The sequence below is a fragment of the Sus scrofa genome, unplaced genomic scaffold, assembly GCF_000003025.6.
Source record: "Sus scrofa isolate TJ Tabasco breed Duroc unplaced genomic scaffold, Sscrofa11.1 Contig1409, whole genome shotgun sequence".
Classification (NCBI taxonomy): domain Eukaryota; kingdom Metazoa; phylum Chordata; class Mammalia; order Artiodactyla; family Suidae; genus Sus; species Sus scrofa.
In genome coordinates this window covers 239,179-304,882 of record NW_018084870.1, presented here as the reverse complement: position 1 = coordinate 304,882, position 65,704 = coordinate 239,179, and the positions used below count along the sequence as shown (strand labels likewise).

The 65,704-nt window shown below is 40.4% G+C and overlaps 4 protein-coding genes and 1 pseudogene across 5 annotated transcripts; all 5 read left to right on the top strand.

Annotated features, from left to right (window-relative positions):
* Window positions 1-10,908: 10,908 nt before the first annotated feature.
* Window positions 10,909-13,276, top strand: LOC110255252 (olfactory receptor 4S1). Its single transcript, XM_021081301.1, has one exon. It carries the CDS (start codon window positions 10,942-10,944, stop codon window positions 11,869-11,871), a length of 930 nt encoding a protein of 309 aa, XP_020936960.1. The 5' UTR covers window positions 10,909-10,941; the 3' UTR covers window positions 11,872-13,276.
* A 9,044-nt stretch (window positions 13,277-22,320) lies between these two features.
* On the top strand, window positions 22,321-23,926 carry LOC102160149 (olfactory receptor 4X2-like). The gene has a single exon (XM_005654675.2). It carries the CDS (start codon window positions 22,776-22,778, stop codon window positions 23,775-23,777), a length of 1,002 nt encoding a protein of 333 aa, XP_005654732.2. The 5' UTR covers window positions 22,321-22,775; the 3' UTR covers window positions 23,778-23,926.
* Window positions 23,927-33,151: 9,225 nt separating this feature from the next.
* LOC100522977 (olfactory receptor 4B1-like) lies at window positions 33,152-40,247 on the top strand. Of its 2 annotated transcripts, XM_021081302.1 has the most exons (2): window positions 33,152-33,262; window positions 38,788-40,247. In XM_021081302.1, exon 2 carries the CDS (start codon window positions 38,905-38,907, stop codon window positions 39,652-39,654), a length of 750 nt encoding a protein of 249 aa, XP_020936961.1. In that variant the 5' UTR covers window positions 33,152-33,262; window positions 38,788-38,904; the 3' UTR covers window positions 39,655-40,247. The 2 variants fall into 2 exon arrangements, with proteins under 2 accessions (XP_020936961.1, XP_003122835.2); XM_003122787.3 differs by lacking the exon at window positions 33,152-33,262 and having other exon boundaries at window positions 38,737-40,247.
* Window positions 40,248-56,996: 16,749 nt separating this feature from the next.
* LOC110258146 (olfactory receptor 4B1-like) lies at window positions 56,997-59,507 on the top strand. Its single transcript, XM_021081303.1, has one exon. The coding sequence runs from the start codon at window positions 57,752-57,754 to the stop codon at window positions 58,691-58,693; it is 942 nt and encodes a 313-aa protein (XP_020936962.1). The 5' UTR covers window positions 56,997-57,751; the 3' UTR covers window positions 58,694-59,507.
* Window positions 59,508-62,599: 3,092 nt separating this feature from the next.
* LOC110258145 lies at window positions 62,600-64,905 on the top strand (annotated as a pseudogene).
* Window positions 64,906-65,704: the final 799 nt, after the last annotated feature.

The window sequence follows — 65,704 nt, the reverse complement described above, 5'->3', positions numbered from 1 at the left end:
CCTAAGAAGGCCGGCGCAAGGCCCTCTCACGTGCGCCTCTCACGTCGCAGTCGGCCGTTTCATCCTGTCTCTAACTTGTTCTAACCCTGACAGGTCCGCCTCCCACCCGTGGCGTGAGGGCGAGACATGCTTCTTTTTAAGTTTCCTTCCTCTCACCTTTTTGGGGCTGGATTTTCAAGACTTGGAGACAGCCTAGGATGAAGTCTTGGTGCTGTGCTCCACATTGACGTGACCTGAGGCGATTGGCTGGTTTGGTTTTTCTGGACTCTCCAGAAAAACAGGGGCTCCTGGGAATAGTGAAAAGGTTGGTGGACAAGGAGAAGGATGCAAAAAGTGTTGGCCGATGAGACAGTGAGGGTGTGTGTTAAATTTGACCGGGCTGGTGCCAGCATCTACGAACCATTGTACTCTGAGGATCCTTCCCACGTTAACGCTGGGCAGTATGTAGGCCCAAAGAACAACAGAAACAAACAAACAAAAAACCAAGAAATTCTGTTGATCTGATACTCTGAGGATTTGCCTCGTAGGTTCTAGACAGGCCAAGTTGATCTAGTAGGTTGTAGTCCTCCAAACAGAGAGTGTTTGGGCTTTTGACTGAGATTCACGGGCATTCCTGCTGTCATTAGACTCAGGTTTTTTAAAGAATCAAATGGAACCATAAAAAGATTTGAAGTGCCTTGAAAGCACTAGACAATGATATCTTAAGTACAAGTTTTATTTTCCATGTGTCATTAACATTTTGAGGTCTGAATTTCTCTTCTGTACACACCTGTCTGTGCTTCCGCCGCCTCCGTGTTTTCCCCCTTATATCTTCATTTGTTTGGCCCATAAGTTTTCTCTGTCTTCATCCTCTTGGCTTCTCACAATTCTTAGCCTTTCCAACAAAGTACCTGGATAACTGCACGAGTACCATAGTGCCTTGGTACTCCCCATCCATGATCAGCCCACTCCTTGTCTCACCCGGGAGCTGCCTGTGGATTACAGTGGATGGATTTAACTGCCCTGAGTCCTCACTGCTTGCCCTATGATAGTTTCATCTTTATGGTCTACTGTAGTAACACCCTCCCAGTAGAATATGTACCACAAACTCTAACCCCAACACGGACCTCACTCACGGCAGGGTTTTTTTTTTTCCCACATGCTTCCAGATAATCACCTGAAAGCACTTCTCTGATTTCATCATTCCCCTTCTCAAAAGTTTCATGACTCCCATTGCCTTCTGAATCAACCACAAACTCCTACGTGACATGTAATACCCGTAAGCATGGCCCACACTTAATGTCTATCGCTGTTTCCATTACACCTGGTAAAGCTCACTCTTCCTGACATTCCATAGTGCCTGCCACCTAAATATATTCCCATCTCTACCTGTTAATATCTTACCAACCTCCAGTGACCAGCTGAAATGCTGCTACCTTTAGAAGATTCTATGATTATCCTACCTGGATATGTCCTTTCCTTCTTGAACTCCAACAGTGCCCAGTGGGAATCCTTTAAGCACTTTCCTAGCTGTATTTCAGTGTTTATTTCACTCCGTTGGAATGTCACTCTTTTAAGAATATGGCTGGGAGTTCCTGTTGTGGATCAGCGGTTAATGAATCCGACTAGAACCATTCGGTGCGGGTTCGATCCCTGGCCTTGCTCAATGGTTAAGGATCCGGCATTGCTGTGAGTTGGTGTAGGCCGGCAGCAACAGCTCTGATTGGACCCCTAGTCTGGGAACCTCCATATGCTGTAGGAGTGGCCCCAGAAAAGGCAAAAAGACCAAAAAAAAAGAATATGGCCTAAATCGTATTTATCTTTGTATCTTGCTCTAAGCAACATGTTGTAAACTCAATAAATATTTGGTCAGTTAAATTTCTCGAAGTCAGTAGTGCTTCAGGTTATAAGTAAACAGTGGTTGTTATATCACTATTTTCATCTCTAAATAATACCTCAATATTGTACAACTCAAGACAAACCAATAATCATTCCTTATATTGTTTTTGAGAATAATGTTTATATACAAAAAGAAGGAACATCTATGTGTATGTATATTTTACAATTAACCAAGAGATTTCATATATTTTATCTCGTTTGATCCTAAGGCACTCTGGTGAGATGGGTATGTGTTAGAGATGTCTGTTTTAGAGATGAAGAGACTGAATCTTTGGGAGGTCATTGACTTGATCAAGGTCACAGGGGTAGTAAAACCACAAAGCCTGAGTCCAAACCCAGGTTTGCCTAATTTCTGAGGCCGTGTTCTTTCTATACATTCCTTTGCTTCTTTTTAAAGATTACCAAACTATAACATACATCTAAGTCTCTGAATTTTGAATCGGAGGCCTGGTAATTTTTTTTTTTTTTTTTTTTTTTACTGTCAGGCATTTCCCTCTAGAATCACTTCAGAGAAAAAAAAATGTTTTAAAAAAGTGCAGCATGGGAGTTCCTGCTGTGGGACAGTGGGTTAAGGATCTGGTGTCTCTAAGGTGGCTCGGGTTGCTGCTGAGGAAATCCCCTCCATTCTGAGCAGGAAAAGCAGAGCCCAAGTCTTTTTCTAAAGTTCACCTCCAGAGAGTCAGGGCAAGGACCTCCCCAATGAAAGTGAAGGCATGCCTCAGAAAACTCCAATTGGAGTGAATGCTCTTCAACATGTGGTGTTGACTCAGCCCAGCCTGAAACTGCCTTCGCTCTTGGGATGATGGCATTCTCAAGCCTTTCTATTATGATTGCAGACTGTGCCATGAGACTCATAGCATTCAGAGTCTTCTTCATAATGAACAATGTGTGACGTGTGTGGAACTAGAAGTTCTGTGCTTGGATCATTTATGTATGTGGTTAATGTCAGGAGAATCGGGTAAAATTTGTCTTGCCTTATTGCATTGGCTAGGAGCTCTAGTATAATGTTGAGTATAAGTGGTGAGATTATATATCCTTGCCTTGTTATTAGTATTATGGAAAGGCATTCAGTATTTTCATCAATAAGTAAAGGAGGTGAGTTCAGGATCTTCCTACGTTGCCCTCTTGAAACACCTCTCTGGTTTTGGAATGTTAAGACAATCTTGCATTCCTGGGATAAACCCCATGTGGTCATGATATATAATCCTTTGTATACATTGCTTGCATTTGATTGAAATATGTTTTATTAAGGATTTTTTGCATCTTTGTTCATGTGTGCTGTTTGTGATTTAAAAAAAAATTTTTTTGGTCTGGTTTTGTGAGTGGTGATGCTGGTCTCATAAATGACTAGGGAAGTTTTGTCTTCTCCTTTTGAAAACTTGTGTAGGTTTGGTGTTATTTAAGTATTTGATGAAACCAATGGAATCATTTTGGCTTAAAGTTTTTTTGCTCTGTGTAATATTTGTAAACTATGAATTCAATTTCTTTAACAAATTCTGATTTGTGTCAATTGTGTAAGTTGTGTATTTCTAGAAATTTATACTTTTCACTCAAGTTGTAGAATTTGATGGTTTAAGTCAACGAATGACAGTGGTATTAAAACTTTAGGTTGTTCATAATATTTTCTTATTATCCTTTATTTTCTGCAGAATCTATAGTGCTAATCTTTTTCCTTCCACAAATAAAAAAATTGTGATTTCTCTTTTTTTCAGTAGATTATTTAGGGACTCATTAATTTCATTGATATCTTCAAAGACCCATCATATGGCTTTTACCAGATTTTTCATGATTTTTGTTTCCTTTGCAATTAATTTCTGTTATCTTTTCTATTCCTTCATTCTACTTTGATTGTGTTTAAATTGCTCTTCTTTTTTCCATTTCTTAAGATATAAGCTTAGTTTACAGATTTTAAAACTTTGTTCATTTCTAATATAAAAACTATAAAATTTCTTTAAGCATTGTGTTAGTTGCATCCAATAAAATTTCACATCCATTTATATTACTGTTCAGTTAAAATGTATTCTAATTTTCCAACTGATTTCTTCTTTGACCAGTTGATTATTTGCAATTTTTTAATTTTATGAATAATTGAGTTTTATTACTTGATATCTTGTTATTGATTTCTAATTTGATTCTACTGTAAATGATGTCATTCTTTTTACATTTATTGAGCTTGTTTCATGGCCTAATGTAAGATCTATCTTGGTGAATATACCACATATGCTTGAAAGAATGTTTTCTTCAGTTTTAGGGTATCGTGCTCTATAAATGTCAGTTAGGTTAAGGTGATTCATGTGTGGTTCAATGTTTTTTTTCTGATTTTTGAAAATTCTAGCTATAGCTCCATTTGTGGGGGTGGTGGTGTTAATTCTCCAGCTATCACTGTGGAATTTTATATTGATTTCCTTAAAAATGAGAAAAATGAGAAAGTAAAGATTGCAGATGTACAAAAGGCATCCCAGAGATATTGAGCTACTTGTTCAAAGTTATATAACTACTAGGTGGTGGAGTCAGCCTTTAAACAAGGCTGCTTGATTCCTTGGTCCATGCTCTTAAGCACGATATTATATTGCCCCTTATCGGTCTTACCCTAGTCAAAGGGGGTGGAAATACTTTTCAGATGCTGAGTTAACATAGATAGTAGTCAAGGAGCTAGAATAGTTCAAACTTGCCCCTGCTACTTAAAAAACTTATCCCCCCACCAGAGATCATTCATATTTAACACCAGCTTTTTTTTCTTTTCTTTTTTTTTCCCTCACAAATTCATGGCACAAAACTGTGCCCTCTGTATAGTAGCTGCTTAATAAATATTGTTGGATGAATGAGTTTGAAATGATTCAGTACAGGAGTTCCTGCTGCGGTACAACAGGATTGGCAGCCTCTCAGGAGCTCTGGGAGGCAAATTTGGCACAGTGGTTTAAGGATCTGGTGTTGCCCCAGGTGAGGTGTAGGTTGCCATGGCAGCTTGAATCTGATTGCTGGCCCAGGAACTCCATATGCTGCAGGGCAGCCAAAAAAGAAAAAAAAAAATTAAAAAAAAAATCCAAAGTAGGGTTAAAAACCTGACTTCCTTGGCCTCTAAAGATTGAACCACTAAGTTCACGTGAGGAGGGGGTATGGCTGTCTCTATGGCCCCCTCCTCTAATTGGGATGCCCCTGGGGACTCATTAGCAAACCTCAAGGTATTTGCTAACCACAACTGTGCTATGACTTCTGAAGCCTGGCAATGGCTTTGGCTGGGGTGATGCCCTGAACCCTTTGTGCTTAAATGTTTACTGCCACCCTCACTTCTCTGGCCAGAGTCCTTGACTTTTGATGCTCAGCTGGGAGGGTGGAGCTCAAAAAGGTGAGCTCTCCTATAGTCCTGGATTCTGGGGACTCTTTGGTTAGAATAAACCCGAACCGGCCAAAGACTCTTATAGAAAAGTGATGTCCTCAGCTGCTCTCTCTGTTTTGTTCTCAGTGCCCAGATGAAAGTCCTGCTGTAGAGCATCTGAGGGTTTCCTGCCTTCACATGCATCAGTTGTGAGTTGATTCATTTTCACTTTGCCACAGCATCACTAGACTCTTTCTCCTTCAGTCAGTACCTTGCTCACCTTTTAGCTGTGGAGAACACGTCCTCTTTGAGTGATCAGATGCTCCCACTTTCCTAGGCAGGAGTGTTGTATAGTGATTAAGAAGATAGCTTTGAAGTCAGGTACCCCGGGTTGCATTTCTGGCACTAACCCTTACTGGTCTGAGAACCTGACCAAGTCATTCATTTACTCTGATCCTCATTTTCCTCAGCTCAAAAATGAGAATAAGCGTAGTCGATTCCTCCAAGTGATGTTGAGTGGATTAAGTGAGATGATGCTTTTCACCACTTTACCCAGGGCTTGGCATATAGCATGGCCTAATAAGTGCAAACAATTTGTACAGTGCCGTGTTGACTAGTCCTTCCATCTCCATGTGGCCATGTTCAAGCTCAGAGAGTGCTTTTATACATGTCTTATTATTTAGAGGCTTGCCATAGGGGTGCCCTGACCATTGCTGAGGGTTGCTGAAGTTGAAGAAGCCAGAAAGGATCAGCATTTATAGAGCAGGCTGAGTTCTCCAGCCTTTGCTATGGGCTGTCCTGCTGTGTGGTCCCTAGAACCACATTAACTTTTTTGGAAACTAGAGAAAATGCCAGAGCGTATTTCGCTGAGATACACTCTTGGCCCCCTCTCCCCAAAGCCCAGGCTTACCTAGCAAGGTGGTCTTTCTTGTGAATGACTCCTCAGACACCTGAAGCTTAAAACTTCTTAGAAGACTTGTTTACATTTTACTCTTGTTTTTTAGAAGCCTGCCCCAGGGGCATATGGAAGTTCCCAGGCTAGGGGGTCAAATCAGAGCTACAGCCCTGGCCTATGCCACAGCCACAGCAATGTGGGATCCGAGCCATGTCTGTGACCTACACCACAACTCATGACAACACTGGATCCTTAACCCTTTGAGTGAGGCCCCCATCCTCATGGACACTAGTCGGATTTGTTTCTGCTGAGCCAGGATGGGAACTCCGACTTGTTTACATTTTAATCTTCTAAGGTAGAAATGAAGCTAAACTGCATTACAAATTTCCTTTCTCTTTCAAAACAGGGAATGTATCTGAAAACTGGTGTGATATCAAATGTGTATATTTTATACTTGTCATAAGAGTAGATTGGCATTCCCACTGTAGCTGAGTGGTAATGAACCTGACTAGTATCCATGAGGATGTGAGTTCCATCCCTGGCCTCAATTAGTGGGTGAAGGATCTGGCATTGCTGCAAGCTGCGGTTCGGGTTGCAGACATAGCTCAGATCCCATAGGCATAGGCATAGGCCGGCAGCTGCAGCTCCAGTTTGACCCCTAGCCTGGGAACTTCCATATGCTGAAGGTGTGGCCCCAAAAAGAAAAACAAACAAACAAAAACTAGATAAACAAATATGGGAGGGTTTCTTTTCTTTGAAATAACAATTAGGTTATTTACCTGTTACCAAAGCTTGTTTGGGGGTGTACACAGTGATTATATTATCTTTGGTTATAGCATTGGCCATTTCCAGAGTTATTGCTCCTGTCTGTCCTGTGGGTAAGCAGAACCATCTGATCCAACCTTTTCAGAATTTTAGAAAGGGGTAGAAGAAGAATTTTAGTGTAAAATACATATATTTCCTGCTGGGAGATTTCTAGGAGAAGATGCTTACTGAGCCTGGGCAGAGTGTCCTGGGACATGACAGTCATTTCCTGGTTCCTGCCTCTGGCGGTGTCATTGCTTACTCTTCTAATTTTCAGCTGCACCTTGAAGTAGATTCAGCTGCTTGGGGACAAGCAGGGTGTTTGGGGCCTTGATTTGGAGGTAGAAAGCGGTGGTGGAGGCTCTGAGTGTAAATCCTTCGTGCCAGCCTGAGAGTCTCTGCCCCAGGCATTTCGATTCTTCCTCTCAGTCTTCTGGGAACCTTTTCCAGGATGCTCAGTCTCCTGGCAATGTCGGGACTGAAGCCTGTCTAAGTCCTTGTAAGTAAAATGCGATCTTCTTTACTGTTTTGCTCTTCACAAACGTCATTTGACTTTTTTAAAAAACAGCCGCAATAACAAAATGCTTGTGATAAAAGCAGGCCTCAAAAGGGTCCCGTGGGATTTCACTTCCTTTGTTCTCACGCTCCGACAACCTGCCCTTGACTATGAAGCATTAATTAACATCCAGCATTCTCAATTTGTTGCTGATGTATTCATGGTACTTTTCTAAATTATTAGTTGATGCACACAGAAGAGAAGGCCTGAAGCCCAGCTTCATAATGTCAACATCTCTCACCTTCCCCCCTTAAAAAAATCTTATTTTATCCTTAAAACAGCTCTGTTGGTAAAGGTGTTTGATATGATCCTAGGCCTTTAAGGGTGAGCAACAATCTGTTGACGCGGGGCGGGGGGGGCCCTCAACAATTTGAATTGAATTGAAATATAATTTTTAATCTCATAATCATTTATTCATAAATGACTTAAATCTGAAACATTTGTGGATGGGTTCACTTATTCATTTATTTATTTACTCATTTGTTTAACATGCGTTCGTTATTTTCCCAGATCTGTCTCTAGTCTGTGTTCTGATTCACACACGTTCTGGGTGGATATTTGCATGGAACTTCACAGTTTCTAGGCAACAATATGCTTTCCACACACGGTATTTTACCTGTGGCATAAAGAAGGAGTTATGAGTGTTATGACAGTGTGTGATCTTGAGAAGCAAATTCCGTGTTTTGGATCCTTCCTATGTAAAATGAGGTAATAAATAAAATAAATTTCCAAAGGAAGTAGTGTTGGTTTGAGCTGATATAAGCCAGGAGCTAAGTCTGTGTCTGGCATTTGTGAGCATCAGTCAATATTACCTCAGTGATGGAAGATTATGTGCAATTGTGAAGTCCTATCCACGTACAGTAGGTTGTTATCATTATTTTTGACCTTTCTGACTATCATCTATGTGTTCATTTTTATTAAAAATGTTTTAATATATATTTTTATATGTGTAATTTTTAGTTGATTTAATTAAGAAATGTTAATGTAGCATCTACACTGTGTCAGACAATGTCCTAAGCATTGGGGATGCATTTGTGAAGCAAGCAGACCTTGCCTCAGAGGGGTCCTCTTCCAGTAGAGGTCAGCAGATAATAAAATATAAATATGAATAATTATACAATATTTTGAAGATAATTTGTGCTACAGAAAGAAGGAAAAGCAGAATGAGGTAAGGAGGGCTGGGAGTGGTGAGACATTGCAGTTTTAAGTAGGTTGATCAAATAGCCACTTTGAGAAAGCATTATTTGCTGGAGTCCAGGGAGGTGAAGGAGTTGGGCAATAAATACTTAGGGGAAGCCTGTTCCAGTAGCAGGAGCAACCAGGGCTCAGATCCCAAGGTGGCAGCATGCCCCATGTGCTTGCTGAGCACTAAGGAAGCCTGTGTGCCTGGAAAGGAGAGAATTAGGAAAGTGAGAGGAGTATCAGTAGGGACCAGAGAGAATTCCCACTGTGGTTCAGAGGTAATGAACCTGACTAGTATCCATGAGGACATGGGATCGATCCCTGGCCTTGCTCAGTGGGTCAAGGATCCAGCGTTGCTGTGAGCTGTAGTGTAGGCTTCAGATGGGCTTGGATCCCTCGTTGCTGTGGCTGTTGTGTAGATTGGCAGCTGTAGCTCAGATTCGACCCCTAGACTGTGAACTTCCATATGCCATGGGTGTGGCCCTAAAAAGCCAAAAAAAAAAGAAAAAAATGGGGACCAGATCACAGTGAGCCCCATGTGTCATAGCAAAGGTTCTGCAGTTTCCTCTAATTGGAATGGGCACCCATTGCAGGGCTTTGAGGGAGCGCTCTGGCTGTTGTGATGAGAGCAGTCTAGGGGTGGGGTGTGTAGTAAGAGGAGAATTAGGAAAACAAATTCAGAAGCAAGGGAGAGAGGACTAGGGATAGGGTGGAAGCTGTGAAGGTGATGAGTACTCATTACACTGTGAACGTTAAGACAGAAGGAGTCTTAACTGATTAGATGTGAGATAGGAGACGAGAATTAAGGATGCCTAAGGTTTTAGGCTGAGCATTCAGGAAGCTGAACTTGCCATCATCTGAGACTGGCTGCCAGAAAAGTTTGTTTGGGGGAAGATCAGGAGTTTATTTTTGGACATGTTGAAATAAGCAGGGCAGGTATTTAGTCACTCCTTTATTCCAAAAATACTCACTGCATGCATCCTATGTGCTTGATATTGGACATTGTCTTGACACAAGTGGTCAAAAGCCTTGCTATCAAGTCATAGCCTGGTGAGGAGAGTAAACATGTAAATAAACAATTCTAGACAATGTCACAAACATCATGGTGATGGTAAGTGCCAGGGTCAGTGGAACACAGGTACTCTTAACTTTTTACACTTTGAAACTGAAGTCTTGAAAAATTAACTTATTTGCCAAAGTTCACAGTTTGTATACAGTATAGCCAGGACCTTGTGCTATTGTGATTTGTAGTAAGAAATGCAGTATATATTTGGTCTTTGTCCGTATTTGTAGCACAGAGATTCAAAAGCCTTTGGATGTCCTGAGATGCTGAGAGAGGAAAGGTCTCTCTGTTATGTCAGTGAGATGATTTCCGAAGTGCTCCTAGGTCACCTAAGGATGATGGGTGGTTGTCAGGAGAAGCAATCCTGTAATTGCAGGGTTAGTACTTTTGGTCCCACTCCTGGACCCTGGGGAAGCGGGGAGGGGCAGGAGGTTGAATTGATTGCCAATGGGCAATGATTTAATCAAGCATATCTGTGTGATGAAGCCTCCACAAAAACCCAAAAGGATAGGGTTTCAGGAGCTTCTGGGTTGTTGAGCAGGTGGAGATTTTGGGAAAGCAATGAGCTCAGAGAGCACGGAAGCTCCATGCCCTTCCTGCAGACTTTGCCCTATGCACCTTTTCCAGCTGGCTGTTCCTGAGTTCCTTTTATTATAAACCAAGAATCTGGTAGGTAAAATCTTTCTATGAGTTCTGTGAGCCATTCAAGGAAATTAATCCAACCCAGGGAGGGGAGGTCATTGAAACCTCTGATCTGTAGCGATTAGGTCAGAAGCACAGGTGAAAACCTAGGCTTGGACAAGCATCTGAAGGTGGCAGGCAGTCTTACAGGACTGCACCCTCACCCCATGGCATCTGGTGCTATCTCCAAGAAGATAGCATCAGAAGAGAGTTGAATTGTAGGATACCCAAATGGTATCTGAGCATTGCTTTTAGTGTGGGAAACCCTTCTCCTCCACTTGCAGTGAAGTGTTAGAATCATTAGACTTGAATATAGTTTTCTTTTCTTTTTTTTTTTTTGGTTGCACCCATTGTGTGTGGAAATTCCCAGGTAGGGGATTGAATCTGTGCTGCAGTTGTGACCAATGCCACAGTTTCAGCAATACTGGATTCTTAACCCATTGTGCTGCAAAGGAACTTCCTTGAATACAATTTTCTGCTTCCTGGATTTGGGAAGCTCTCTTATGTCACATAATCTGTGTCCTTGCAGAGCTGACCACTTTGTCCATGCGCAGGGCAGAGAACCCATGGGCACCAAGAGCAACGTGACTGAGTTCGTGTTGTTCGGCCTTTTCCAGAGCAGGGAGATGCAGCATGTGTGTTTTGTAGTCTTCTCTCTCATCCATGTGCTCACTGTCCTGGGGAACCTTCTGGTCATCATCACCATCAATGCCAGCAAGACTCTGAAGGCCCCCATGTACTTCTTCCTCAGCCACTTGTCTTTTGCCGACATGTGCTATCCATCCGCTACCACCCCCAAGATGATCGCGGACACTTTCGTGGAGCGCAAGACCATCTCCTTCAATGGCTGCATGAGCCAACTTTTCTCTGCACACTTCTTTGGTGGCACTGAGATCTTCCTCCTCACAGCCATGGCCTATGACCGCTACGTGGCCATCTGCAGGCCCCTGCACTACACAACCATCATGGATCGGTGGAAGTGTGGCCTGCTGGCGGGGGCCTCGTGGGTGGCTGGCTTTCTGCATTCCATCCTGCAGACCCTTCTCACAGTCCAGCTGCCCTTTTGTGGACCTAATGAGATTGACAACTTCTTCTGTGATGTCCACCCCCTCCTGAAGCTGGCCTGTGCAGACACCTATGTGGTGGGGCTCATTGTGGTGGCCAACAGTGGCATGATTTCTTTAGTGTCCTTCATCGTCCTTATCATCTCCTATGTGGTCATCTTATTGAACCTGAGAAGCCGTTCCTCAGAGAGCCGTCACAAGGCTCTGTCCACATGTGGCTCACATATCATCACCGTCCTTCTGGTCCTTGTGCCCCCCATGTTCATGTACATCCGTCCGTCCACCACCCTGGCCGCTGACAAGCTGGTCATCCTCTTTAACATTGTCATGCCGCCTTTGCTGAACCCTCTGATCTACACGCTGAGGAACAATGAGGTGAAAAACGCCATGAGGAAACTGTTCAGGGTCAAGGGGAGCTTGGGGGAGAAGTGACACCCCAAGAACCCTCTTGAGCCTGGCACTCGGGAGATATCCCATCTTGTAGCATCCAACACAGGCTTTGCCTCTCTAGTCTGATGATTGTAATGACAACGGCCCTCCTGGCTCTTTTTGTAGTAATAGTCCACCTGTTCCTGCAATCCTTCAGTCAGTAAATATTTATTGAGCATCTGCAAGGAGTGAGGCACTGGTCATAATCTCTGCCCCCAAGAGGGTCACAGTCCAGGTGGCTCTTAGGGTGACATTTAAAAGCTCATTCAGGAAGCATGTGAGAGCCTATGGATGAGGGGCCTTCTTCGATGTTCAGGTTCCCATTTATACAGTGGGTAACAGCACCAGGTAATTCCTTTACCTAGTGGTTAACAGTGCTTGATGAAATTCATTTTCTTCTCTGTGATGACCTTCAAGGCGCTTTATTCCCATTCTTTCATTGCATGCTCTCAGGAGGCAAATGAATAAATAAATGTAGCAAGAGGACAGGATTTACCACAGTCACATGGAAAGTCCTGAGTAAGGTGGAACTAAGACCCTGAGTCTGCTTTCACAGCTCTTACCACCTGGGACTCCTTGAAAAAGACTGCGTGTATGGATACCAAACAGGATGGACCAGTTTTGAAGACCAAGGGATGATGGCAGTCTGGGATGATGGGGAGCAGAGCAGGGGAGAACATGTTGTTGGCACTTCCCCCAGTAGTGCCCAGTCCTCCGACCAGCAGAACAGGGGCTCTTGTCTGCATGAATCTTCTTTGCTTTTCTCTCTCTGCTCTGGAGAGAGCCAATTTGTGCAGGATGGAATTAGATGTCCTGCTTAATTAACCACCATGGGTCATTTAATTCAGTTGGGTCTCAATTTCCACACTTACAAATGGAGACGGTAATAGTACCAGTTTCAGAAGTTTGCAGGAGGATCATCTATAGGACTTAGTAAATTCCTATATCAAAGAAAAGTTGTTCAAAGGTGGCTGCTACCTCTGTTTCTTTGAAACATCTTCTATGCCTTTCTCTTTTCTTATCCCTACTTTGCCCCTGTCCTTTCCTCTTAAAGCCCTTGTAGCTACCAGATTGATTATTCATTCATCAAATATTTATTAATCACTTAGCCTGTGGTAAGTCTGTTCTTCCTCTCTCCCTCCCTCTTCCTTTCTTCCTCCCTCCTTCTTCCTTCCTTCCTTTCTCTCTCTCTCTTTCTTTTCCTTCATCTAGTTTTGTGTTTATTCAGTGCAGTCAAGCACCCAGCCCTTTCTCAGAGAGGTGGTTGAGCTGGGGGACAAAACACATCAAGGTTGCTGAGGTGTCTGTGGATGGGGAGAAACTGGGGTGAGGTAAAGACGTACTTGGGACATTGACCCCAATCTCAGTGCTTAGCCCTGAACCCTCACTCCCTACAGGTTCTAGGTGGGGCTAGCACAGGTGTGTCCCTGGGAAGAGGTATTGGACTTTCTGCCACTTCCAACCCCTTTTCTTCCTTCCTTCCTTCCTTCCTTCCTTCCTTCCTTCCTCTCTTCCTTCCTTCCTTCCTTCCTTCCATACACTCTCAGCATATGGATGTTCCTGGGCCAGGCATTGAGTCTGAGTCTCAGCTGCCACTGGGCCAGGGCATCAAACTCATGCTGCCCCATTACCTGAGCTGCTGCATTTGGAATCTTAACCCACTGAGCCTCGGCGGGATCTCCTCCCTCTCTCTTTTCTTAAGGCAGGGCCATATTCCAAACTCTCCACCTGGCTGGGAAGGTGTGGGAAGGAAGGATGGAGGGGGCCAGTGTCCAGGTCTGAAGCCATGGCTCTGATCCCTTTCCTGAGCAGGCACTGGAGATATAGCAGAAAAGTAGATAAACATCCTTGTGCTCATGGAGCTTCTATTTAACTGTGTGATAAAAGCTGACACTCACAGAAACCCTCCAACGTGACAGACATGATTGTGTTTTTAGTGAGTCTATGCCTCTTGACTTTGAACTTCTCAGTTTCGTTTTCTCCACCTTTGGGTGGGACAGGATGTATATAGCTGGCTGGAGTTGGGTGTTTCCTTTCCCCCAGGTAAGTTAGTCTCCGCTAACACCCCAGCAGGTTAGGTTCTGGTTAACTAGCTCCTCTGAGGAGCCCACCCTGTTAAGAACAAATGTTCTGGTGTATTTTCAAAAGGATCCTTTTCTGGCCCCCCCCACTGCCGCTGGAAGCATGAGGGGATTTTTTTCTGACCTTTACTGTGGGAACTTTTGAAACTGGGAAGAACCCTGTGGGGCTCCTAGACCTGCAAGCCTTTCCCTGTCTCCTGTCACTTGTTAGGCTTCAGCTTCTATGACCTTCCCTGAGTTCCAGAGGTCAGGCTCAAACATTTGCTAATGAGGGAAGGGAGGAGATGCAAAGACAAGGGAGGAGCAGTCAAGAAACAATAGTGCAGCCTGGAGGCAGGGTCCTTGTTCCACCCCAAGGGGTACACAGAACATCCTCTGTGAGCTCTTTGCAGAACTAAAAACCCCCAACAAAAGAAAGATGTTAATTACCTGATGAAGGAAATCGACTTCACTCCAGAGAGAAGGTCAGTTTGATAACCACAAAACTTGTCAGGAGATCCCCTGAGACCACATTAAAGGAATACGGGCTCTGCACACACCCTTATCCTCATCAGCAACCCCATCCTTGAACCACTGCTAAAAACTCCTTACCAAATCCTCCTGGGGTGGGACACAGTTTTTGAAGACCTAACTTTTATCTGGTAAAGCAATAAAGCAATTTTTTTCTCCTTCACCAAAAACTCTGAGATTCAGTTCAGCATCAGTGGGTGCACAGAAGCTGAATTTTAGCACCACCTTGTCCAGCTTTTGCAGGCAAATCTCACTATATTGTAGGGGGATTCACTCCCTGGGTTCCCCTGGAGGTTTTATCTCCAGAACTCCACACCGAGCCTCCATCAAGTTGTCAGCTACAGTTCAGGTTTTCCTATCCGGGCACTGATTCCTGTGGTTGTTAACAACTTGTGGGTCTCTACACTGGTAAATTGCATCTCCCTGTTTTTTGTGCATCTTCTCCCCAGTCTCTGGGGCAGTGTCCTCCCATCTCTAATGGATCCAAGGAGCGTTGTTGACTTTTGTTCATCTTTTTACTTGTTAGGCTAGAGTGGCAACTTCCAAGCTCCCTGTGTATGAACGAAACTGGAAACTGTGTTCTAGGTGTTTTGATTGTGTTGACCCTTTTTATCCTTACAACAACCTCATGAAGGAGGCATAATCATCAGAAGTGTGATCAGGGTTTTGTGAGGATAGTGTTGCAGAAACCACAAAAACCGTGGCAGTGGAAGGACACAAACGGCACTTGGAGATATGGAAAAGCAAGATTTATTCAGCACTGGTCTGGGTTCAGAGGAGTCACCTCCAGAGTCTGAGCACCAGGCCTTTGTTCTCAGCAATGTTTATACATTACAAGGTCTCGATTTTCCCATGTAAGCATGCCGGACCTCCCCCCTTCCCCAAGCAGACAGTGTTCCTCCCTAAGAAACTGAGCAAGCAAGGTTACAGAAGCTGAACTTATAAGCAATGTTGGGTGCATGATTAGCAGGGCACACAGTTGCTGCATTTTTACAAGAAGGGTGGTATGAGGCAGAGCATAGATGAAAAGGCTTGCAGCTGCCTTTTTAGCCAAGGGGGCGGGGGGTTGTTCCTTAGTTAAAACTCATTTCAATAGTAGTGTTGAGAAAACTTTTGTTCCGTCTGATCCTGACAAACACACATGCACATGTTGGTCTTGACTATGAGAATAATAGCAATAAAGTATATATAGATACTGCATATATATGTTTCCTTTTTAGATTATTTTCCATTATAGGTTATTATAAGATATCGAATATAGTTCCCTGTGCTATACAGTAGGTCCTTGTTGGTTATCTATTTTATATAGAGTAGTGTGTATATGTATTTTGATCCCGACCTCCTAATTTATCCCTCTCCCACTTTCCTGACTTTGGTAACCATAAGTTTGTTTTCTATGTCTGTGAATCTATTTCTGTTTGTAAATAAGTTCATTTGTGTCATTTTTTTTAAAAAAAACCTCCACCCATAAGTGATATTTTATGATATTTGTTTTTCTCTGTCTGGCTTACTCCACTTAGTGGAATAATCTCTAGGTCTATCCATGTTGCTGCAAATGGCATTATTTCATTCTCTTTTATGGTCAAGAAACACTCCATTGTGTGTATATATGCCTCATCCTCTTCATCTATTCATCTGGATGCTTCCATGTGTTTACCTTTTTGTTTAATTTCTTATTCCACTTAAAATTGATCACTGGACATTATGGAAGAAAGGATTCGATTTTATTTTTTCCCATATGGAAAACCGAATGTTCCATTATCATTTACAAATAGTCCTCCTGTTTTCTGTTAACCTACAGTGTCACTTTTGTCATATATCCAAATGCTATAGTTGCATGAGTCTGTTTCTGAATGAATGGTGCCCTGTCTTTTTTTTTTTTTTTTTGTCTTTTTGTATTTTCTAGGGCCGCACCCATGGCATATGGAGGTTCCCAGGCTAGGGGTCTAATCGGAGCTGTAGCTGCCAGCCTTCGCCAGAGCCACAGCAACGCCAGATCTGAGTTGCGTCTGCAACCTACACCACAGCTCATGGCAATGCGGGATCGTTAACCCACTGAGCAAGGCCAGGGATCGAACCTGCAACCTCATAGTTCCTACTTGGATTTGTTATCCACTGAGCCACAACGGGAGCTCCTACACTGTCTTAATTACTACAGTTTTATAATGTCTAGATACGTGGTTCAGTAAGTTCCCCTAACTTGTTCTTTTTTAAAGATATTCTGTCTGTGTTGAATCCTTTTATAACAATTTAAATCCTAAATTGTCAAATCCCACAAAATAACTTATTGGGATTTTGTCTGATATTGTTTTATATCTCTAAATCAATTTAGGAAGAATTTACATTTTATGAGATTGTTTTTTATTCATGGTTATGGGCTATTTCTGATTGGTTAGGTGTTACTGGACAATAAGTCCTTTGAAAAATCTAAAGGCATAGATTTCGGTGACCATTAAGTGACTTATTAAAGAAATGTTCCCAGAGGAAGCTGATAAGGAAATAGGGGAAGCAGGAGAGAGGAGGAGAGAAGTGTAAAGAGAGATGCAATTTAGGTAACTTCTAGCAGTGAGTCAAATTAGACCTATTTTGCTAGAGAACTCTGGAGTGTAATTTATGCCTAAAGTTTTGATTCAAAGCAAGTGAATGAACCTTTTACATTCCCACAGTATTTAGACATTAGCCAAAGTCTTCTCTGGGGTTGGGTTGGGGCACTAAATTCCAAAACACTTTTGTTTGTCCATTAATATAGGGAAAACGGACTTCAGTAGACCCAGGGGAGCATATGCTAATTGTTGGCAATGAAAACACGTAACGATCCTGAGTAACCCATCCATTCCAACACTTGTTATCTCTTACTTATTTTGGTGACCTTAAAAGGATAGAAAGATACAGACAGAAATATGGACAGGGCTTGATGTGCTCGGACATGCTCTCCTTTATTTTGATGTTCTTTAAAGTTTTATATCTAGTTGATAAATTTCTGCATCCAGCTTCTTTGGTTAGATGTGTGTTTTTTGTTTTTTTTTTTTTTTTGTCTTTTTGCCTTTTCTAGGGCCCCTCCCATGGCATGTGGAGGTTCCCAGGCTAGGAGTCTAATTGGAGCTGTAGCAGCCAGCCTATGCCAGGGCCACAGCAACGCGGGATCCGAGCTGCGTCTGTTACCTACATCCCAGGTCATGGCAACGCTGGATTGGTAACCCACTGAGCAAGGGCAGGGATCGAACCCGCAACCTCATGGTTCCTCATTGGATTTGTTAACCACTGTGCCACGACGGGAACTCTGAGGTTGGATGTGTTCTTAGGAACCTTCTCATTTTTTTGCTATTGTAAACAGCGTCTTTATTTTTTCCAGTTTTATTGACATATAAATTGATGTATAACTTTGTATAAGTTGAAGGTGTACAGAGTTCTCCTGGTGGTGCAGCGGTAATGAACTTGACTCGGACCCAGGAGGATGCAGGTTTGCTTCCTGCCTTTGCTCAGTGGGTTAAGGATCAGGTGTTGTCATGAGCTGTGGTGTAGGTCACAGACATGGCTTGGATCTGGTGTTGCTGTGGCTGTGGTGTAGGCCGGCAGCTAAAGCTCCAGTTTGATCTGTAGCCTGGGAATTTCCATATGCCTCAGGTGTGGCCCTAAAAAAAAAAAAAAAAAAAAAAAAAAAAAAAAAAAAAAAAAAAGTTTAAGGTGTACAACATGTAGATTTGATATATTTATAAATTACAAAATGATTAGCATATTTGCATTAGTGAATGCCTCCATCCTTTCTCATTTTTACCTTTTTTTTTTGGTGGTAAGAACATATAAGATCTATTCTCTTAGTAACTTTTGAGTATATTAGCTATTATCATCATGCTATACATTAGATCCCTAGAATTAGCTATTATCATCATGCTATACATTAGATCCCTAGAATTTATTAACCTTGTAACTGGAAGTTTGTATCCTTTGACTAACATCTCCCCATTTCTCCCTTCCTTCCCCACCCTCGGCCCCCCATCCCCTGCCTCTGGTACCCACCACTCCACTCTCTGTTTTTCTATTTTTTTCTTTCTTTTTCGGCTGCCCCTTGGTGTATGGCATTCCTGGGGCCAGGGATCAGAACCAATCTGAAGTTGCAACCTATGCTACACCTGTGTCAATGCTGGATCCTTAACCCACTGTGCCAGGCCAGGGATTAAAACACTACAGAGGTGCCACTGATCCTGTTGCCCCACAGCAGGAAGTCCTTTCTGAGTTTTTTAGATTCGACAAATAAGTGATATAAGTATTTGTCTTTCTCTCTGATTTACCTCACTTAGTATAGTTGAAATGGCAGGATTTTGTTCTCTCTCAGGGCTGAATTATTTATACACATTTGTCCATTGATAGATCACTTGATTATCTCTGTATCTTGGCTGTTGTGAATAATTCTGCAATAAACATGGGAGTGCAGATATCTCTCTGAGATCCTCTTTTCCTTTCCCCTGGATATATATCCAGAAGTAAGATTGATGGATCATAGGACAGTTCTATTTTTAATTTTTTAAAGGAATTTCCGTACTGTTTTTGAGAGTGGCTGTGCCAATTTGTATCTCCAGCAACAGTGCATGGTGTCCCCGTTTTCTCCACATCCATTCTAACACTTGTTATCTCTTACTTATCTTGGTGACAGCCATTCTAACAGGTATGAGGTGATATCTCGTCGTTTTGATTTGCGTTTCCCTGATGATTAGTGATGCCAGGCGTCATTTCATGTACCTGGCTAATATTTGTATGTCTTCTTTGGACATATCTGTTCAGTTCTTCTTCCTGCTTTTTAATCTTTTTTTTTTTTTTTTGCTATAGAGTTGAATGGGTTCTTCATCTTTTTTGGATATTAATGCATTATCAGTTATATAATATGAAAATATATTCTCCAACTCCATAGGCACCTTTTTATTTTGTTGATTGTTTCTTCTGCCTTGCAGAAACTTTTTAGTTTGATGTGGTATTACTTATTTATTTTAGCTTTAGTTGCTTGTACTTTTGATGTCATATCCAAAAATTCATTGCTAAGACCTATGGCAAGGAGCTTTTCCTCTATGTTTTCTTCTAGCAGCTTAATTGTTTCTGTTCTTATATTTAAGTCTTTCATCAATTTTGAGTAAATTTTTGTGATTGGTATAAAATAGTGGTTCAATTTAGTATTTTTGCATGTGGTTATCCAGTTTTTCCAACACCATTTACTAAAGAGACTAACATTTCCTCATGGAGTATTCTTCACTCCCTTTTCAAGTATTAGTTGACTGTGTATGTGGGGGTTTATTTCTGAGTTCTTGATTCTGTTCCATTGATCTGTATTAGATATTTTCGTGCCTGTACTATACGGTTTTGACTTACTATAGCTTTGTAGTGTGGTTTGAAATCAGGACGTTTGATCTCTCTGGCTTAGTTCTTTCCTAGGAGTGTTTGAGCAATTCTGGGTCTTTTGTGGTTCCACACAAACTTTAGAATTGTTTCTTGTACTTCAATGAAACTGTCATTGGAATTTTGATAGGGATTATATTAAGTCAATAGATGGCTTTGGGAAGTATGGACATGTTAACAATATTCATTCTTGGGATCCCTGCACACGAGATATCATTCTATTTTTTTGTGTCTTCTGCAGTTCCTTTCACCAGAGTTTGTAGTTTTCAGTGTACAGATCTTTCATCTCCTTGATTAAATTAATTCTTAAATGTGTATTTTTTTGATGCATTGTGATTGGAATTTTTTCTTTACTTCTTTTTCAGATATTTTGTTGTTAATGTATGGAAACACAACTCTGCATTTTGACCTCAGAATTCGATCCATTTACTCTTACAACAATCATTGATATGAAAGACTTACTATTGCCATTGGATTAATTATTTTCTGTTTTGTAGTTTGTCCTTTTTGACTCTCTTCCTGCCTACCTCTGTGAATTGGAGATTTTGCATGGTATTGCACTTTTATTTCCTTGTCTTTATTTTTTGTGAGTCTATTATAGGTTTTTGCTTGTTGTTACAATGAGGCTTACATAAAAAAAACATCTTATAACAACATGGAATATTTTCTGTTGATAAAGGTTTGATTTGCATACAAAAACTCTACCCTCTTACATGACCCTCTGTTTTAAATGTCACAATATGTCTCTTTTATATTGTATATTCTTTTACAAATTATAATAGCTATAGTTATTTTTGATACTCATGATTGAGTTTATGATAAGCAAGAGCCATCCATGTCTGATTGATCCCTGAACAACAAAGAGCCCATAGCTTAAGTGCCCTGTGAACATTGGTTGAAATTAACATTTCCTATTGATTTCTGAGGTTATGCTTCCCTTGAAGAAGTCTGAGATGTTAGTATCCAGGTCCTGCTTCCCAGGAGGCCTTCTGCCTCATGAGGAATGGGAGCATGGTTCTCTGGAGATCTCTCTGCTCTCACTTGATCATCATGCCTTCCCCCTGGTACCTCTCTAGCAGAGTAAAAGCAAGGCTGAGCTGCCAGAATTCTTATTTCTCTGTGGAACATGTGGGAGGCAAGTCTACTGTGCTCTTGTTTCAAATAAGTGGAATAGACCCACCAGCTTAATCACAGCATTCCTAAGCTTGAGGCTGCAGGGAAAGTAGATCCTTCATCTGGAAACTCCTGAGATATAGGATCCCTGGTTTATAGCTTTCAGACTGAATAACTGGGAAACTTGGATGATCTTGGGGCTGTTTTTAGGGCTTTATTTCCCTTTCTGTGGTCAGAACAAAAAAAGGAACTGTGGTGAGAACAGCAAAGCCACAGAAACACTGGGGTAAGTTTGTTTTGTGAGCATGCATGTCTTTTGCATGTGATGATTACAATTGCACTTTGAAAGCAAAGCGAATACTGCAAGAATCCCATGGCTTTTTACAAAGTGCTCTCACAGTGGTCTAGTCTTTGCCTGAGGCAAGTAAAGGCATGATAGGTACTGGAATTCAGGGATGAAGAAGACATGATCTTAGTCCCTGAGACCTTTGCTTTGTCATTATTTAGTGAACACCTAGTGCACCAAATATGTGCTAAGAAGGCTAGGGAAGACCTACATCCACTGTTTCTTCATTGTGTTCATTCAAGAAATGCTATTTTCTGAAGGTGCTTCAGTTAGCCCTGGAGATGAAGTGATGAAGATATCATCTCTACCCTCAGCAAATTCACAATTTAGTGGAGCAGATGGTCACTTAACACAGTTATGATTCAGTGTGTGAAGTGCTCTGATTCCAAAATGTCCTGAGAGGAAAGGGGAAACTGTAAGGATCTATGGATTAGGAAGACAGATTTCTTATCTCTGAGAAGCTTCTAAAACTACACAGTGGATGAGTACTTAACTGCTGCTGGGATGGGGTGGGAGAAAGATGTATGGCATCTACCTGTGAGGTAGGTGCCCCAGAGGCCGATTGTAACGGGGGATGTGTTGATACACACTGATGTCAGTGGCCTTGGACAAAGTCCAGCATGGATGAAGGTAGACTGCTAAACAGTCAGTGCCCAGTCTTGGTGATGCTTTGAAGTGTTGGAAAGCTGGACTTCAGAGAAGGATGTGTCACAGCCATGAGTGTGCAGCTTGAGTGAGGGGTAGTTTGTACCTCTCTTGCCGCTGGAGGGAAGTGAAGGTAGCAGTAAAGGAGAGATTGAGAATGAGTTGTACTGGACCTTCAGAAGGAACTAGGTCACCTAAAGTCCAAGAGCAGAAGGAGATAATTGGGAGGAGAAGCAGAAATAAGAGGGGGTGCTGGGTGTCAAGGGATATGTCTTCAGAAGACTCAGAAGTGTATATGGAAAGGCGAGAATTCTATTTTGCCAACGAGAAATGGAAAAGGAGCAAAGGGAAGTGGGATGAAGGAAAGCTGCCGGCAAAAGTCAAAAGGATTCAAATGCAGTAGAGAGACAGTTGTCATGGAGACAGCAATACTCTCCTTGCTGTCCTACATCTTCCGGGGGGCCCCTCAATCTTGTAATAGGTTTCCCCTCCTCTCATCTGTTTGCCACTAGTCCAACCTCTACATAGAAAGTGATCTTTACTTTCCAGTTGACTAACATTCCTGATGATCCTCTACTGTTGAGTAAACGCTGAAAGTCCACAATAGTCTTTTATGGACTGGTGCTATATTTTATCTTCAGCTTGTGGTTGCTATTCTTCAATTTACTCCAGCTTCACTTTATGAGTTTTCATAGCTTTGCACTGCCTCTTCTGTTTTGGAATTCTCTTCCTTTCTTCAATGCATATCTAACCTCTACTCATCTTTCAATATTCAGCTCACCAACTTCTCAGATATGAAAGCCGTTGTTATGTAATTTATTCACTTAATGTATGGCATCTTTTCCTTTATATCATTTCAGATCACTCTACCTAAAATATTCCCTCCTGGTGGTGACATCATGGCTAACACACACAATGTGACAGAATTTATTTTTCTGGGACTTTATCCTGATCCAAAGGTGCAGAAAGTCTGCTTTGTGATATTTCTGCTCTTGTACACAGCCATTGTGCTGGGGAATTTCATCATTGTGCTCACCGTCATGACCAGCAGAAGCCTCAGCTCCCCCATGTACTTCTTCCTCAGCTCCCTGTCCTTTGTGGAGATTTGCTACTCCTCTACCACAGCCCCCAAACTCATCTCAGATTTTCTGGCTGAAAGGAAAGCTATATCTCTGTGGGGCTGCATGTCACAGGTTTTCTTTACCCATTTCTTTGGTGGAGTTGAGATGTTCTTGCTCACTGTGATGGCCTATGACCGCTACGTGGCCATCTGTAAGCCCCTCCACTATGCCACCATCATGAACGGGCAGGTGTGTGCCTTCCTGGTGGGAGTAGCAGGGGCAGGGGGCTTTGTGCATTCCTCGGCCCAAATCCTCCTCATTTTCCGCCTGTCCTTCTGTGGCCCTAATGTGATTGATCACTACTTCTGTGATGTGCTTCCCCTGCTCAAACTTGCCTGCTCTGACACTTTCCTGATTGGTCTGCTGATGGTTGCCAATGGGGGGACCCTGTCTGTGGTCAGCTTCCTGGTCCTTTTGGTCTCATACGCGGTCATCTTGCTCCATCTGAGGACTCAAAGCTCTGAGGGGCGGCGCAAGGCCCTCTCCACCTGTGGGTCCCACATCGCCGTGGTTACCCTGTTCTTTGGGCCCTGCCTCTTCATCTATCTGAGGCCTTCCACCATCCTGCCTGTGGACAAGGTGGTAGCTGTGTTCTACACAGGGATCACCCCACTCCTGAACCCTGTCATCTACTCCTTGAGAAATGCTGAGATGAAGAAAGCTGTGAAGAGGCTGTGGATCAGGACAGTGAAACTAGAGGAGAAGTAGAGTCTGAGTCTTGGTGTTGATCCTGGGGTTTAGAATGATGTTGAGTCCAAACTGAGGAGACAGAGTGGGACGAAAGACAGATGCCAGGACTTGTTAGTTCTAGAATTATTCTAATAGCTTCCCAACTTTTAACAACTTTATTGTGATCACTTATAAAATAGATCCTCTTATGGATGTACTATTATTTAAATAGCCATTTCTCTGTTCAATATTTAGATTATTTCTTAATTTTTACTACTATAAATAACAATGTGCTAAATATTCTTTTTTTTTTGTCTTTTTGCCTTTTCTAGGGCTGCTCCCATGGCATATGGTGGTTCCCAGGCTAGGGGTCTAATCAGAACTGTAGCCACCAGCCTATGCCACAGCCACAGCAACACAGGATCTGAGCCACGTCTTTGACCTACACCACAGCTCACAGCAACACCAGATCCTTAACCCACTGATGGAGGACAGGGATCGAACCTGCAACCTCATGGTTCCTAGTTGGATTTGTTAACCACTGAGCCACAATGGGAACTCCTAAATATTCTTGAAATAAAATATTTAACTATACTTATTATTTTAGACTCATTTGTTATAGTGTATTTCCTGTGTTAAAATGAAAATACGGTAACATTTAATGCATGGCATTAAATCAGTTCTCAGAAAGATTGTCATGCCTCAGTCTCATTAAATTTTTCTTGGTGAGAAATAAGATCTTACTCAGTTTCAGGTTATCTCCCCACAGGATAATTTTCGTTGCCAAAATATAAGTATAACTTTGGGAAGTTCCCATTGTGGTGCAGCTGAAATGAATCTGACCAGTGTCCATAAGGATGCAGGATTGATCCCTGGCCTCTCTCAGTGGGTCAGGAATCTGGATTTGCTGTGAGCTGTGGTATAGGTCACAGATGTGGCTTAGATCCTGTGTTGCTGTGACTGTGGCCTGCAGCTGTAGCTCCAATTCAACTCTTGGCCTGGGAACTTTCATGTGCCATGGGTGTGGCCCCCCAAACCAAAATATATATATAAACTTTGTATTTGAGAAACCTGGAAGACACTCCCTTAAATAATGACTCAAATATATCATTGGTATTTCGAGTGAGAGGCATACAATCTCATTTCTGTGATATTCCTACTAAAAATACATAACCTGAGTATTAGTATGAACAAAATCTGTCAAACAATTGAAGAACATTTTGCAAAGAGAGAGATCAGGTGGAGTTGGAGGATGCTGGCTCCCCTCCCTTCAAGAACATAGCAAAGATACATCTACATATATAGTGACTCTCGCTGAAATCATCCTGGGTGCCAGTGAACTAGCTCTTCTACAACCAAAGCTGTATGGACACATGTACATGGCCCTGGTAAGAAGGAAGAACAGGTGGTCTGGTTGGGACCCACACCCCTAGTGGGGGACACAGAAGGAGAGAGGATAGTATAGGCTTGGGGATCCTCCAGGGGGAGCAAGGGGTTCAAGCTACATATTAGGTCTGGGGGGCTGTCATGGGAAAGATGAGCCTCCTCAGCCTGTTTGAAAACCAGTGGGCCTTACCAGATAGTTATGAGAAACCAAGACTCTTTTTTTATGATTAAGGTATAGTTGATTTACAATGTTGTGCCAATTTCTGCTGTACAGCAAAGTGACCTAGTCATACGTATATCTACATTCCCTTGTTATATTATCTGCCCTCATGGTTTATCCCAAGAGTTTGGTTATAATTCCCTTTGTAGTCCAGTAGGACCTCATTGCTTATCCATTCTAGATGGAATAGTTTGCATGTACTAACCCCAAATTCCCCGTTCATCCCACTCCCTCCCCCTTCCTCCTTTGCAACCACAAGCAAGACTCTTCTCTTACAGAGCACATGCCCAGGCTTGCTTATTCCCAGTTATAGAACAAAGGCAGCAGGTTGAAAATTGCCTGGGGTTCTAGATGGCTCACCGGGACCACCCAAGCCTGTCTCTCAATCTGCCTTGGGCTCCTGCTCCAGCCCTTCATGCTCCAGTGCTATACTCCTCTAAGGCAGAAGTTGCTACTGCCAATGAGGGTGCACTCACTAGATGGACAGAACCAGCTTGGACCCAGGCCCTGTTTTTGACTCAGACTGAGGCAGGCATTGCCAGTGTATGCTTGGGTGCATACACCTGAGAGGGAGCAAGACCAGCTCCAGAGTGGAGACAGCCACTGCCAGAACACCCATCCCTCTGCACACTCTCAGAAGAGAGTGAGGCTAGCTGTAGGGTAGAGACCTCTCCCTGGGGGTTCCCCCCCATACACACACATGATGGAACAGAGCCAGCTCAGTTTTGTGGCACCAACCCCTTGTGCCCCAACCCAGGCTCTAACCAAGGTACACACACAGGGAGAAATGAACCCTCCTTGGAACTACAGCCCAAAGCTCTCACACCCCAGCCACATATCAGACCAAGGTGGAGGATGGCTTCACCCCGGGTGAAATTCAACTCCCTCAGGGCTCCTGCTGCAGTCCCATGAGCACAACCTCACCCCTGATAGGCCACAAAGGCCTTTGAACATATGACAAATTTTCCCACCAAAGCCACTGGACACATATAGACTGCATAGGAATGCTCCCACAAAGCACAGGCCTTCAAGACTAGGAGATATGACTGTTTCACTTAATTTCAGAGACAGAGAAAGATACACAAAATGAGAAGACAGAGGAATATGTTTCAAATGAAAGAATAAGAAAAAATAATCCCTGAAAAAATCCCAATGAAACAGAGATAAATACTTTGTTTGATAAAGAGTTCAAAGAAATTGTAGTAAGAATGTTAACTGCACTTGGGAAAAGAATAGATGAACTTACAGAATGAGAGAAAATCTTTGCATATGATGCAACTGACAAGGGATCAATTTTCAAAATGTACAAACAGCTCGTACAGCTCAAAATCAAAAAACAAACAAACCAACCCAATCAAAAAATAGTCAGAAGATCTTAAGTAGATATATCTTCAAAAAGACATACAGATGGCCAAAAGGCACATGAAAAAGTACTCAACATCACTCATTGTTAAGACAAATGAAAATCAAAACTTCCACCTGTCAGAATAGCTATTATCAAAAAGTCTACAAATAATAAATGTTGGAGAGGGTGTGGAGAAAAGGGAATCCTCTTGCACAGTTGGTGGGAATGTAAATTGGTACATCCTCTATGGAAAACAGTGTGGAGGTTCCTTTAAAAACTAAAAATAGAGCTATCATATGATCCAGCCATCTCTTGCCTCAGCATCTATCCAGAGAAAATCATAACTGAAAAAGACTCATGCACTCCAGTGTTCATTGCAGCATTATTTACAATAGCCAAGACATGGAAACAACCTAAATGTCCAGCAACAGATGAATGGATATAGAAGATGTGGTATATATATACATAATGGAATATTACTCAGCCATAAAATAAATAAAATTATGCCATTTACAGAAATATGGATGGACCTAGAAGATATACTAAGTGAAGTAAGTCAGATAAAGTATCATGATGTCACTTATATATGGAGTCTAATGAGATGATTCAAATGAACTTATTTACAAAACAGAGGAAGAAACACAGACATAGAAAACAAAGTTATGTTTACCAAAGAGGAAAGGTTGGGGAGGGGGGGATAAATTAAAAATTTGGGAGTACACAATCCCACTCTTGAGCATATATCCAGACAAAACTCTACGTAAAAGAGACACATGCACCCGCATGTTCATTGCAGCACTATTCACAATAGCCAGGACATGGAAACAACCCAAATGTCCATCGACAGATGATTGGATTTGGAAGAGGTGGTATATATACACAATGGAATACTACTGAGCCATAAAAAAGAATGACATAATGCCCTTTGCAGCAACATGGATGGAACTAGAGAATCTCATCCTGAGTGAAATGAGCCAGAAAGACAAAGGCAAATACCATATGATATCACTTATAACTGGAATCTAACATCCAGCACAAATGAACATCTCAGAAAAGAAAATCATGGACTTGGAGAAGAGACTTGTGACTGCCTGATGGGAGGGGGAGGGGGAGTGGGAGGGATCAGGAGCTTGGGCTTATCAGACACAACTTAGAATAGATTTACAATGAGATCCTGCTGAGTAGCACTGAGAACTTTGTCTAGATAGCCATGTTGCAACAGAACAAAGGGTGGGGAAAAAATGTAATTGTAATGTATACATGTAAGGATAACTTGATCCCCTTGCTGTACCGTGGGAAAAAAAAAAATTTGGGAGTAACATATAGACGCTGTTGTATATAAAATAGATAAAAATAGGGACCATGGGAAACTCTACCCAATATTCTGTGATAACCTTAACAGGAAAAGAATCTGAAAAAGAATGGCTATGTATATATGTATAACTGAATCACTTTGTCATACGGCAGAAATATCACAACATTATAAATCAACTGTATTTCAATATAACTTTAAAAAATGGGAAAAAAAGACTCATTACATGCAGTACTCTATGGAAAAGATTGTCAGCACTATGAAAGAGAATCCCAATGGAGGAAACACCATGAAAGTTGAAGGATTATACCAATGAAGGTGCCGTCATTGTTACAGAAGAAACTGTGAAAGCCATCAGCCATGAAACAATAAATTCCTGCTGAAGAAAACTGTGTCCAGGAGTTCCTGCTGTGGTGCAGCAGAAATGTATCCGACTAGTAACCATGAGGTTGTGGGTTTGATTCCTGGCCTTGCTCAGTGGGTTAAGGATCTGGTGTTGCCATGAGCTGTGGTGTAGGTCACAGATGGGGCCTGAATCCCAAGTTGCTGTGGCTCTGGTGTAGGCTGGTGGCTACAGCTCTGATTGGACCCCTAGCCTGGGAGCCTCCGTATGCTGTGAGTGAGGCCCTAAACAGCAAAAAAAAAAAAAAAAAAGAAAAAAGAACAGAAAAATGTGTCCCGATGTTGCTCATGACGTCACAAGATTTACATCAGAGCCAATCAAGAAAATCATGGAAGAGATTGTGGATACAGAAAAAAAAAAAAAGTGGGGGGAGGGGATAAGGGCTTCAAGATAATGGATCTTGGAGAAATTCAAGAACTGATAGATAGTAATTCTCACCAGAGGAATTAACAAAAGATAACTTGACGGAAATGAGTGCTTCCAAACCAGTGCCAGACGATGAGGAAGAAGAGGTAGAAGAAACAGGGCCAGAAAACAAATTGACATTAGACAGACTGGCAGGAGGGTTCTGATTATTCAGGACTGCTTTTGACGTCTTTTTTGTCATGGACCCTTCTATGATATGGGCACAGAAACTAATGCAATCAGCAAAAGAAGGATTAGTACCATATAGAATCATTTTTTTTTTTTTTGTCTTTTTGCTATTTCTTTGGGCCACTCCTGCGGCATATGGAGGTTCCCAGGCTAGGGGTCCAATCGGAGCTGTAGCAACCAGCCTATGCCAGAGCCACAGCAACGTGGGATCCGAGCCGCGTCTGTGACCTACACCACAGCTCAGGGCAACGCCGGATCGTTAACCCACTGAGCAAGGCCAGGAATCAAACCCACAACCTCATGGTTACTAGTCAGATTCGTTAACCACTGCACCATGATGGGAACTCCTAGAATCATTTTTTAGAGAAATGAAAAAGCAAAAAGTTGGACAGAAATGATGATGTATTTCTGTAAAATAAGAGCAAGTGCACCTGCCTCTCCTGCCTCCGCTTCCACCTTCTCCTCTGCCACCTCTGAGACAGCAAGACCAACCCCTCCACCTCCTCAGCCTACTCAACGTGAAGTCCTTTATGTGATCCACTTCCACTTAGTGAAGAGTAAATAACCAGCATGCCATGCGGTTAATAAACGTATCTGTGGTGTGTGTATATGGTGTCGGTGTGTGAAAATCCGTTAAGGTTGTGAAAGGACCGTATGAAACTTCTTACGTCGTTGTCAGCATGGCCTGATTGTTCATCATGTAGAACATCACATGCAAGACTTGTACTGAAGTGAGTGGCCTCTTACACAGGCACAGGCGAAGGACATCAATATAAAATTAATAATGTGTGGCGTTCCTGTTGTGGTGCAGTGGTTAACGAATCTGACTAGGAACCACGAGGTTGCAGGTTCGATCCCTGGCCTCGTTAGTGGGTTAAGAATCTGGTGTTGCCGTGAGCTGTGGTGAAGGTTGCAGATGCAGCTCAGATCCCGAGTTGCTGTGGCTCTGGTGTAGGCCGGTGGCTACAGCTCTGATTGGACCCCTAGCCTGGGAACCTCCATATGCCGTGGGAGCAGCCCAAGAAATGGCAAAAAGACCAAAAAAAAAAAAAAGTGTTAGTTTTCTTACAGTTTTATTACTTTGCTTTCAAAGGATTATATGACTCTGCAATATGCCTCTCTCGCAATTGGAAAAACTGCATAGGAGCCTATCTGTGTCGGTAGATTAAACAAAGTAACAATGTTTCCAGCACTACATTATGGCTATGACTGTAATACTGTGTGCCATAAAAATTTTATTTTATTTTTTATGTTTTTGTTTTTGTCTTTTTAGGGCTGCACCCGCAGCATGTGGAGGTTCCCAGGCTAGGGATCTAATTGGAGCTATAGCTGCCGGCCTATGCCAGAGCCATAGCAATGGCAGATCCAAACGTCATCTGCAACCTATACCACAGCTCAACGGCAATGCCGGATCCTTAACCCACTGAGCGAGGCCAGGGATCAAACCCGAAACCTCATGGTTCCTAATCGGATTCGTTTCTGCTGCGCCACGAAGGGAACTCCGCCACGAAGGGAACTCCGCCATAAAAATTTTATAACAACTTATTCATTCGTATATAAACTAGGCTACCATAAAGCAATTGATTACACTGGGGTACCATAAAGCAGTCATACTGCTGCTGCTTCTTTATCCATGCATGAATCACTATACCTATAATGATCAATTTCTTTTTCATATTCTCTTTTTACTTTTGATGTCTAGTGTTGGTATTACATATAACATCTATAGTGCTGTGTATCATATTAGGCCATCCTGATGTAGATGTTGACAGATTCATCTTATAAACAGATGACACCAACTTACAATATTGATGAAGACAACACAGGACTTTAAGTGTATTTTCTCTTCCATGATTTCCTTCATAACATTTTCTTTTCTCTAGCGTACTTTGTTGCAAGAATACAGTACACAATACATCTAACATTCAAGATATAAGGTTAACTGACTGTTTATGTTCTTGGCAGAACTTCCAGTCAACACTAGGCCATTAGCAGTTAAATTTGGGGGAGTCGAAAATGATACTCAGGTTTTTGACTGAGCAAGGGATCAGTGCTGCAACTCCTGTGTTGTTCAAGGGTCAACTGTATTTTGTTTATGTATATTTAAAAACATTTGGTCCAGAACTAACCACAGTGGAGTGCCCCTTCCTTTCTTTCAATGTTTGCTTGTAGCGGGGTTGGGCTTTAGGATGCAGGCTGTGATAGGAGCCTCTTACTCATGTGTATCTTTGGTTTCCACTCTGAGAGCTGTAGAAAGAATGCCATCAGTGAACTTGGTCATTGGATTCTGCATGGTCAGTTAAGATCTGCTTCTACTAAACTGTTGAAATTCACAGGATTTACCTCATCTACTGAAGGATGAGACGTGGTGGGTCTATTGAGGGATAATTAATCACTTTGTCCTGGTCTCACTGGAAGAAACGCAGGAATCAAAGGAAAGCATTTTCTCCATTGTTTTAAGAGGCAGAGTTTGTGAAATTTAAAAACACCATCTTGATCCACCAAAGTTGTAACCATCTAACTGTATCACTTAGCACTGGGGACCGCATGGTTAGTTTGGTTCTCAACTGTTAATTTTGTCACGACATAAAATAAAAACCCATGAAAATGTATTTTTTTTAGGCAACAGATAATGCTACAAAAAGTTTATACAGTGCAGCAAATGGATCACTTTCTTTTTAGATTTTTCAAACGTGCCACATAGCACTTTTACTTTCATCTTACTTGATAGAAGTTAGTCACAAGATTACCTTTAAACTGTAGAGAAGACTCGAAACCAGAACATTTTATTCGATATGGAATTATGTTCTGCTAAAAATCAGGATGCTGCCCTGTTCCTAAAGAGGAAAGGGGTGATGGATGTAAGGATTGGCAAATAGCCTCAGGCAGTCTATTACGCTCTATTACCCATGTAATTGGTTTATAAGCATGATTTCTATTGCTTGGTTATATCATGACATCAAATTGTGGCATAATTTACTAATCATCCACCCATTTCAGGGCTATCAGGTTCTTTTAAGAATTCATTCAATGACCTAAAGAGCAAATACTATGTTCCAGGCATTGATGGGGAGACAGAGGCACCAGGAGACAAAGTGAAGTATTCCTGAATCCACAAATGTTGGAATTGGCAGGAACGATGGATATAGTCTAGCCCAACTCTGTCCTTTTATGTGGAAGTGGAAACAGGAGAAAGTAAGAAGTGGATAGGCGAAATGACATGGCTTGAGTTAATCAATTACTGAACCTGAATCAATTGCTGCATCAATTACTGAACTGTGTCGCCCTGGCTCCCTGTCCAGCCTTACTTTTTCCTTCTCTATTCATTCTCCTTTTCATTCTCAGGAGTACACTCTAAGAACAAATTTTCCTTCATCTTACTTTCAAGCTTCTTCCCTTATCACCTCATTATTGGGTGCAAAAACTTTATAGAAATCTCACTAAACTAATTCTGAATATTTCCCCAAGTTATAGTTTATGTAGCAAACTTTCACCTGAGAGAAAAGGAATTCCATGGGGAAGTTGTTTCTTCGATCACAGTGTGTCACTCAATTTATATTAAACTGCCCACGGATCCAAGCCTTTAATCACAACCCTTGAACTTTCAGTAGGTAGGTAGGTAGGTTTTTCTACAGGAAAAAACAGGTTCTCAAAATCTCTGGGGTTGCTGCTTCCTGGGCTTGTGTGTATTTCTTATGTGTTATAAACCCAGATGTCCACCCAGGTCTGGACTATTTTGTATTTTCCTTTTTCTTGTGATTCATCTTAGCTATCATCTATTTTATTTTCTGAACTTCCCAGGAGCATTGGTGATTTTTTTCTTGGGGACAAGATCTGATTATTGAGTCACTGTAGCAGCAACCAGCTAGTACCATCAGAAGGTAGTCTAGTTTTGTTGAAAGAGCAGATTGCTAAGTGAGTAACCTGACATGTACCTAGTGTGTGGCTTGGGATCCAATTAACATTGCTCAGCCTCTGTCATCTCATCTATAACAGAAGAGGATGGCGTCTAATTTCTCTAAATCTTTTCAACTCCACTCTCAGGGTGGCTTAGCTGAATGTGACCTAGACTTTGCTCATTTGGGGGACTTTCAGTGAAAAAAATCAGCTGCATGTGTATTAGCCAAAATGCTTTTCTTGTCAGGGACTAGTATTCCTAGAGAGGAATCCAGTGCTCCATCCCATCCCATTTTCTCCAGACCAGATCGTCTCGTTGCATAATGATTGACTCCGGAGGAGCGGCTAACTTCATGCTGAATTGGAGGTACTTGAATGCATTTGATATCCATCTGGTACAGTTCCTTGTTCTAAGGTGGATGAACCCCACTAGATTTTCTGAGCTAAGGTAGGTGACAGGACTGGAAGTACGGTGCATAGTTTCTAAGCTACAGTAGGAAGTTGGGCAAGTCAGTTCTTTTCTTTCAGCCACAAGTGTTCCTTTGAACAGGCAGTTAGTTTTGAAGATTGTTTTTTTGGGGTGGGGAGAGGAACAGGGCAATGAATTCATTCATTAGCCTTTACTGTAAACTATATGTAACATAATGTTTGGTGATTTTAAATCCTTTACACTTTTGTGATTCTATGAAGTACTCTATGGGATTACCAAGTGGGAGCATGTGATTGCAGTGAAGGTGCCCTTACTTTCCTCTGAGATCAGTACACTGGCACACGAAGCTCTCTCTGGCCATCGTCTGCTGTCTAGTATTATGTTCTGGTCCAGAGTCCCACAGGTTACTTGGTGTAGGGACTACATGCATGAAGGCTGATTTAGGCTTTCTAAATCTGATCATATTCCGCCCCGGCTGCCCATGCTTCTTGGTGAGGCAGTATTGTGGGGAGTGAGGAGGTGTTTATTACCATTTAAGTGGGAGAGACAGTGGGGATGGCTGAGGATAGGTGGCAGGGAGAGGAATAAATATAGAAAAGGCAGAGATGACAGACAAGGAAAAGGTGGTTTTTGCAAAAGAAAGACAGTCAGTTATTCTGCCTCCTTTGGATAAAGCCCAGAAAAACCCTGTGTCATTCTCCTCTCTGAGTGATCTCTTAGATTGGACCTATTATATATTTTCCTTAATTTCAAGAATGGATAAAAATAGATTGAGTTCATGCCTGGATAATAGGTAGATATCTTTGTTGATAAATAAATATATCTGGGACTTATGTCGAAAGGGCATATTTAATTTTAATTCTTCACCTATGCATTACCTTGAAATGTATAGAGTGTTGTGTAAAGAGTACAGGATCTGTGGTTAGGTTGCTTGTATTGAAATGTTGAGTCCTCTGCTGTGTAACCTTCAACTAGTTAATTCACTTGTCTGTTTCTGTTTCCTCATATGTATTAAAAAAGTGGTGATTATAATAGTACCTATATCACAGGTTTGTTGTGAGAAATAAGTGAGTTGATGTAAATGGAGCAAATGATAAGTAGTGTTGCAATGCTAGCTATAATTATCAACCAAAACCACAGTAGTAACACAGACTTAAGAATATTAAGCAGATACATGGAATTCCTGTCGTCGCTCAGTGGTTAACGAATGCAACTAGGAACCATGAGGTTGCGGGTTCAATCCCTGGCATTGCTCAGTGGGTTAAGAATATGGCGTTGCTGTGAGCTGTGGTGAAGGTCACAGATGTGGCTCGGATCTGGCATTGCTATAGCTCTGGTGTAGGCTGGCGGCTACAGCTCCGATTAGACCCCTAGCCTGGGAATCTCCATATGCCGCGGGTGCGGCCCTAGAAAAGGCAAAAAGACAAAAAAAACCCAAAAAACAAAAAACAAATAAAAAAAAAGAATATTAAGCAGATACAGAAGGCATAACTTTTTCAGACTTCAGGCAATATTACAAAGCCACAATAATAAAGGCAGTGTGGTACTGGTACCAAAAAAGACATATAGACCAATGGAACAGAATAGAGAACCCAGAAATAAACCCAGACACCTATGGTTAATTAATCTCCAACAAAGGAGGCAAGAATATTAAATGGGAAAAGACAGTCTTTTCAGCAACTGGTGCTAGTAAAACAGGATAGCCGCATGTAAATCAATGAAACTGGAACACACTCTCACTCAATGCACAAAAATAAACTCAAACTGGCTTAAACACTTAAATGTAAAACAAGACACTATCAAATGCCTAGAATAGAACATATACAAAACATTCTCTGACATCAACCTTACAAATGTTTTCTTAGGTCAGTCTCCCAAGGCAGCAGAAATAAAAGCAAAAATACACCAAAGGGACCTAATCAAAGTCACAGACTTTTGCACAGCAAAGGAAACCATAAAAAAAAAAAAAACCCCAAAACCAAAAAAACCAAAAAGACAACCTATGCAATGGGAGAAAAGGGTTTCAAATGGTGCAACTGACAAAGGTTTAATCTCTAAGATATACATCTTATACATCCCAACAGTGAAAAAACCAACAACCCAATTGAAAAAGAGGCAAAAGATCTGAATAGACATTTTTCCAAAGAAGATAATACAGATGGCCAACAAGCACATGAAAAAATGCTCGACATAAGTGATTATTAGAGAAATGCAAATCACTACCATGAGGTCCACCTCACACCTGTCATAATGGCCATCATTAATAAGTCCACAAATTACAAATGCTGGAGAGGGTGTGGAGAAAAGGGAACCCTCCTACACTGTTGGTGGGAATGTCAATTGGCACAACCACTAGGGAAAACAGTATGGAAGTACCACAGAAAACTAAATATAGAACTACCATATGACCTGGCAATCCCATTCTTGGGCATATATCTGGACAAAACTTTCCTTGAAAAAGACACATGCACCATTATGCTCATTGCAGCACTATTCACAATAGCCAAGACATGGAAACAACCTAAATGTCATTGACAGATGAATGGATTAGGAAGATGTGGTATATATACACAATGAATCCTATTCAGCCATAAAAAAGAACAAAACAATGCTATTTGCAGCAACATGGGTGGAACTAGAGAGTCTCATACTAAGTGAAGTAAGTCAGAAAGAGAAAGGCATATACCATATAATATCACCTATATCTGGAATCTAATATACAGCACAAATAAACTTTTCCACAGAAAAGAAACTCATGGACTTGGAGAATAGACTTGTGGTTGTCAAGGGCGGGTGGGCGCGGATTGGGAACTTGGGGTTAATAGATGCAAACAATTGCCTTTGGAATGGATAAGGAATGAGATCCTGCTGTATAGCACTGGGAACTGTGTCTAGTCACTTATGATGGAGCATGATGGAGGATAACATGAGAAAAAGAATGTATATATGGATGTGTGACTGGGTCACTTTGCTGTACAGTAGAAAATTGACAACACTGTAAACCAAATATAATGGAAAAATAAAAATCATTATTAAAAAAATATTAAGCAGATAATTTTTGGATGTATATGATTGTCTGTATAGACCCAGAAGCTCCAGTGATAAGATGATCTGTTCATCACGCTAAAAGAAGTGTGATAAAGTACTGTAGGAGTACAAAGGAGATAATATATTATGTCTATAGTTGCGAGGTTCTTCATTGTCATTTCTAAAGAAGGAATACTAAATATAAAGATGAAAGAAAGGAACTTTATGTTAAGAAATAGCTATGTAATTTTCATTAGGGTAATGAAAAAAAAAGTGTGCAAAGATAGGCAGCAGCCAGTTCAAGAAGGACCTGGAATCCATAATGAGAATATTATATTTTATGTTGTGGGCAATGGGGAGGTGTTGCTAGATTTTTAGGTAGAGAAGTAACATGATGAGATTTACATTTAAGAACAATCACCAAAGTATTTTAAATGCTCAGAGAAGACACAGATGGTAGGAATATTAAATGTAAGCTTCATTGAATAAAAAGGGTTGGGTTGGAAGGAGAGTAGAATTGGAAGAGAAAAAGAGAAGTATTTCTGGTGAAAGGAAGCTCTGTGGTAGGAATGACCAGGAGGGGTTTTGTGGGAGGGAGAGAGAACCCTGAGGTGAACAAAGCTGAGTTGAGATTTAAGGGGTAAGAAGGTGACAGCTGAGGTGGCTCAGTCTGTGAAAGCCTTTAAAAGCAAATCAGGGGAGTTTAGGCTTTCCCCATTTATTCTCAAGCAGTGGAGGATCTGAAGAAAGAGGGTCTAGGAAACTTCATCTGGAGGCTGAGAGATTTTGGTAATTTAGGCATCAGGTGACTGCAGGTAAGAAGGGGGTATCAGGAAGACTGGAGAAAAGACAGCACTCAGGAGAGGTGTTTAAAGATAAGCTTAATGGTGATGGCTGGGTATGGGAATGAAAGGGCGGTGGGGATCAAATATAACATTCACAGCTAGGAACCTGGGCATCTTGGAGGCTGATGGTGTCTTTAAAGTTCTTTCAGGGAGTGCCCGTCGTGGCACAGTGGAAATGAATCTGACTAGGAACCATAAGGTTGCGGGTTCGATCCCTGGCCTCATTCAATGGGTTAAGGATCTGGCTTTGTAGTGAGCTGGGGTGTAGGTTGCAGATGCAGCTTGGATCCTGCATTGCTGTGGCTGTGGTGCAGGCTGGCAGTTGTAGCTCTGACTTGACCCCTAGCCTGGGAACCTCCATAGGCCACGGGTATGGCCCTAAAAAGAAAAAAAAAAAAAAAAGAAAAAAAGAAAAGAAAAAAATCATGTTTGCCTGCAGGTTTTCTGTTATTCTATAGCTTCAACCCTAATCTCTGTCCAAATCTTTTCCTTGGGTATCTGAGGGAGGATGTAGTAATAGGTGATTCTTGCCTCTCACCATCTTATCTTTTAACCATTTAGCTACTTGATTTTCTAAGGTGGGAGATGGTGCCAGATATTTTCAATGATTTTGGGTGACTGCTGCCAACATCACTGCCTCTTCTGAAAAGCACCCCACGCTATGATGCATTTAGCAATATTGCTTGTGTTTGGCATGGATATCAGTGGAATTTCTCTGTCGTACCTACCTTTCTGGAACTTTAGCTCTTGGGTAGATGGTTTCTTTGTTTTGTTGAATGGCAGAACCCACTTTTTTCATGAAAAGGGCAATTCCTATTCTTTTTACTTTATTTCCAAGAAATTATATTACTCTTGATTCTCATTCAGGCAGATGGATAATCCTACTCCACCTTTGATGGGTATTTAGGTTGGTATAGCATTTTTTCTTCTTTTTTAAATTGAAGTATAATTGATTTACAATGTTATGCCAAATTTTGCTGTACAACAAAGTGACCCAGTCATACATACGTGCATTTTTTTTTCTTACATTATCTCCCATCATGGTCTATTCCAAGAGACTGGATATAGTTCCCTGGGCTACGTAGCAGAACCTCATTGCTTATCCATTCTAAATGCAATAGTTTGCATCTACTAATCCCAAACTCCCAGTCCATCCAACTTCTGGCGCCCCTTGACAAACACAACTCTGTCCTTCCTGTCTGTGTGTCTGTTTCTGTTTTGTGTATAGGCTCATTTGTGTGATATTTTAGAGTGCACATATTAGTGGTATCATATGGTGTTTGTCTTTCACTTTCAGATGTGACCCTAGGTAAGTAAACAATTCTCTGAGCCTTAATTTTCTAATATAGACATGGTTGTTAGATTGCTAATATTTAATGCTGAATGAATTCATATTGGCTAAGTGAATGATATCATGATTAGTATATTAAGAAGTTGTTCACACTGTCTAACATGCCGTATATGAAGTGAATTAGTTACAGTCAGTGTTTTATTGCAGGTTTCTTATTACCACCTGTCAAGCACACCTGAATGGATTCCATGGCAACTACAAATAATGTGACCAAGTTGATTTTCACTGGTCTTTTCCAGGATCCAGAGGTGCAGAGGGTGTGCTTTGCAGTGTTTCTTCCTGTGTACCTGGCCACAGTGGTGGGCAATGGCCTCATTGTTCTGACGGTCAAAGTCAGTCAGAGTCTGCATTCTCCCATGTACTTCTTCCTGAGTTACCTGTCCCTGGTGGAGATCAGCTACTCCTCTACTGTCGCCCCCAAGTTCATCGCAGACTTGCTTTCCAAGGTTAAAACCATCTCCCTGGAGGGCTGTGTGGCTCAGATATTCTTCTTTCACTTCTTTGGAGTTGCCGAGACATTCCTGCTCACAGTAATGGCCTATGACCGCTATGTGGCCATCTGCAAACCCCTGCACTACACAGTCATCATGAGCCGGGCTGTGTGTCACCGTCTGGTGGCTGGTTGCTGGCTGGGCGGCATAATTCACTCCATGATTCAGATTATTGTCACAGTCCGATTACCCTTCTGTGGTCCCAATGTGATTGACCACTACTTCTGTGACCTCCACCCCTTATTCAAGCTCGCCTGCACTGACACCTCTGTGGAGGGGCTTGTTGTGTTGGCCAACAGTGGATTAATCTCTTTCCTTTCCTTCCTCATCTTGGTGTCCTCCTATATCGTCATCCTGGTCAACTTGAGGAACCATTCTGCAGAGGGAAGGCGCAAAGCCCTCTCCACCTGTGCCTCTCACATCACGGTGGTCGTGTTGTTCTTTGGACCTGCCATCTTCCTCTACATGCGGCCCCCCTCCACCTTCACTGAGGACAAACAGGTGGCCATGTTCTACTCGGTGGTCACTCCCATGATGAACCCCATCATCTACACCCTCAGAAATGCAGAGGTGAAAATCACCATGAGGAGGTTGTGGGGCAGGAAAGTGAAATAAGGGGTAGGTTAAAAATAGAAAACATGGAAAAAATTAGAAAGAACAAGTTGACAAAATATGCATTCTGATTTTGGTCAACTGAAAGGACTTGAGCAAAAGTTAACATTCCTGCTTTCTGTTGTATTTTAGATGACCCTCTTATATTCCATGGTATCAGTCACAGCCATACATACACACGTAGCTAGCTGTATTTTGGAGAATGTTAAAATTTGAGCTTCATTTCTCCTTTTTTTCAGTAGCCTGTCATGTGACATCCATAGACTTAAGGAAAGAATCACTTGACTGTAATCTCCACTCTATCACCTTGTACCTATGCAACCTTTGCTTCATTCACTTAATTTCTTGGTGTCAGCACGCTGCAGTATATGGAAAGATAATGGTACTTGGAGACAGAAGATTATGTTTTGCTTTGTTCTCCCTCATCAATTTGATCTTGTTGGAGTTCCCAAAAGACTTTTCAACTTCCTTTTGCTCCCCTATAGCATTAATATGGCTGAGAATCTCAAATTCTGCAGTAGCAGCTTTATTTCATGGAATTAAGGGATATGGTTATAATGGAAATAACTGGGAGGTGAATTGCAATAAATATAATATTAACCATTAAGTATTAGTCTGAATAGTTTTGTTTGTTTATTTATGTATTTATTTATTTATGGCTCCACCCTTGGCATATGCAAGTTCCCAGGCTAGGGGTGAAATCAGAGCTGCAGCTGCTGGCCTACGCTACAGCCACAACAATGTGGGATCCAAGCCACACCTGTGACCTACACCACAGCTCATGGTAATGTTGGATTCCTGACCCACTGAGTGAGACCAAGTATCAAACCCACATCTTCATGGATACTAGTTGGATTTGTTTCTGCTGTGCCACAAGGGGAACACCTGAATAGTTTTATAAGATGCTTCTGATACCAGAAAGATGATACTGGAATCTTGGCTCTTGTTCATGGCAGACAAAGAGTGAACTCCACAAACACACAGGCAGCAAGCAAACAAAGTCTTTATTAAAGGAAAGCAAATATCTCCTAGGGCTTCTGGTAGGGTGGAGAAGAGCCCCCTTTCTCTATAGTCCTATAGGAGTTTTTATTCCTTAAAGATGAGGGGAACCAATGTGGGGTCTGGGAAGATGTGGTTTTCTCCCATTGGCCTTGCTCAATTACCTCTATCAGTCCTTGTCCAATTGGGTCTTAGGGGTGGAAATGTCCTGTAAGTCTCATAGTTTCTTTGCCCTTTTCTTCCCATAAACTGAGTCACAGGGGATTAGGGATTAATGTCCATCTGGGTATAGGTGCACTTCCTATAGTAAAGAAGGCCTGTGGGGATGTTACTCCCCGGAGCCCTTAAGCCACAAATGTTAATCAATGGCCATATCAAAGGATGCATCGAAGCCCATATCCCTACATTGACTACCTGGGTTAATATTCTACCTCATTTCCATTCCTAGACATTAGTTATCTGGGCACTGAAGTATGACATAGCCATGTCTAACCTAGTGCCTTTTTATGTAATGACTATGAGTTCAGAGTGATTTGCACATTTTTAAATGGTTTAAAAAGTAAAAGAAGAATAACAATTTGTGACACATGAAAGTTATATGAAATCCAAATTTGGTGTCCATAAATAAAGCTGCATTTGACTATCTCCATGTCCATTATTTTATGGGTTATCAATGGTTGCTTTTGTACTGCAGTGGCAAAGTAGAGTAATTGCTACAGACTGTATAGTCTGCAAAACTTAACTCTTTGATATGTAACCTTTAGGTGTTCTCTTGTAGCACAGTGAGTTAAGGGTCTGGCATTGTCTTTGCAGCAGCTTGGGTAGCTGCTGTGGCATGGGTTTGATCCCTGGCCCAGGAACTTCCACATGCCAAGGGTGCAGCCAAGAAGAATGTAACTCTTGGCAGAAAATGTTTGCCAACCCCTGCTTTAAGTCATAATAACAGTAGTTGCTTATTCAACAATAAATATGGAGATCAGTGTTTCCAGGGTTGTTTTGTTGGTTCTGTGATGCCAGAACACCTGGTTGGTGCCTCTTCAATTCTTTTGACTCTTCTCTTATGGCCTTATGCTGTCTACAAAAGCTCTAGATGTTATATCCTTATATGAGGGAGGGAGGGGCTGTCTTTTTATTTGGGAACTCATCTCTTGACTGGATTTTATGGTGGTGGTCATCTAACTGCTTTCCTTATATTTCCTTCTCTCCTCCCCTTGTTCTCAAGACAGCACACAGATGTTGGCAAGAGATGGCCTTTCCTTACTATCTTTGATAAAGTAATACGTAGTGGCATTGACTATCACTGTTAACCTGTTTTATCTTTCTTTGTAGGACTTACTGCTATCTGATTACATATCAAGTGTTATTTGTTAATTATATGTGACCATGTCCATATTTCCTGGTGGGTTTATGAAGGTGTAACCTCCGTGAGTCTAAGGATTTTGTTTGTTCTCTGTCAAATCCTCAGCGCCTAGAACAGTGCTTGGCACATAATAGCATTCAATCTGATTTGGTGAATAAATGGATAAATGAATGGCTGGATGTGCCAATTAAAGAATGTGGCTCACTATCCTGCTTCAGGAGGATTGAGTCCTGAGCCATAGCAGTTGCAGACCTTCAACACATCCTGAAAAGAGTTCAGGTTGGAGATCAGGAATAAAGCACTCTGTGCTCTGGGAAACTGGCAGAACAGCATTCCCGCTGGTTAGATATTTTCAGGAGAGAAAAATTGATGAACCTAATTTCTTTCAACTTCCCAGCACTAAATTATTAACCTGTGCCTTGTGACTAACAGGTACCTTCTACCCAGATGTCTGCTTGATTGCATGTAGCCCTTCTCCAAAATCACATATATACTGACGTCTTCATCCTACATCTTTGGAGCAGTTCCTTAGCGCCATCTGAGAGGTTGTCTTTCAGGCTACAGATCTCAGTAAATCCTCCAAAAAAACTGAAACTCACAGCTCTCATGTTATGTGTTTTCTTTTCAGTTGACGGTTTGATGACATCTCTTTCTAAGGAAATCCTTGTTATATCCTATTATTATTATTACCACTATAATTTTCAGTGGAGAGACTGAGACACAGGGAGACCAAGTGAGTTATGCCTAAATCCATGAAATAACATGAATCCATGAATTGGAAAGTACAATGCAAATAGTTTAGCCCAACTTGGTCATTGCTATGGAAGTGGGAACAGGGAGAGTGAGAAGGGGAGAGGTAAAAATGACATGGTTTAAATTAGTTAATTACTAAACCAGAGCTAGTGCCTAGGTGTCCTGGTTCCCTGTCTAGTCCTTTTTCTTCTTTATATTCTCAGTAGCCCAGTCCAGAAAAAGTTTCCTTTATTTTTTCCCTTCACATTTCTCCTCTTACTGTCTCATTGTTGGATGCAAAAACCTTTTTAGAAACCTCACTACACTAATTGAAACTGATTTGTAAACTTTTCCCAAGTCATAGTTTATTTGGCAAAGTTCACCATAGAGAAAGGAAATTCCCTTGGGGAAATTTTTCCCTTGATTATATGTGTGGCTTAATTTATTTTCAGTAGTTCAAAGGATCTAAGCATTTAGATCCTTTGGACTTTTAGTGGATGGGTAGGTTTTCTACATGAAAAGTAGGCTCTTAAAAATCTCTGGTGTTGCTTCTTGCTGAGATTTTATTTTTTAGGTATTACAAATCCAAAGATCAAAATGGAGCCACATCTCTTGAACTTTCTTTTCTTTTTTTAAAAAATTTTTTGTAATTATAATGACTTTTATTATCTAAAAACACCCAACACAATGGTGATTTTTTTGTTGGCAAGAAGATCTGATTATCAAGTAGAGTAGCTACCACCAGTTATCATCAGAAGACAGTCTAGTGTTGTTAAAAGAGGAAAGATTTCTGAGTTCTAGCAAGTTACTAGGTGTGGCTTTGGGAAGACAATTAACCTCTTTCAGTTCTTCTCATAAAATATAATGGAGAGGGTTAGAGTAAAATGCTCTAAATTATTTTCAACATCATTCTCAGAGTGACTTAGCTTATTTTGTCCTGGATGTTGCTCACTGGAGGACTTCAGTGAAAAATCAGGTGAGTGGATAGTACTAGGCAAACTCCTTGCTTGTCAGGGACCAGGATGCCCAGAGAGGAATTCACTGCTCCACCCCATCCCATTTTCCCCAAACCAGATCATCGCCTTGAGTAATGATCGACTCCAGCAGAGTGGCCAACTTCACGCTGAACTGGGGGCATTGAGGATACTGAGATCCATCTGATCTAATTCTCTGTTCCCTGTGGCAGAACAAACCACACCAGAATTTCTGACCTGAAGGTAGGTGATAGTGAGGCAGAGTAATAATTCAGGTAGTTAGTGTAGGAACATGGGTTTCAATATATTCCCTGATTAGTGTCCATGGCTTAATATTTGTAAAAACTAATCAAGACAAACAGACCTTGCTTGTTGGAAGATTAACTATTGAAAGTACATTTGTTTTACATCAAGGTGGGCATTAACCCCTGACCTATACATTTGACTGTGAGCAAAAAACAAACAAACAAACAAAAAACAAAAACCCAAAAAACATAAAGCGTGGCAACTCTAAGTCTAGGGGAAAGAAGAATAAAAGGAGTATAAAACTTATGGAACATACCCTAACTCTAAAGAAGAACTGATAGCAGGACCCCATGTTGGTACCCCTGTTTTAAAGAGATAAAAGCCACCATAGAACAATAGAAGGCAGGGGGACTCTTCTCTCCCCTTCCAGTGTCTGTGCTGGGAGCTATTTGCTTTTCTGTAATAGACTTTTTGCTTGCTGTGGCTGTGGTGTAGGCTGGCAGCTCTGGCTTCAACTGGACACCTAACCTGGGAACTTCCATATGTTATAGGTATGGCCCTAAAAAGGACCAAAAAAAAAAAAAAAGTAAGGTTATCAGTTATTTTTCCTCTTTGAAAAAGGCCTGGAAAACTGAACTCTACGTGATTCCCATATATCTCTGAGAGATTTCTCAGATTGAGCCTAGAGTACTTTCCTAAATTTCAAGAATATATGAAAAATAAATTGAGTTAATGTTCAGATTAGACATATATGTTTGTGTAGGCAAATAGATAACCCCTGGAGTTTTTACGAACGAGTGTATTTAACTTTACCCTTCACCTATGTGTTATGTTCCTGTGAATTGTATAGGGTGGTGATGAAAGAGCATAGGGTCTGTGGTAAAGATGCTTGGATTGAATATCCTGGCTCCACTGTTGTGTTACCCTAGGCCTAGTAATTCACTTATTTGTACTTCTCTGTCAAGTGTATAAAAAAAGGTGGTAATAAATGCCCACATCACAGATCTGTTGTGAGATTTGAATAAATTAATGTGTATAGAGCACGTATAAAAATCTTGGACATGAAAAAGCATTTAGGAAGTGTCATTAAAGTTAAGGATGTTGAGATAGGGGCATTATTGGCTGGGTAGGCTCTATGTAATTACAAAGTCCTTCCTTATAAGGAAGGGAAAGAGAGAGGCAGAAGAATCAAAGATGTGATTATAGAATCAGAGATCAGAGTGATGTGAGGTGATGGGCTAAGGGATGCAGGCAGCCTCTAGAAGCTGGAAAAGGTATGGAAACATTCTCCACTAGAGCATCCAGAGGGAACACAACCCATTTTAAAATTCTGACCTTAAAAACTGTAAGATAATAAATTTGTCTTATTTTAAGCAAAACAAACAAAAAAATTGGCCATGGTAATTGCATCTATCATTCTGAAAAATTTTAGGTCCTGGGGAGATCTTTCAAGATCTAGCAAGATTAGGTCTTTCAAGATTAGCAGAACTCTTTTCTTCTTGCACAGGGCCATTTTCTTTTGATTCTGTTCCCCCAAAATTATATTGCTCTGATTCCCATTCAGGCAGACAGATAATCTTACCATAGCTTTGATGGATGTCTAAAGTTGGTATAGAGAATTTTTCCCCCTTATAAACCCATTGTGAGAGATGCCATTTAGGCATTTAAAGAAGCTTAATATTTCTCTTCCTATAAGAATGGTGAATTAATTCATAAATAAGCTGAAGGAATAAGGCATTTGGAAAGGAGCAAATATGACCTTTGTTACTGGAAAAAGATGGTAATGGAGATTGTGGTGTATAGTCTGCTTCAAGCGGACTTTTTAAAACTGAAGTTCAGAGTTAGGCAAAGCTTCACACCTATGGTGACATAGAACCTACTCCACTGAGTAACCTGTCTCTACCCAGGGTGGCAGATGTGGCCCCAGGACAGCATAGAAAGTCCTGCAGCATCTCATTCCAAGAAAAAGGGGAGAGGCATGGTCCATCTCTGCATTCCCAATCTCTCCTTCCAAAAGCAGTCAGCTTCCCCTGTGGCCAGGCGGTGCCAGGAGTGTTAAGATGCTGTAGCTTCTCACATGTGGAGGACGTGTCAAGAGTGTAGAAGAAAAGCAATCCCTTAGCCTCTTAACCAGGAATGTGCTAATGAAACCTTAACAACTGGCTCTCTGGAAATAAAAAGTCCAGATTTGTAACACTGGCTAATTTCCAGTGTGCAAATCTTATCATTAGAGTTGGTTTTAAGCTATCAATGTGAGATCACTGCGCATGGAGTTGGGAGATGTGTGTAAAAGGATAGAGCTAGTCTGCACTGGCTCCAATGTGGCCCAGACTGTTAATACTTAACCATGTCTTCTTGGAGTGTTTATTGGAGGTTGGAAGGTGTATGTATTTGATACACACCATTGCTTTGCTCTCCAGAGTGGTTGTACTGATCTCCAGTTCTACAGCTGAATATAGACTGTTTATTTTCTGTCACAGGCATCAGCTCTCCAAGTACCAAGCTTTTACTTAGAGTTAAAAATCATCTTCCTTATGATTTATTTGACATTAGCGAGACTTAAGTCCTTCCATATGAATCTTGATCTTTTTACTTATTCTTTTATGAATCACCAGTGTATATCCTTTGTCCATTTTTGATTGGGATACTTGTGTGTTTCTTACAGATTTAGATCATTTTTATTTTGGGGTAAGCCTTTTCATACATATTTAAAGTATTTCCCCCATTGTGTCATTTGCTTAACGACTTTGTTTATGCTCTTTTGTTGTTGTTTAAAAGTTTTCATTTTTTGTGTAGTAAAAAATTCTAACATTTATGTCAGACTTGTGTCATATTTACCACCTCTGCTCTTAGTTCTTTTGATGATTTTAATTTTTAGTTCTAAATCTTTAATTTAGAATTTATTTTGATGTAACTAACTGGGCATCTTTTAAATTTTTTTAAAAGGCAAACTAACTGTCTTAAAAATCATCTTTTGAATAAGGTCCCTTACTTCCACTTTCATATGACAAATTCCCATATTTATCTATGTTAATTTCTGAGATTTATATAACTATCCATTACTCCTGAGTCAGTATCAAACTTCTTTATTGTCACTTAACAAATCAATACCTGAAGGGCAAACCCCCCAATTAATATTCTTTTAAAATTATTTCTATGTACTTATTTATATTGATGTATAATTGTCATATAACATTGTGTAAGTTTAAAGTGTACAACTGCTGCTTTAGCACACATTTATGTGTTGTAATATATGTACTATGGTGTCAGCTAACCCATCCCATCACGTAATTATCATTTATGTCTTGTGATGAGAACAATTGAAATCTGGTCTATAAGCAACTTGAAAGTATATAATACAGTTTTATTTATTTAATTAGTTAGTTTTAATTTTTTGGCTCTTCTTGCAGCATGCGGAAGTTCCTGGGCCTGGTACTGAACCCAAGCCACAGCTGTGACAACACCAAAGCCCTAACCACCAAGTCACCAGGGAATTCCAGTATTTTTTAGTATAATTACTATGCTGTGCATTAGAACTTCCAGACTTATTTATCTACATGTTGCAAGTTGGTACCCTTAAATGACCGTCTCTCTGTTTTCTCCCCTCTTCCTCCCACCAAGCTCCTGGTAGCTGCCATTCTACTTTCTCTTTTCTCTTTTTGGCTTTTTTATATTTCATGCAGAATGATATCATATAGTATTTATCACAGCATAATGTCCTCAAGGCATTCTTATTGTCACAAATGGCAGGATTTCCTTCTTTCTCACACCTGAATAATATTCAGTTGTGTATATACTTAATTATATATTAATTGCAATATAATATGCCCTTTATGCATTCATCCACTGACAGACACTTGTTTCCATATCTTGGCTACTGTGAATAATTCTGCAATAAACATGGGAGTGCAGATATCTTTTTGATATTCTGTTTCCTTTTTAGATCCTCTTCCCATTTTAAAATTGGATTGCTTATTTTGTGATTAAGTTGCACGAGCTCTTTACATATTTCGGATATTAACCTTTTATCTGATGTATGGTTTGCAAACATTTCCCACATGCTGTAGGCTGTCTTTTCACTTTACTGTTTCTTTTCCTGCATGGAGGTTTTATAGTTTGATGGAATCCCACTTGTTGATATCTGCTTTTATTGATTGTGCTTTCAGTGTCACATCCCAAAATTCACTGCCAAGACCAGTGTCAATGAGCTTCTCCCCTATGTTTTCTTGTGTGAGTTTTATGGAACATGGTCATATGTTTAGGTCTTTGATTTAATTTCTGAGTGGCATAAGAGAGTGGTCCAATTGCATTTTTTTTTTTTTGCATGGAATTATCCTGTTTTCCCAGGACCATTTGGTGAAGAGAATATTCTTTCCTGGAATCTTCTTGACTTCCTTGTCAAACATTAGTTGACCATATATATGAGTGTTTATTTTCAGGTTCTTCATTCTATTCCATTGGTGTAAGTGTCTACTTTTATGCCAAGCAATACCTTAGTGTTTTAATTGCAACAGCTTCGTGGTATCATTTGAAATCTGAGGATGCATCTGGCTTTGTTTTTCTTTCTCAGAATTGCTCTGGTCAGTCAGGGTCTTTTGTGGTATTATCCAAATTTTAGAATTGTTTTTTCTGTTTGTATAAAAAATGCCAATGGAATTTAAAAAATAATATTTTTTTTATGGCCGCGCCCATGGCATATGGTTTCCCAGGCTAGGGGTCAAATTGGAGCTATAGTCGCTGGCCTATGCTACAGCCACAGCAATACCAGATTCAAGCTGCATTTGTGAACTACACCACAGCCCATGGCATTGCTGGATCCTTAACCCACTGAGTGAGGCCAGAGATAGAACCTTCATCCTCATGGATGCTAGCTAGTCAGATTCGTTTCTGCTGAGCCAACAATGGGAACTCCCCCAATGGAATTTTGATAGAGATTATGTTGAATCTATAGATGGCTTTGGGTAATACAAACATGTTAACAAAATTAATTTCTCAAATCCATAAACAAAAATATCTTTACATTTGTTTTTGCCTTTTAAATTTTTTACCATGTCTTATAATTATCATTTTACAGGTCTTTCACTTCCTTGGTTAAGTTCATTGCTCAATATATATGTATATTTTTCTCTTTTTACAGCAGCACCTGCTGCATATGGAAGTTCCCAGGCCAGGGGCTGAATCGGAGCTGCAGCTGAGGCCTAGGCCACTGCATGGCAACATCAGAGCTGAGCCACATCTGCAACCTATACTGCAGCTTGTGGCAATGCCAGATCCTTATCCCACTGAGTGAGACTAGGTTTGGAATCTGTATCCTCACAGAGACAACAGTTGAGTCCTTAACCTACTGAGCCACAATGCAAACTCCAATATTTTACTGTTTTGGTGCTATTGTGATGGAATTGGCTTCTTTCTTTCTTTTTCAGATATTTTGCTATTATTTTATAGAAATGCAACTAGTTTCTGTATCTTGATTTTATGTTTTTCACCTTTATTGAATTCAGTGATTTAGTCCAATAGGTTTTCTGTTGAGTCTTTAGCATTTTCCATATGTAAGATCCTCTTTTGCAAATAACAGCAATGTTACTTTTTCCTCTCCAATTTGGATACCTTTATTTGTCTTACTTAATTGTTCTTGCTAGGACATTCAGGATTATGTTGAATAAAATGATGAGAGTGGGTACTCTTGTTGCTGATCTTAGAGAAAAATATTTCAGCTTTTCACTGTTGAGTATAATGATAGCTGCAGGTGTGTTGCATACAGCCTTTATTATATTGAGGTACTTTCTAAATCCAGTGTGTTGATCATGAAAGGATGTTGTATTTTGTCCAATGCTGTTTTTTTGTATTTATTTAGATGACCATATGAGTTTTACCTTTCATTCTATTAACAGTCCATAAACAAAAATATCTTTACGTTTGTATCACAGTGATTGATTTCCATATGTTGACTCTTCCTTACATCCCAGGGATAAATTGCACTCGGTTATACATTTTTTAAGTGTGTTTGTCAACTCAGTTTGCTAATATTTTGTTAAGAATTTTTGTATCTACAGTCATCCAGTAAATTGGCGATAGTTTTCTTTTGCTTAGTATCCTTATCTAGCTTTGGTGTCAGGGTGATTCTGGCCTCAAAAATGAGTTTGGAATTCTTCTCCTCTTATTTTTATTATTATTTTTTTGGAAGAGTTTCAGAAGGATTAGCATTAAATTTAAAAGGTGTTTTGTGGAATTCACCAGTGAAGCCATCTAGTCCTGGGCTTTTCTGGGTTGGGAGGTTTTTGGCTGATTCAAATCTTGCTCTTCATTAGTATGTTTAGTTTTAAAAATTTTTTATGTGTCAGTATTGGTATGATACTTGTTTCTATGAATGATTCATTTTTTTAGGTTATCCAGTTTGTTGGCATATGATTGTTATGGTGGTTTGTTATAATCCTATGTATATCTGTAGAGTTAATTGTAATGTCTCTGTCATTTCTGATTTTATTTGTGTCTTATCTTTTTTTAATTTTAGTTTTACTAAAGGATTGCTCATTTTCTTTATTTTTTAGAAAAACTGGCTTAGTTTTCTTGATGTTTCCTATTTTTTGGGGGGGGGGTTTCTGTTTCATTTATTTCTCTTCTGACCTTTGTTATTTCCTTCCTTCTAGGTTTGGGTTTTTTTTTTTTTTCCTAGTTCTTTGAGGTGTAAAGTTAGATTGTTTGAGATCTTTCTGTTTTAATACATGCATTTATCACTGTAAACTTCCCTCTCTGAACAGATTTGGCAGCATCTCATAGGTCTTGGTATGTTTCATTTCCATTTCATTTATTTTGTGATTTTTTTGAGTCCCCTTTTGATTTCTTCTCTGACCCATTGGTTGCTCAGGAGCATGTTGTTTAATTTGCATATGCTTGCAAATCGTCCATCTTTCTTTTTGTTGATTTCTAGTTATATACCATTGTGGTTGGAAAAGATACTTGATATTATTTCAGTCTTGAATTTGTTAAAACTTGTTTTGTGTCCTGTCATATGTTCTATCCTTGAGAATGTGCCATGTGTGCTTGAAAAAATGTATAATGATTATGTTAAGTTGGATAGCATGTTCTATAAATGTCTTAGTTTCATTTGTCTAATGTATGGTTCACATCCAAGTTTTTGTTGTTGATTTTCTGTCTTGTAGATCTATTTATTGCTAAAAGTATGAAACCCCCTGTATTATAGTATTGTTTGTTTCTTCCTTCAGGTATGTTAGTATTTGCCTAATATATTTTGTTGTTCAAATGTTGCATATGTATTTACAATTGTTATATCTTCTTGATGAATTATTTCCTTTATGACATAATGACCTTTTTGTTTCTTATAACTGTTTTTGACTTAAAATCTATTATGTTGGATATAAGTATAGCTACCCTTCCTTTCTCTTTGCTTCCATGTGCACATACTTTCTTTTCCATCACTTTACTTTGAGTTCTTATGTATCTCTAAATCTGAAGTGAGTCTCCTGTAGGCAGCATGTAGTTGGGCCTTATTTACTTATTTGTTTTTTATCTAACTAGCCACTATGTTCCTTTTGATTGCTGAACTCAATATATTAATGTTCAGAGTAATTATCGAAATGTAAGACCTTGGTAATGCCCATTTTATTAACTGATTTCTAGTTTTGTATTTCCATTTTTTCCCCCCTCTGCTTTTCCCTACATTTTTAAATTAGTAGTATTCTGTGGTGGTATCATCTGTTTCCTCTTTCTTTGTATTTTGAGACTCTGCTTTAGATTTGTTGCTTTATGATTACCCTGAGACTTACAGAAAATATCTTCCAGATAAAGCAGTCCATTTTAAGCTGATGGCAACTTAACTTTGATTTCATATCAGAAATCCACATTTTTATACCCCTTTTATTATCTTGATATCACAATTTACCTTTTTAGATTGAGTTAAAAATGACTGTATCTGCAGTTATTATTAGTATTCTTTTCCTTTAATCTTTATAATATTAAGTGTTTAATATCACCATCCTATTATAGAATTAGAGTTTCTAAATTTGACTGTTTTTTCACCTTTTTCAATGTGTTGCGTACTTCTGTATGTTTACATGTCACCAACTAGCATCTGTTCATTTTGTCTTGAGGGTTCTTTTGAGCTTTTTTTGCAGTGCAGGTCTAATGCACTATAAAATGAACTCCTTAAACTCTTGCTTGTTTGAGAGAGTATTTCGCTTTATTTTTGAAGAACAATCTTACTGAAGTAAATATACGTGATTGACTTTTTTCCCCTCCAAACTTTAAATCTGTTTTTACACACTTTCCTACTCTATAGGCTTTCTTCTGAGAAACCTGCTGATAGCCTAATTGGCATTCTTTTGTGGGTTACAATCTTGTTTTTCCCTCTAGCTGCCTTTAAAATTCCCTCTTTAATTTTGGGCAGTTCATGATATGTCGTGGAGAAGACTTTTTTCCATTGAATAAGCTATTTGTTTCTTGAACTAAGATGGTTCGAGTCTTCTCCTAGGTTTGGGAAATTCTCAGCTATCATTTCTTTTTTTCTTTTCTTTTCTTTTTTTTCTGTCTTTCTGCCTTTTCTAGGGCTGCACCCATGGCATATGGAGGTTTCTAGGCTAGGGGTCAAATCAGAGCTGTAGCCGCCGGCCTACACCAGAGCCACAGCAATGTGGATCCGAGCTGCGTCTGTGACCTACACCACAGCTCTCAGCAACACTGGATCGTTAACCCACTGAGCAAGGCCAGGGATCAAATCCGCAACCTCACGGGTTCCTAGTTGGATTCATTAACCACTGCAACACGAGGGAACTCCAGCTATTATTTCTTTAAATAGACTTCCTCCCCTTTCTTCCTCTTTTCTCCTTCTGAAACGCTTATTATTCTAATATTTGTATGTTTGATTGAATCCCATGAGCTTTCAAACACTCTTCTTCTTTCTTTTTTACTTTGTTCTCCTCTGATTGCGTTACTCAAAGTTCTTGTCTTATAGACCACTTATTCTGTCTTCTATTTGATCTACTCTGCTGTAGTGGCCTCTATTGCATTTTTCATTGCATTCATTTAATTCTTCAGCTACAGAGTTTCTTCCTTTTTTAAAAAAATGATTTTGATCTCTGTTAAATTTCTCATTTTGTTCATTGTATTTTCCCCTGATTTTGTTAATTTTTTTTCATTGTGCACTTGTTTGCCTCATTGAATTTCTTCAAACAGCTATTCTGAAATCTTTATCAGCTCAACTGCAAGTTTCTGTGCTTTTGAGCTCAGTTATTGGAGAATTATTATTCTCTTCTGGTGAAAAGATGTTGCCTTGACACTTCATGTTCCTTGTAGTGTTGCCTTGCTGCTTTTGCTTTTGAAGTTTCAGATATCTCCTTGAATCTACACTAGTTCCCTTCAGATGGAGGTAACTGTTCATCCAGTTAGGTCCAGTGTTTTTCTTTGCATTAGCACACTTTACTTTATACTCCTTGCTCCCTCTTGTGGTGGAATCCTGAAGCTGTTTGTCTTTGGTTACAACTCACCAGGCTGGCTGACTAAAATCTCTCTTTTATTTTCAGAAGGTGATGCTATATAGCTCAAGTTTGGGGTTTCTCCCTTGCCCACAGATCCTCATCTGTTTTCCTGATAGCACTTCTCATACTGAACCCCATCTTTTTATTTTTAAATCAAAGTACAGTTGACTTATGGTGTCGTGTTAATTCCTTCTGAAGAGCAAAGTGATTTAATTATGCATATACACACACACTCTTTTTTAAAAAATATTCTTTTCTACTATGGTTTATCATAGGACATTGAATATAGTTCTCTGTGCTACAACGTAGCACCTTGTTGATTATCCCCTTCATGTATAATAGCTTACACCTGCCAATCCCTAATCCCACTCCTTCCCTCCCCCAACCCCCTCCCTCCTGGCAACCACAAGTTTGTTCTCTATGTCTGTAAACCTATTTCTGTTTCGCAGATAGGTTCTTTTGTGTCATATTTCAAGTGACATCATATGTTATTTGTCCTTCTGCCTTCTTTTTTTTTATTTTATTTTTAATAGTTTTTTTTTTTGGTCTTTTTGCCATTTCTTGGGCTGCTCCTGCAGCATATGGAGGTTCCCAGGCTAGGGGTTGAATCGGAGCTGTAGCTGCCAGCCCATGCCAGAGCCACAGCAATGCAGGATCTGAGCCGCATATGCGACCTACACCACAGCTCTCAGCAATGCCGGATCATTAACCCACTGAGCAAGGGCAGGGATTGAACCTGCAACCTCATGGTTCCTAGTCAGAGTCATTAACCACTGTGCCACGACGGGAACTCCTGACTTAACTTCTCTTAGTATTATAATCTTTAGTTCCCTCCATGTTACTGTGAATGGCATTGTTTCATTCTTTTTTAAGGCTGAGTAGTATTCCATTGTATATATGTACCACGTCTTCTTTATCTATTCATATATTGCTGAACATATAAATGAGCTGTTTGTATATTTTGGAAATTAAGGCCTTATATTGCATCATTTTCAAATATTTTATCCCAGTCCATAGTTTGTCTTTTCTTTTTGTTTATGTTTTCCTTTTCTGTGAAAAAGCTTATAAGTTTGGTTATGTCCCATTTGTTTATTTTTGCTGATCTAAGAAAACATTGCTATAATTTATGTTAATGTTTTGTCTATATTTTCTTCTAGTTTAATGGTGTCATATCATATGTTTAATTCCTTAAGTCATTTGAATTGACTTTTATATATGGTGTGAGGGTGTGTTCTAACATTGATTTTCATGTGGTTGTCCAACTTTCCCAACACCACTTGCTGAAGAGACTTTTGCCTCCTTTGTCAAAGATGAATTGACCATAGATGTGTGGGTTTTTTTCTATGCTCGCTATTCTGTTGCATTGATCCCTATGTCTGTTTTTGTACAAATACCATGGTGTTTTGACTGTGGTAGCTTTGTGATATTGTCTGAAGTCTGGGAGGGTTATGCCTCCTGCCTCCCCCACTACCCCCAGGATTGCTTTGGCAATTCTGGGTCTTTTATGGTTCTGTATAATCCTATGGTTTCATAGGATTATTGGTTCTAACTATGTGGGAAATGTCATGGGTAATTTGATAGGGATTGCATTAAATTTGTAGATTGCTTTTAGTGGTATGGCCATTTTAGCAATATTAATTCATCCAATCCAAGATTATGGGACTAAAAAAAGTATATAATGATAAATGAGTCAATCCAACAAGAGAAGGTAACACTTAAAAAAATTTATGCATCTGACATAGGAATACCTAAATGTATATCAAAATACTAATAGTTCTGAAGGGAGAAATGGATAGCAATATAATAGTAGTTGGGAATAGCAATATTCATATTTTAACAATGGCTAGATCTCTAAAAGGAATCAATAAAAAACACTGGAATTAAAGTATACATTGCATCAAATGGATTTACTACAGTTTAAAAATTTTTTTCATCCAATAGCAGCAATACAGATTCTTAAGTGTACATGAAACATTCTCTAATGTACATCATAGGCCACAAACCAAGTCTTAAAAAATTTATGAAGTTCAAAATCTACCAATGTTCTCTTCTGACCACTATGGTATAAAACTAGAAGTCAGTTACAAGAAGAAACTGGGAAATTCACAAATGCATGGAGATTGAAAAAACATCCTCCTAAATAACTGATGATTCAAGGAAGAAACAAAAGAGAAATCAAAGCATGTCTTTAGACAAATGAAAAGGGAAATAAATATTACCAAAACTTAGGGGATGAAGCAAGAGCAGTTATAAGAGAAAAGTTCATGGAGATAAATACCTACATTAAGAAAAAAGAAAGAGCTCAAATAAACAACATTATTTTATACCTCAAGGAACTAGGGAAAAAAGAGCAAAAAAGCTTAAAGTTAGCAGAAAGAAAGAAATAACAAAGGTCAGAGTGGAAAGAAATGAAATAAATGCTTAAAGACAGTGGAAAATATCAATGGAACTAAGAGCTGTTTTTTGAGAGATAAAAAAATAGACAAATCTTTTTCTACACTTACCAAGAAAAAAAAGAGAGAGGACTCAAATCAGTAAAGGAGAAGTGAAACAAGAGAAATTGTAACTGAAACAATATAAATCCAAAGATAATAAGAGATAATCATGAATAATACTCATCAATCAAAATGTTAGAGAATCTAGAAAATAGATGAATTCCTGGAAACATAAAGCCGATCAGAACTGAGTCATGAAGAATGGAAAATATAATAGATCTGTTGCTAATAATAAGAGTGGATTCAAAATTAAAAAACTCCCAATAAACAAAAGCTCAGGACCAGATCACTTCACTGGTGATTTCTACCAAACATTTAGGTAGAATTAATACCAATCCTTTTCAAACTCCTCCACAAAACAGAAGATAAGGGAACACTTTGAAATTCACTTTATGAGTCCAGTCATGCCCTTATGACCAAAACAGGGCATGCAATAACACTACAAGAAAAGAAAATTACAGGTAATATCCTTGTGAGTACAGATGCAAAAATCATCAAAAAGATATGGCAAACAGAATTTAACAATTCATTAAAATGAGCGTATGCTATGTAAAATGGCATTTATTCCTGGGATAGAAGGGTGGTTCATCATTTGTGAATCTATTGATATACCACATTGACAAATGAAGTATAAAAATCAAGTGCAAAAAGATATGAAAAAAGCATTTGATAAAATCCAACATCCATTCATTTTAAAAACTCTCAAAGACTAGGTATAGAGAAAATGTACCTAACATAATAAAAGAGTGTATATATGACAAGCCTACCGCTTAGATCATAGTCAATGGTGAAAAGCTAAAAGCTTTTCCTCTAAAGTCAGAAATAAGACAAGGATGCCCACCTTCATTCCTTGATTCAATATAATCTTAGCCAGACCAGTTAGTCAAGGAAAAAAGTAAATGCATACAAATCAGAAGGAAGGAAGTAAAACTGTTTCTATTTTCAGATGACATATATGTAGAAAACTCTATAGAATCCATTATAGCACCTGAGAAACAAATTTGGTTAAGTTGCAGGATACAAAACCAATGTACAAAAATCAGTTGCACTTTTAAACACGTGTAAGGAACAATCCAAAAGAGAAATACAGAAATCTCATTTACAATTTCACAAAAGTATAAGATACTTAGCATAATTTTAACCAAATGGTGAAAGATTGGTACACTGAAAGTTATAAAACATTGATGAAAGTAATTGAAGAGAGATATTCCTTGCTCATGGATTGGAAGAATTAATATTAAAATGTTCATATTACCCAAAGCAATTTACAGATCCCGTGTAATCCCTATCATAATTTCAATGGCATTTTTCACTGAAGAATGTATGTTGGTAACAGAGTAAAGATCTTCAATGTTCTCACTAAAAGAAAAAGATAAATATTTGAGATTCTAAGTGTGCTAATTAATTGGAGGGTGTGATCCTTTCACAGTGTAGAGTATGATAAACCACCAGCATGTACACTTTAAATATTGTGTAATTTTAACAATTATACCAAGTAAGTAAGCTGAAAATAAAGGAAAATCCAAAGAGAAGAAGAAAAAGAGATAATACTAAAAAATGCAATGGTGATAATAAAAAATGTAGGCTATGAACTTGAATGAAACCTAAATCAAAATATCTTGTGATGGCTTTGGATTTCTAGCATTTAATGTGGAATGAGTATAGATAGGCTGGATAAAGTGTTGGTTGCAAGTGTATATTGTATAGTGGTTTATATAGTGTAACATGCTATATCTGAGGTGAATTAGTTACAGTCAGTGTTTTATTGCAGGCCTCTGATTACCTCCTGTCAAGCACACCTGAATGGATTCCATGGCAACTACAAATAATGTGACCAAGTTGATTATCACTGGTCTTTTCCAGGATCCAGAGGTGCAGAGGGTGTGCTTTGTAGTGTTTCTTCCTGTGTACCTGGCCACGGTGGTGGGCAATGGCCTCATTGTTCTGACGATCAAAGTCAGTCAGAGTCTGCATTCCCCCATGTACTTCTTCCTGAGTTACCTGTCCCTGGTGGAGATCAGCTACTCCTCTACTGTCGCCCCCAAGTTCATCGCAGACTTGCTTTCCAAGGTTAAGACCATCTCCCTGGAGGGCTGTGTGGCTCAGATATTCTTCTTCCACTTCTTTGGAGTTGCCGAGACATTCCTGCTCACAGTAATGGCCTATGACCGCTATGTGGCCATCTGCAAACCCCTGCACTACACAGTCATCATGAGCCGGGCTGTGTGTCACCGTCTGGTGGCTGGTTCCTGGCTGGGGGGCTTTTTTCACTCCATGGTTCAGATTATTGTCACAGTCCGATTGCCCTTCTGTGGTCCCAATGTGATTGACCACTACTTCTGTGACCTCCACCCCTTATTCAAGCTTGCCTGCACTGACACCTCTGTGGAGGGGCTTATTGTCTTGGCCAACAGTGGATTATTCTCTATCTTCTCCTTTCTCCTCTTGGTGTCCTCCTATATTGTCATCCTGGTCAACTTGAGGAACCATTCTGCAGAGGGAAGGCGCAAAGCCCTCTCCACCTGTGCCTCTCACATCACGGTGGTCGTGTTGTTCTTTGGACCTGCCATCTTCCTCTACATGCGGCCCCCCTCCACCTTCACCGAGGACAAACTGGTGGCCGTGTTCTACACAGTGGTCACCCCCATGATGAACCCCATCATCTATACCCTCAGAAATGCAGAGGTGAAAATCGCCATGAAGAGATTGTGGGGTAAGAAAGTGAACTCAGGGTTGGAACAATAATGAAAACCTTAAAAAAAATTAGTATATGTTTGGTGACAAAATATACCTTCTGATTTTAGTCAACTGTGAAGAATAGAACAAAAGTTCCCCTATTCATGGTTTTGTTTTTGTTTTTTTGTTTTGGTTTTTTTTGTAGATGAGCCTTTATATTCCATAATATAAATCAGAATGCTTTCATAGCCATTTGTATTTTGGGGAATGTTGAAAATTGATCTGCTTCACTTCTGCATGGTTTTTAGTGTAAAGGGCATCGACTTTAGCAAGGGATTACTTGGACTGGAATCCCACCTCTATCATCTTCTACCTTTGCAGCCTTGAGTTCATTCACTTTAGCCCTCAGTGGTAGCATGCTATAGTATGTGGGGAGATTGTGGTGCTGGGAGAAAGAAGTTTATGATTTGTTCTTTCCCTCCCTATCAGTGTGATCTTATGGGAGTACCTTGAAGGTTTTCTACTTCATTTTGATTTCCCTACTTTATTAACCTGATTCCAATGTGTACAGTTGCGTAGGAGCTTTGTTTCATGGGAGTAGGGCACTGTTAGCAATGAAATGGTCTGTGGGAGGTGAAATATAATAAAGCTATTAGTATCCACGAATGTCTTAACCGGAGCAATTTTATACGACCCTTCCCTTTCTAGACAGTTATCTAGGCATTGAGTTATGGCTTAAGCCAAATCTAACCTGTTGCCTATTTCAGTATGCCTGAAAGGATTTAACATTTTTAAATGGTTGAAAAAAATTAAAGTAGGATAGTATTTTGTGATACAATAAAAATTATATGAAATTCAAATTTTATTGCCCATATATAGGATTTTACTGGACTCTAGTCATGCCCATTATTTTACTTTTCATCTATGGAAGTTTTTGTGTTACGACAGTATGCTTGTGATAGAGACTGTATGGTCTGCAAAGCCTAAATATTGTCTATGCAACACTACTGAAACCTTGCCAGCCCCTGGTTTAAGCCACAGTAACAATTATTGACTCCTCCGCACAAAATTTGGAGGTCATTGATTGCAGGGTTTTTTGTTATTCCTAAGATGCCCAAGTATGCATCTTCTCGGTGCCCCTTCTAATCTCTTGGCTGTCTGCTCATGGCTGTGAGATGTCTATGGCAGCTTGAGGTATTATATGCTCACGCAGGGGATGGAAGGGCTCTCATTTTATTTGAGGAGTATTTCCAAGGACCTCTCCAGAACATTCTTGTTTTGTACCTAGATGCAAATGAGACCAAGATAGTGAGTAGTGGCAGAAACATTAAAAGAATAAACTGACCAATTCATCTCATCATTTTAACTTGCAAAATAACTTTTCATAAGAAGAAATATGTGTAGTTATAGCTCTACTTTTTTTTTTTTTCATCTTTTTAGGGCTGCACCTGCGGCATATGGAAGTTCCCAGGCTAGGGGTCAAATCGAAGCCACAGCCACAGTAACACAGGATCCGAGCAGCATCTGTGACCTACACCACAGCTCACGGCAATGCCAGATCCTTAACCCACTGAGCAAGGCCAGGGGATCAAACTTGCGTCCTGATGGATGCTAGTCAGATTCGTTTTCACTGAGCCACGACGGGAACTCCTGTTTCAACTTTAATTTTAATCAAGGCTGAATTAATGACATTTGTGAGTAGCACTGGTGTAGAGCATGTTGATTTTGTGAAGTGCCATTATGGCCTTTGTAAGAACTTTCATTACAGAAAATTTAGTAAATATACTGATGTGGTCAAAGGAGATTAATAAACTCACATGTAACCAACATCCATTTAAATAAATACCAATCCGGATATTTTGTTTTATCTTTAGCAGGATATTTCAATAGCAATAGTATTGTGATTTTGGCTCAGATAATCTTTTCTGGAGTTCCCGCCATGGTGCAGTGGGTTAAGAATCTTACTGCAGCAGCTTGTGTCACCGCAGAGGTTTGATCCCCAGCTCAGTGCAGAGGGTTAAAGGATCTGGTATTGCCATAGCTGCGGCGTAGGTTACAGATGCTGCTCGGATTCAGTCCCTGGCCCAGGAACTTCCATATGCCATGAGTGTAACTATATACATTAAAAAGAAAACTTTGCTGTGAGGGTCTTCCTGTGGATTGTAGAATGTTTTTTATAGCTTTTCTGGGCTCTCCTCACTAGATGCTTGGAGTGCCTTCTCCCCACCCAGGTTGGGACAATAAAAAATGTCCCTCCAGATATTGCCAAATACCCTGTCAGGGGCAAAATCACCCATGGTTGAGAACTACTGTTCTATACCTTTATCCACATTAAAGCCAAGGAGAAGTACTATTTCAGTTTTCTGATACTTAAGGCCCTTATTCCTTGGACGAATCCTTGTAATGGTGTCATTTCACGTAAAGCCCCATGGGTGAGTTTGCCATAAGCAAGAGCTGTGTCCAAATGACCTGTGAACAGCATAGAGCCCCAAAGCCTAAGGGCCCTGTGAATATCAGCTGAAATTAATTTAACATTTCCTATTGATTTCTGAAGTCATGTTTCCTACAGAGACGTCTGAGATGTTAGTATCCAGGTCCTGCTTCTCAGGAGGCCGTCTGCCTGATGAGGAAGGGGAGCCTGGCTCTCTGGGGACCCACGTGCTCTCACTTGATCATCATGCCTTCCCCCTGGTGTCTCTCCAGCAGAGTGAACGCAAGGCTGAGCTGCCAGAATTCTTATTTCTCTATGGAACACATGGGAGGCAAGTCTACTATGTTCTTGGTCTAAGTCAGGTGGAGCAGATCCAGTGGCTTAGTCTCAGCATTCCCAAGCCTAAGGCTGTAGGGGGAACAGATCCTCCATCTGGAAACTTCTGAGATGTAGGAGCTCTGATTACTAGCTTGGCTTTACTGCTTTCTGACTAGCTAACTGGGAAACCCGCACAAGCTGAGGTCTTTTCTCCGGGCACAATAGTGTCTTTCTGTGGTCAGAACAGAAATAGGAACTGTGTTGAGAACAGCAAAATTACGGAAACACTGGGTTGAGCATGTGTGTGTTTTGTTTTGTAAGCATGTGTGTATTTTGCATGTGATGATTACAATTCCACTTTGAAAGCAAAGAGAATGTTGCAGAAGCCCATAGCTTTTTGCAAAGTACTCTCACAGTGGTCTGGTCTTTGCCCGAGGCAAGTAGAGTGATAGATACTGGAATTCAGGGATGAAGAAGACATGACTATATGCTTTGTTCTTTTAATATTTAGTGAACACCAACAATGTACCAAATAAGTGCTAAGAAGGCTAGGGAAGATCTATACCCACAGTTTTCTTTATTCTGTGTTCATTCAGGAAATGCTATTTCCTGAAGCTGCTTCAGTTAGCACTGGAGATGAAGTGTTGAGCAAGATATCATTCCTTCCTTGAGCACGTTTACAATTTAGAGGGGCAGGTGGTGACTTAACACAATTATGATTCAATGAGTAATGTGCTGTAATTCCAAGGGGTCCTAGGAGAAGAAAAACTGACTATAAGGACATGTGGATTGGGAAGATGGATTTTCTGTCTCTGAGAAGCTTCCCAGGCAGCACAGTGGATGAATATTTAACTTCTGCTGGGATGGGGTGGGACAAAGATGTATGGCTTCTACCTGTGAGGGAGGTCTTATCTCCATGGTACAGTTTGGCTCTTGAGTCTCTGAGAGGTTAAAGAGATTTCTAGGGATCACTAAGATACCACTGGAAGAAACCAGGATGTAAACCCAAGAGTCTGGACTGCCAGCAGTGCTTTCTTTCATGAATGATTTGGTGAAATTCCCAAGTGAATCTGAGAGTTTATGGCTGTTCTCTGACTTCTCTTGGTTTCTGCAGTCATGAACTCTATTAGTGATGTCCTTGTGGTGGTGGCTTAATCACCTGGGCATGTCCTTTTTGTTAAGGGAAGGAAGCTTGTGGCATGAGTGGGTATCATGTGACTCCTGATCTCAGGTGCCCTGGATGCTGACTGTATTGGGGATGTCTTGATACCAACTGATATCAGTCACCTTGGACAAAGTCCAGTATGGATGAAGATAGACTGCTAATAAGTCAGTGACCAGTCTTGGTGATGCTTTGAAGTGTTGGAAGGCTGGACTTCAGAGAAGGATGTGTCACAGCCATGAGCGTGCAGCCTGGGTGAGAAGTTCTTTGTACTTCTATTGCCACTGGAGGGAAATGAAGGTAGCAGTAAAGAGGAGAATTGAGAATGAGTTGTAACTGGACCTTTGGAAGGAACTAGGTCACCTAATGGCCAAGAGTAGAAGGAAATAATTGGGAGGAGAAGAAGAAATAAGAGTGGGTACTGAGTGTCAAGGGACATGTCTTCAGAAGACTCAGAAGGGTATATGGAGAGGTGAGAATCCTATTCTGCAAACCAAAAATGGAAAAGGAGCAAACGGAAGCTGCCAGCAAAAGATGAAAGGATTCAAATGCAATAGAGAGACAGTTGTCATGGAGACAGCAACACTGTCCTTGCAGCCCTACATCACCCAATGGGGCACTCAATCTTTGTAATAGGTTTTTCCTCCCTCTCATCTGTTTCCACAAGTCCAACCTGTACGTAGAAAGTGATTTTTACTTTCCAGTTGACTAACATTCCTAATGATTCCGCATTGTCCCCTGAGTAAACCTGAAAATCCCAATAGTCCTTTATGAACTGGACCTAGAATTTCTTTTTAGCTTTATGGTTACTGTTCTCCAGTTTATTCCAGACCCATTCAATACATTTTCAAAGCCTTTCTCTTTTCTTAGAATTCTAATCCCTTCTTCTTTGTATAACTTAACTCCTACTCATCCTTCTGTATCCAGCTTACAAGTTTCTCAGACATGAAAGAGATTATTATATAATTCACCATCCTAATGTAGGAGTCTTCTTTTGTATCATTTCAGATCTCTCTACCTAAAATATTGCCTCCTGGTGGTGACATCATGGCTAACACACACAATGTGACAGAATTTATTTTTTCGGACTTTTTCCCAATCCGAAGGTGCAGAAAATCTGCTTTGTGATATTTCTGCTCTTGAACACAGCCATTGTGCTGGGGAATTTCATCATTGTGCTCACCGTCATGACCAGCAGAAGCCTCGGCTCCCTCATGTACTTCTTCCTCAGCTCCCTGTCCTTTGTGGAGATCTGCTACTCCTCTACCACAGCCCCCAAACTCATCTCAGATTTGCTGGCTGACAGAAAAGCTATATCTCTGTGGGGCTGCATGTCACAGGTTTTCTTTACCCATTTCTTTGGTGGAGTTGAGATGTTCTTGCTCACTGTGATGGCCTATGACCGCTACGTGGCCATCTGTAAGCCCCTCAACTATGCCACCATCATGAACAGGCAGGTGTGTGCCTTCCTGGTGGGAGTAGCAGGGGCAGGGGGCTTTGTGCATTCCTCGGCCCAAATCCTCCTCATTTTCCACCTGCCCTTCTGTGGCCCCAACATGATTGATCACTACTTCTGTGATGTGCTTCGCCTGCTCAAGCTTGCCTGCTCTGATACCTTCCTGATTGGTCTGCTGATGGTTGCCAATGGGGGGACCCTGTCTGTGGTCAGCTTCCTGGTCCTTTTGGTCTCCTACGTGGTCATCTTGCTCCATCTGAGGACTCAAAGCTCTGAGGGGCGGCGCAAGGCCCTCTCCACCTGTGGGTCCCACATCGCCGTGGTTACCCTGTTCTTTGGGCCCTGCCTCTTCATCTATCTGAGGCCTTCCACCATCCTGCCTGTGGACAAGGTGGTAGCTGTGTTCTACACAGGGATCACCCCACTCCTGAACCCTGTCATCTACTCCTTGAGAAATGCTGAGATGAAGAAAGCCGTGAAGAGGCTGTGGATCAGGACAGTGAAACTAGAGGAGAAGTAGAGTCTGAGTCTTGGTGTTGATCCTGGGGTTTAGAATGATGTTGAGTCCAAACTGAGGAGACAGAGTGGGACGAAAGACAGATGCCAGGACTTGTTAGTTCTAGAATTTTTCTAACAGGTTCCCATTTTCAACAGCTTCACTGTAATCACTTGCCAAATGTTTTCTCTTATTGTTACTTGACTAACCATTTTTATGATAGATGTTTAGATTTTTTTATGATTTTTTTATTACTATAAGTAACAATGGGCTAAGTTTCTTTAATGGAAATCTTTAAATATTTTTAAAGCTCCTTTGCTATTGTACATTTACTCTGTTAAAATTTACAGTAAATTTTGATGCGTGGTGTTAAATCAATTCTCAGAGTGGTTGTAATCCAACACTGCCATTAAACTCTTTTTTTTATAAGAAATAAGATTTTACTTAGTCTCAAAATATCTCCCTACAAAATATTTATTAATCGCAAAAGGTTAAATTTGCCTTTATAATCGGGAAATCTGGAAGACATTCCCTGAAACACCTGTATGTCTATGGTACTTAGATTGAGAGACACGGAATGTCATTACTGTGACATTCCTACCAAAAATATGTAACCTCAGGAGTTCCCATTGTGGCACAGCAGAGATGAATCTGACTAGTATCCATGAGGATGCAGGTTTGATCACTGGCCTTGCTCAGTGGGTCGGGGATCCGGTGTTGACGTGAGCTGTGGTGTAGTTTGCAGATGCGGCTCAGATCCCATGTTGCTGTGGCTGTGGCTCAGGCTGGCAGCTGTAGCTCTGATTTGACTCTTCACCTGGGAACTTCCACATGCCATGGGTAATGCCTTAAAAAGAAAAAAAAAGTAATGTTAGTTTAATTTTGAAAACTGTCAGTTAAGCCCAAAACAAACAATATTTTGCAAAGAGAGTGGTCAAGATGATAGAATAGGAGGATGCTGGGCTCACCTATCTTCATGAACATATCAAAGCTCTAACTACAAATATAGTGATTTGTACTGAAATCTACCAGAGGAGTAGCAGGATAACTCTTCTACAACCAAATCTGTAAAGAAATATTTACTGAATTCTGGTAGGAATGGAAGAGAAGGGATCAGGACCCATAACCTCTGGTTGGGGGATCCAGCAGAGGAGGGTGATATCTCAGGCTTAGGGATCCTCCCTGGGGAGTGAGGGTTTCAAAGTACATATTAGGCA

Excerpts from the sequence above, each read along its gene's own strand:
- LOC110255252 (XM_021081301.1), top strand. The coding sequence starts at position 10,942 with ATGGGCACCAAGAGCAACGTGACTGAGTTCGTGTTGTTCGGCCTTTTC.
- LOC102160149 (XM_005654675.2), top strand. The coding sequence starts at position 22,776 with ATGTATGGCATCTTTTCCTTTATATCATTTCAGATCACTCTACCTAAA.
- LOC100522977 (XM_003122787.3), top strand. The coding sequence starts at position 38,737 with ATGGCAACTACAAATAATGTGACCAAGTTGATTTTCACTGGTCTTTTC.
- LOC110258146 (XM_021081303.1), top strand. The coding sequence starts at position 57,752 with ATGGATTCCATGGCAACTACAAATAATGTGACCAAGTTGATTATCACT.